This window comes from Podarcis bocagei, assembly GCF_964188305.1.
Source record: "Podarcis bocagei genome assembly, chromosome: 2".
Classification (NCBI taxonomy): domain Eukaryota; kingdom Metazoa; phylum Chordata; class Lepidosauria; order Squamata; family Lacertidae; genus Podarcis; species Podarcis bocagei.
The window spans coordinates 47,318,362-47,389,677 of record NC_138126.1 but is presented as its reverse complement, the minus strand read 5'-3'; the positions used below and the strand labels follow the sequence as shown (position 1 = coordinate 47,389,677).

General features: G+C 45.7%; 1 protein-coding gene and 2 long non-coding RNA genes across 9 annotated transcripts; 1 reads left to right on the top strand and 2 right to left on the bottom strand.

Annotated features, from left to right (window-relative positions):
* Positions 1 to 18,179: 18,179 nt before the first annotated feature.
* Positions 18,180 to 48,272, bottom strand: LOC308581691. Of its 6 annotated transcripts, none has more exons than XR_014005167.1 (4): positions 48,141 to 48,272; positions 45,951 to 46,015; positions 39,751 to 39,872; positions 25,870 to 26,326 (listed from the first exon to the last, which is right to left on the bottom strand). It is a non-coding gene; the product is annotated as an uncharacterized lncRNA (long non-coding RNA). The 6 variants fall into 6 exon arrangements; XR_014005168.1 differs by lacking the exon at positions 48,141 to 48,272 and adding an exon at positions 48,030 to 48,119; XR_014005169.1 differs by lacking the exon at positions 48,141 to 48,272 and adding an exon at positions 47,654 to 47,793.
* On the bottom strand, positions 22,728 to 25,161 carry LOC308581738. Its single transcript, XR_014005231.1, has 2 exons — positions 24,235 to 25,161; positions 22,728 to 24,123 (listed from the first exon to the last, which is right to left on the bottom strand). It is a non-coding gene; the product is annotated as an uncharacterized lncRNA (long non-coding RNA).
* On the top strand, positions 46,162 to 62,836 carry GATA2 (GATA binding protein 2). 2 transcript variants are annotated; one of them, XM_081184264.1, is made up of 5 exons: positions 46,162 to 46,396; positions 47,644 to 48,261; positions 51,583 to 51,728; positions 57,987 to 58,112; positions 58,984 to 62,836. In XM_081184264.1, exons 1-5 carry the CDS (start codon positions 46,168 to 46,170, stop codon positions 59,281 to 59,283), a joined length of 1,419 nt encoding a protein of 472 aa, XP_081040390.1. In that variant the 5' UTR covers positions 46,162 to 46,167; the 3' UTR covers positions 59,284 to 62,836. The 2 variants fall into 2 exon arrangements, with proteins under 2 accessions (XP_081040390.1, XP_081040389.1); XM_081184263.1 differs by having other exon boundaries at positions 51,550 to 51,728.
* The last annotated feature ends 8,480 nt before the right edge of the window (positions 62,837 to 71,316 follow it).

Below are 71,316 nucleotides of genomic sequence, written 5' to 3'. Positions count from 1 at the left end.
ATTCCCGCAGTCATCCAGTCACCCCACGGGCCTGTCTAGCTGACTGGGCTGGTGCCCTCTGCCCTGCAGGAATTGCTGATCCTTTTTCTTCCTCCTCCACAGGCAGCAGACAGGGCAGGACTAATAATCCAGAGGCAGATTTAAAGTGATCCTGATTAGTGAAACACCTTGACCCTTTAGAGAGCAGATTCTTGCACTGTTCTGCCTTGTAATCCAATAGGCTCTCCTGGCCTTTGCAGGAAACAAACAACACACACACACACATGCTCCAATCTGCCTTAGGCCAAAGGCATTAAAGTCTTACAGTGTTGGGAAACTGAAGGTTTTTTAAAGGGTATTTTGACACGTTTTTTATTTGATTTGCTCATGTTACAAAGGGAGCTGTTTAAAAATGTTTCATCCGTCCTCTCAACACAGGGTTCTTGTGCATGTGGATGGGTTGCTTGGCTAAAGAAGAAGGTTAGCCAGGTGTGTGTGTGTGTGGGTGTGTAAATATGTATACACGGAGACAGAGAGCTATATAGAAATAGAGCCCAGAATGGGTGGGTAGGCAATCTCAGGCCTGGAAGCTACTCCCCCATCCATACCATCCCTCTCTAGGCCACACCCCTTACCTCCTTGAATGTTTTTGTGCAGCTGGTCTGGATGAAGAATTGTGAGGGGAGTGTGAATGGTCGTAGAAAACCTACTGTACAGAGGTCAAATTTACATTAATTGCTCCACCCATGTTTGTCTCTGGCCTTACCTATCGTGTGGCCCCCTGTAAGGTCACCCAGAAGGTCACCCTGTAAGGTTCCATATAGATACACACACACACACACACACACACACACACACACACACACACACACACACACACTCTATGGGTGTTGCTCTGAATTATCTCTTAAGAACTCTGTTTGTAAACAGCAAAAACAACCCTGCTATTGACAGTCAAACTGGTTGGGCAAGCATGGCATGGCCAATTTTCTTTCACCAGAAGAAAGTGCTGCTGGTGGGCATGAATGGCTGGCCATTGCAGAACTAAAGAAATGGCTAGAGATTCTTTCTGCAAGGGGGCATGTCTTTTCTCCTGCAGGGTGAGTCTTTTAAAAGAGGTCCCGTGGAACATGTGTACTCTGTATCCATGGGGCCTGTTTTAAAGGACCCTGTATAAGTCAGGCTAGCCTCCTGATGAGGTGATTGCATGGGTGATGGGCCATTAAGGGGAACAAAGGAAAGAGGCTCTGTGTGAGACAGTAAATGATTGGGGCCCACTCCCACAACTCCAGGTAGTTAGAAGGACAAAGCAAGAGTTCAGAGCAGAGAGTGAAGTGATGTGAACTAGAAGCTAGATATAAAGCAGCAAACTGGGAGAAGAATGCCTGGCAGAAACAAGATCCTTTTGGGGTTGTAATACTGTGAGCCCCTGCATCGTAGGCTCAAGTTGTTTATATGTGTAACTAAACCATATCTCATAGAGACACCACAGTCTCTGCTATGCCTCATTTCCAAAGGTAACACGAACCCTGGGTCAGCACCTGGAACCCCTGGGATCTTGCATTGCTTGGAGATTGTGGTGGCATATACTCTTAGTCCCAAAGAGCTGCTACATCACTTCCTGAGACAACTGGCATTCAGAGATATGTGAAAAGATCTTCACTCACAAAACACTGAGGAATAAATGGGGCTGCAAAACTGTCTATGCATTTTTAATCTCTTAAGTGACCTCCTTCTTTGTCAGATCCTCTTTATAGCCCCAGCATTTTAAAGGTAGCCTCTTGTACTGACCTCTGGGTTCAAGCAGGAGCCAGCGGGCCTATCTGGTCCTCCATGTTCCCTCGCAAGAGGTGGGTTACTAGCAGTCTGGTCTCGCCCTCCTTTCCAAGGTCATTTGCTCACCGGGGTTTTCCATTGTTATTTCCAACTCTGCTTTCTGTGACGGAATCTCTCATCTCCCCTGAGCCGAGAAGAGAAGGATTCAATTTGAAAGCGGCAGCACGATGACATGAGCATGTTATTAACTTCCTGAAGTTTCAGAAACGCCATTCCACTTGGCTCTAAAATAGCAACCTGTATCCTCCCAGCCATCACTACGCAGATATTCTGGCTTGCATGGGAAGAACGGGACGTGCGTAACATAAATCCTGCTGTTTGCTTGAACCACACAACTTTCAGACCAGTTAAGATGCCCGCACAACACAGGCTACGCTTCCTAAACTAATATGACATCACTTGGGCCCTGGCATGCACACGTTAAATTAAAGTGCTATCAGCAAGGGGTCGCCCACAAAAGTGAGGGCTTGCAGGGTGGCTGCTCATCAGTTAAGGAAGGAAAGGGAAAAAGCAACAGCTGGGTCTTCAGGGATAAACCACATTGAATGACAAAAAGGATACCTAAAATATCATTATGCAGCCATACCTTGGTTCTCAAACGGAATCTGTTATGGAAGCGTTGAAAACCAAGGCACAAATCCGATTGGCTGCAGGAGTTTCCTGTACTTAATCGGAAACTGCGGAAGCCGCGTTGGATGTTCAGCTTCCAAAAAACGTTCACAAACCAGAACACTCACTTCCAGGTTTGGGGCGTTTGGGAGCCAAAACGGGCGAGTACCAAGGCGTTCGAGATCCAAGGTACGACTGTATGCCCAACTGATCACTGGTAACATCTCATCAGGAGATTCATTCCATACAATGTCACATGGAAGATGGTTTTCTCCTGCTCTGGAGGGTAGGACCCAAACCAATGGCTTCAAGTTACAAGAAAGGAAATGCAGACTAAACATCAGAAAGAACTTTCTGTCAGTAAGAACTGTTTGACAGTGGAACAGACTCTCATGAGAAGCGATGGATTGTTGAAGGTTTTTAAACAGAGGTTGGACGGCCATCTGTCATGGATGCTTTAGCTGAGATTCTTGCATCGCAGGGGGTTGGACTAGATGACCCTCGGGGTCCCTTCCAACTCTGCAGTTCTGTGATTCTATGAATGTTGGAATCGGGCTTTCCCACAACGTATCACACAGGTGCCATCTCTATTGTTTTGTGGGGTTTTTTGCACCCATTGAAGTCATTCCTTTCATAACCAACCTTTTAAGTGTATATTTTTATCCCAGCATGCAATGGATTTGAAATTGTTCCTATACATGATATTGTCTTATATATGTTTTAATTATTGACACTTTTATTTAATAGCAATGTTTCATAGGAAGCCATTCAGAAATGGGAATAGATAAAGTAGTAAATAAACTGAGGGCTGCTGCCAAAATGGCAGCCTGTGCCATTCTCTCTCTGTAAATGATTTCATCATGCTGTGGATTTCCTCCAGCGTCAGGCCAAGATGCTTCGCTGTCTGAGGTGAAGGAAAAGAGTTTGGATTTGATATCCCGCTTTATCACTACTCGAAGGAGTCTCAAAGCGGCTAACATTCTCCTTTCCCTTCCTCCCCCACAACAAACACTCTGTGAGGTGAGTGGGGCTGAGAGACTTCAAAGAAGTGTGACTGGCCCAAGGTCACCCAGCAGCTTCATGTGGAGGAGCGGGGAATCGAACCCGGTTCACCAGATTACAAGTCTACCACTCTTAACCACTACACCACACTAGCTCTCTGGGGAAAATATAGCGCCCCTCTCCTCTCATTCCACAGAAAGACTGGACTGGCAGCTGGCTCTTGCTTCAGTGCTCCTCTACTGTACCTGAGGGCAACAGACTAGGTTAAGGGGCACAGAGCAAGCCATAGGGCAGACACAGCTCTGACCTCCAACACTGCCTGCCCTCTAGCATCTCTTGCCTGAGGCGGCTGCCACTCTTCTTAGTGAAAGGGTCAGCCCTGCCCATGCATTGCCACTGGTGACAGTGGGTAGGGATGGAGACAATCAGGTGGGTTTTACTACATGTTACAGAGAGATATAGTAAATTGACACGTGGCTTCTGCTTCCATCAGCTGTCCTGTGTTTATCACAATGTGTTCTGTTTGTGCAATGCTCCACAAAGAAGATTAGGAAACGGTTTTCCAAGGTCCCAATGAGCATATTAAACCCCACTTTTGATATCCAAATGGTTTTGCAGGGGAAATGTACCCATTTTATACCTTACGAGCATCAGAAAATAAGTTCCTACAAAAAAACAAACAAACAGGCACCTTCAAAAGCTTTCTCTTCCTCCATTAATTCTCCATTGGTCAATTTATTGCCTTCCCTCGTTTTCCCCTCCCTCAGTTCAGATTTTGTCATACCAGGGATGCTCTGAAAAGGGGAAGATATAAGAAAATCCAGACTGAGGGAGGCAAAAGCTATGGGAGGCAATGATCTGGAGGAGAATGTCATATGACCAGCGGAAATTTGAGGGAGGTACAGGAAGCTTATTATCCACATTAAAGAGTCCAACAACTTTTTTAAAAGCCAAGCTTTTTTAAAAAAAGAAAAGGGAAAAAAAGAACTAAGATGTAAAACAAAAAACCCAACCCTATCCAAATATGATATAGAAATTTCACTGGTAATGTGAGTTCAATATATGGAAATCAAGACAAATTCAAACAAAAATAAAAGAATTCACATATGCAGATCACATAGAGCAAATTATAAAGGAGATCATATGAGGTTTACACTGTCAATTGCTTAAAAGTTGCCAAAGAAGGTTAGATCTCAACTTATTCATTAAAAAATAAAATTTTAGTTAGTATACCAAGATGTCGAACTTTAAAATACAGATAATTTCCTCAGTTTATTTATTTTAATACACTTATCTTCCACATATTTCACAAAAATTATAGGGACACAACCTACCAAAATTAAGCCCTTTTAAGTCCTTCAGATTTCAAGTGGCAAGTTAAGCACATGATTCCGTCTTTCCCATTAAAACCAATGTGACATTAACTTTGGCTGAATCATGTGTCGGGTGGTTTACAATAGCATAAAATAATCCAGTTAATCAGATCATATTTTAAAATAAGCTAAAAATAACATTGTCGCCATCATACCTTAAATGTTATTTGCCATATAAGTCAATATTCAGCAGAAATAAAAATTCATTAAAATTATCAGTGAGATCCTATGCATGTTAATCTGCAGTTCCTGCTTGCAAGCTTCCCCCACATCTGGCTGGCCACTGTGAGAACAGGGATGCTGGACTACATGAGCCAGGGGTCCGATCCAGCCAGGCTCATCTTATATTCTCAAGTACTTGGAAGTCCCATTCAGTATGTTTAGTCACTAAGTTGCCATAAACCTGTTGTGCTAGTAACTCACCCTTTTCATCTGCTTTATTTTTTTTTTTTAAATTTTCTGACATGTAAAATTAAGAAATATTTTTTAAAAAGAAGCAAGTCCCATTGAATTCAATGGGGCTTATTGCCAAGTAAATATTTTTAAGGATTACAGCCAAACGCCTTTGATTTATTTTAATAATCCCTGTAAATAATACAAGGCACACCTTTTTTTCAGTAAGTGTACTTGTACCTAATCTACCTTGATTCTCTCCTGATTCGACCAACCAGTCCCACTAGTAGAAGCCTATGCAAGGATTTCTGCCAGCCCAACAGAACTTCCCCTGCTTTCCTCCCTCCGTGTCTCCTGTGCCCTCCAAATTGAATCTGGCTGTGGGGGTTCAGAAAAAACCCAGATCAGCACATGGAGGGGGAGAGAAGACTGTTCTATTAGGCAAACAGAAATGCTTGGGCTGACAGAGCCATTTCCTTAATGCTACCACTGAACATGACTGGGACGCGGGTGGCGCTGTGGGTTAAACCACAGAGCCTAGGGCTTGCCGATCAGAAGGTCGGCGGTTCGAATCCCCGTGATGGGGTGAGCTCCCGTTGCTCGGTCCCTGCTCCTGCCAACCTAGCAGTTCGAAAGCACGTGCAAGTAGATAATTAGGTACCGCTCTGGCGGGAAGGTAAACAGCGTTTCCATGTGCTGCTCTGGTTCGCCAGAAGCGGCTTAGTCATGCTGGCCACATGACCCGGAAGCTGTACGCCGGCTCCCTCGGCCAATAAAGCGAGATGAGCGCCGCAACCCCAGAGTTGGCCACGACTGGACCTAACAGTCAGGGGTCCCTTTACCTTACCATTGAACATCCCCTCCAGTGCCTGGAGGTAGACAGTCAGGTTGTGTGTCCACAGCAATGACCAGAGGAGGAATGACCGCCGGGAAGAGTGCAGAGAGAAGAAACGCCATTGTGCATCTGCATCAACATAACCGGATGCCTTCATCTGTCTCAGCTGCAACAAAACATGTCTCTCCTGCATGAGTTTCTACAGCCACAGCAGGCGCTGTAATTTTCCAGTAGTTTGATTTCACGCCCAAAGGGTGCACTTCTCCATTGTCTCCCAAGACAGATGGATGCCAACCACTGAATTCCTCCCATTAATTTAAGTGATCTGTTTTATATATGCATTTCATAAAAAATTATATACCAATTGCTGGTAGAAAAAAACCCCTTAAAAGTTTACAAACAAAGATAAAACAATAAATTCATCACTACTATAATTTAAAACATACAGAAAGTTAAAGCCACAATAGAATAGACCAAAACAAATTATGTCACGGGTTCATTCACTGCTACAAAGAGAACTGGTATTAAGAACATAAGAGCCTGGCTGGATCAAACCTAAAATCCACCTTTTCCAGTATCCTGTTCTCACCATAGCCAATCAGATGCCCATAGAGATACAACACTCAGGACCTTTGTACAACAGAACTTGTGATTCCAAGCCACTGGTATTCAGAGGCCTGTTTTCTCTGAAACTGGAGGAAGATCACAGCCATCGAGATCATTCATGAATTTGTCTAACCCTCTTTTGAAGCCACCCAAGCTGGTGGCCATCACTGCGTCCTGTGGGACCAAGTTCCACGTGCTTCGAGAAAATCTACTTGCTTTTCCTGTCCCAAATCCTCCAGCATCCAGCTTCCTTGGATGGCCGACAGTTCTAGTATCATGAGAGGGGGAGAAAATGGTCTCCCTATCCACTCTCTCCACACTATGCCTAACTGCACACGCCTCGCCCCTTTCTCCATGGATTTCAATGGGAAAATTAAATATGAGATTAAATCTCTCCACGGAAACCAACGGGACTTCAAAGTGCTTTGGTTTGGCTAGGAAGTGCCCTCAGGTTTTTAAAACAAACAGTGACAGTTGTGTATTAGGGAAATGGAGTCTCCTACACTTCTCTGAAAAGAGGTGTTGCTTCCACGCAGTCAGGTTCATGTGCCTCCCTTTCTCTCATGGCTGGCCATTTCGACATGCATCACGCAACATTTGTAAGCGGTTTTTTTTGTTTGTGTTTTAAGGGGTGGGGGTGGGATGCTGCAATCCTGAGCCAGAGCCTCAGATTGTAAAGCCATTTTCCTTTTCTTCTCTCTTTTTTAAAAACTACAGCTGAACTAATTTGATGAAAGGGAAAAATAAAATGCAAGCCAGACTAAACACCCAAAGTTCCTACCTACAACCAGCACTCGGGTTTTCGCTGGCCAAAGTCAACACATGTCAATTTTTAACATGACAGGACTTTTAAAAAGGGGTTAGAGTGCTGAACGAGAAGCGGCTGGAAAACATTATTAATGGATTCTGTCAATTAAAGGCTGGCAAGTTGAGCTTGTACAAAGGTCCGCGCTTCCCTCCCTTTTAAGTTGGTGGAGGAATGATTTATGAGCTATTTGTTTACGGTGTTGTGGACACACAACAGTGTTCTGTGGCTAGTGTACCTTTGTGTTAGCTGGAGGTGTGTCTATGTGGGCTGATTCACACAAACACTCCGCTGATGGCTACTTTGCTTTCTCCTTCTGCTCATGGTGGATAGAGCCATGAACTGAAGCAACATTTTTTCTCAGCACCCCCAATAGGCCTGGTGCCAGCACTTGGCCCCCGAGGCCAGTGGTGGCTGGTGGCAGCAGGGGGGCGGTGCTTGAAGGACATGGGGTATGACCAATGAGCACTCACAAGGGTTCAGCTAAGTTATTCTGGTATTCTCCCTTCCTTGCAAAGTTAATGAAAATTTACAGTGGTGCCTCGCAAGACGAAATTAATCCATTCCGCGAGTCTCTTCGTCTTGTGGTTTTTTCGTCTTGCGAAGCACGGCTATTAGCGGCTTAGCGGCTTAGCAGCTATTAGCAGCTTAGTGGCTATTAGTGGCTTAGCGGCTATTAACGGCTTAGCGGCTTTAAGAAAAAGGAAACAAACTCGCAAGAACTCACAAGACGTTTCGTCTTGCGAAGCAAGCCCATAGGAAAATTCGTCTTGCGGAACGACTCAAAAAAACGGAAAACTCTTTCGTCTTGCGCGTTTTCCGTCTTGCGAGGCATTCATCTTGCGAGGTACCACTGTACCAATATGACCCAACTCAACTGAAAATGGCCTTACTTTGGTACAGAAGGGGTCCCTCCTGTTGCAATTTCATGCTGTACAGTACTCAGAAGTAAGCCCCACTGAATTCCATGAGCCACGTCCACAGGATTGCAGCTTGAATTGGTTAATCTTAAAGGACTGTTTTAACATGGGACCCCATCCATTTCCAGATATATGGAAAAATATCATTCCCCTCCCCCAGCTTATTAACTTCTACATCTCCCCCCCCCCCCCGAATTTGGAATAAGGTGGATATTAAGCGGACCTTGGAGGTCAGGGTTAAAATCAACCATGAAACTCACTGTGTGACCTTGGGCCAATCATTTGCTCTCTTTTTGTATTTAATAAGGTGATTCCACAACAGGTTTCCTTTGTATAAACAGTACATCATATAATGACTGCAGTGGAAGGTTCTGTTGGGTCAGGCCAGGGGCCCATCTGGTTCAGCATTCTGTTCTCACAAAGCATTTTTTAAACGTAAGGAAAAACAGGAATGCTATAGTTTCTCTGAACTCTATACATAGTGGATCAGCCTCCACTGCGCTCTCTGTGAAGTAGATTAGGCTGAGAGATGACAACTGGCTCAAGGTCGTTCCTGAGCTTTATGACTGAATGGGGATCTAAAACTAGGCCTCCCTAGGCCTGTCTAACTGTGTCCTGTCTAAGGATAGGGGAAGAACTGGTTCAGTTTGCATTTTCATGGGAACCTACAACTGATTTGTACTTCCTGAACCAGGAAGTGAGCCTTTGTGATGCCCTGCTCCAGCCAAACAGGGTTCACAAAAATGCATATACTATTTATTTCCATTTAGAAATCATTTTCTACACAACCTATCAAACCAATTTCACACACACACACACACACACACACACACACACACACACTCTTCATATTTAAAAATAAGTTCAAATGCAAAACAGATATGGACTGGAATATCTCCACGTAAAAGTGAAAATAATGTGCAATGCTACATAATATTAGGGGAAATGCTTGAGGCCAAATTGCATACAGAAACACATTTTTAGGAGAAATCAGAACAAAAATGCATCTGGGTTTTTGTGCAGATTTTTAAAAGAATTTTTTGCAAATAGAGTAAAGTGATTTTAAGCCTGGAGAAATGAGACAAAGAGGAAAACCAAAACTGGCAGATGTCTCTGTTCACAGACCTGTCCAACCCTCTTACTACTACACCACACTGCCTCTCAAAAAACTTGTTTTACAAGGAAAATACAACTTGCTGAAACGAAGGAAGGCTCTAGGGACCTTCAGATCACCAGTCCCACACTTTCCCAATACAGCTATTTCAACATAAGCAGCAGTCCTGCAAGCACTTCCTCGGAAGTAAGTCCTTTTGAACTGGCTGAAACCGACTTCTTCTGAGTAAGCATACATAGGGTCAGGATGCTTGCCTTCTGATGCAATCCTTCCCCCATTGCATTGCATTGCATTGCTTGGCTTTACTTTCTCAAGATGACAACCTGGCTAGCTGGCCTGACTCAATTGATAGGCCTGTCTTGTCTTCGAGCCGCCTTATCAGACAACATCAGTGTTGGTCAGACTTCATAGAATTTATTGAGCCAAGCCTCCTTTTCCAATGATTTGCTTGTCGCATTTGAAATGGCTGTTCTGGGTTGTGTTGGTGTGCATGGGGGTAGGATGGGGGAGGACTCTTTAATTAAATTATTAGATAAATTACATCAAGGCCATGAACTGGGCATGTTTTTCCTAACAAGTAACCTACTGATTAAATGTAAAACGAATGAATTTAAAAATATAAAATGTACCTGCAAATGTGCTTTACAGTTGGTTAGAGTTCAGCCCATAGTCTAACATGCCAGGGCTCCACCCAGACTAGAGGTCACACTCGTTTGACCCAAAAGCCCTGCCTTAAGCTCAGGTGAATGGAGACTGGTGGCCATCATTTCTTTTAGACTTTGGATCTTATACAATGGATGGGATGGGGAGGGGATGAGTAATGGCTCACACTTTCAATTCCTTAGGCTTCTCTGCACTATGCAGAATTGATCTTTCCCACCTCCGTTCCGCACAGAAGTGAAGGACACAGGAAGTACAGGGCATTTGTGCTTCATGATCAGCCTCATTCTAGAAGATCTGAAGTGTCTCTCTGTGATGAGGGGGTGGTCCTCTGCTGGGGTCGAGTCAATTTGAGCTTCTCATTTTCCCAGTCTTAAACTCAGTTCGCCACATAAGTTTGCAAATGCTTTTAAATATCTCCCTAATAATATTAATTTAACCTTTAATTATTTAATATTAATTTAATATTAATATTTTCCCAATAATGTCATCATTAATAAATAATTTCATTAAAGTATGCATTTAATGTGCACTTTACCTGGTATATGAACTTATGTGCACATTATTTGGTTGAATTCTGAACTGCAAAATGTGTAGTTTTCGGAGGATGAATGCGTTTCAGTTGATGTTTTCTTTCAGGAAGGGTCAATGAGGTAGGTAAAGGTAAAGGTGCCCCTGCCCGTATGGGCCAGTCGTGACCGACTCTAGGGTTGTGCGCTCATCTTGCTCAAGAGGCCGGGAGCCGGCGCTGTCCGAAGACACTTCCGGGTCACGTGGCCAGCATGACGAAGCTGCAACTGGCGAGCCAGCACCAGCGCCGCACACGGAAACGCCGTTTACCTTCCCGCTATAAAGCGGTACCTATTTATCTACTTGCACTTAGGGGTGCTTTGGAACTGCTAGGTGGGCAGGAGCTGGGACCGAACGACGGGAGCTCACCCCGCCATGGGGATTCGAACCGCCGACCTTACGATCAGCAAGTCCTAGTGAAATATACTCAGAGTCGCAAAGTGATTTCATGCTCTTTATTCAGCTCATAGTGGTGAGGAGGAATGAATGAATGTCCCCTCAAAGTATCTGCTTTATATACATTATTTACACAATGGGCTGCACATGATTGGCTAATTCTGGAATTCTACTGTAAGCCAATCAGGTTGTGGATTCACTTATATCTGGAGCATGATTGGGTGGTTCCTGCCAACCAATCATACTGCTGCATTGTTCTAGGACCAGTCAGACTGCTGCATTCTGAATCCTATTGTTCTAGGACCAATCAGACTGCTGCAGTTTGGATCCTATTCAACTCAGTACATAACACCTAGGCACTGAGGTTTTACCCACAGCGCCACCCGCGTCCCAGGTAGAGGTAGAGTCACCTTCAAAAGGAAACTGAGCCAATTTTCTCCCTCAGTTGTATCCAATGCATACTATTAAAAGCACTGCCTGCTTTCATATTATGCTCATATCCTGGGCCTGAGCCCTACTGTTCAAGATACAGGTGGGGCCTGTTTTAATTTACACCCCTGTTGATGGGATGTAAGAACAGCCACAACACATTTTCCCAGCACTCCAAAACTGCATCCTCAGGATGGCTTCGGCAAACCATTCTCAATGGAAGGTCCACATGCAACCTCCTTGGCTTGGGCATATCATCATCATCATCATTTAATTTGTATGCTGCCTTGCTGTAGTTAAAACCATGCTCAAGGCAGCTCACAATGAGAAAATGTTTACATTATTACAAGCATAATGAAAGTAGCCAGAAACAACAAACAAAACACATCAACAAGTACACAACAATAATCGAACAATTTCCACACAAATCATTATAAGATTTAAAAATAAAGATACAAAAAAATCAACAACAACAAAAAGCAGGGGGGTGGGGGGAACCCAACAAAACCCCACCAGCAATACCCCAGCCCAAAAGTCTGTTCAGCAGCCTCAGTTTTTGGAGCTGGAGTCAGTCACGGCCCCCCTTCCCCGACCAGGTAGAAAAGGCCTGCAAGGCAGGGAGCAAGTCATTAGGGCTAACAGCCAAGATGGTATCTCAGAGTTACAACTTTGATCCCTTTAGGTGGGCGTTGTGCTATTTTGCAGAGGTTACGCATGTTACAGTTTTAAAAATCCAATTCCAGTTTGAAGAGGAAAACAATAAGTTTGCAGCTTACATGCATTTAGTGAGCACATTCAGCTTTATGCACCTGGTAAAAATATTTTATTTTATTTTAAAGTGGTGGGGTTTCTGAGAAAATGACTTCGACAGTCCCACCCACAATTGAATCCAATGGGTTTTGACCAAATATGATATTGGCTTTAGGCATGATCTCTGGAAAGTAGCCCCCACATAAACTAGGAGCTTACTATAGTTTCTTGCAGGGGGGGTGAAAGTTGGGGCAGGGAGCAACTCAAAATACAGCCCTCTCCTGGCCTTACCCAGCAGCAGATTGCTTGAAATAAGGTAGATGGACTCTCGTTCCAAGTGGATGAGCAAGTTTTTGACCCAGTTTGAAACATTCCCAAAGGATCATGTGAATCAACTCTTTAAGAAATGAATTATAATTTTGGAAACATAGCAAAGGCAGAGTCAATTACATCTCGACATTCTCAGGAATATTTCTGGTCAAAGGGATTCCTTTCTTCCTGTTTTCCTAAAGTATCTTTTTACTTTAAAAAGGGAGTGAAAGGAACCGGTGAGCTTCAGTCAGCTTCTTTAGACGATGCTGCCCTGAGACTGGCCCATAATATGTGCACATAAGGCACACAAGGAACTGATTTGAAGCGGAATGGTGTGTTGTGGGGGGAACGGAGGGGGGGGAGACTACATAGACACACAAAGCACTTGGGGCCTTTGTACCACAAGGACAAGGAGCTGGCAAAGTGAGGAGCTGGAAGTTATTGTTGGCACAGAAAATCCCTGTTTGCAGAAAAAGAAAGGTGGGTAAAGGGGAAGGAAACATTCCATGAAATGGGCATCAAGGCAAAACAAAAAAAATGAAACAAAACACAAAACCCCTGCTTTCCCCTGAAGAAAAGGAAACATCAGGAAATGCCTGGTCTCAGAAAGTCAGGGGGAAACGCAATTTGCCTACCAAAAATAAAAGGCACAGTAAGCGAAGATTGACACAAGAGAGGAAGTAGTTGCTCATTTCTTCTTTGACACCTCCAGTGTCCAAATAAAGTTTAGATCTGCCGCTCTTTGTTTCCCTCAGTTTTGCCCCTTAGGGCCGTGCCTCTCAAAACTGTTGTTTGTTGTGCGTGCCTTAGACAGGAGGTAGATATGGAGTTGGACTACAAGATTCCATAGACAACTAGCATAAAAAAAGAGAAGGAAACTGTCCCATGCATGTTCTCCTTCTGACTGTAATGTGTGTGGCTTGAGGTTTGCCCTTCAACATCTTTCTCCACAGTGGAAAAAGGCAATTTCTCTGAGATACAGTTCCATGGGGATCCATGGGGCATCTTCCTGAATCAGGCTCCTGGTGGATAGGAGCTAAGCATCTGAGCCGTGGGCAACCAGAAACTGTGACTCCCCGGAATACCCAGTGACCAGGCAGGGATATAGGGATCAGGCAGCCCTTGAGGTATTGTGGACCCAGGTTGCAAAGGGCCTTTTAAATTAATACAAGAACCTTGAACCTGGCCTTGTGCTTAATGAATGAGGTGCTTCAGTTTAACAAGGTAATTGGGAAGCAAGTCCTGTATTGGGCTTTGTGGAGTACACCCCTTCCAGCTCTGTACTTTCTGTGAGACTTCAACTTCCCCACCCCTTTGTGTAAGCACTGTCACAGTTAGCATAATATACGCTAAATATTATTATTTCCATGCTGTGTGGCTGATGGGTTAGTGAGAATTTCTCCCTCCTTCCACTATTTGCCAAAACACCAGCCAAAGAAAAGAAAGAAGTCCTTTTAAAATTCAAGAAATAAACTCAAGGACTGTGCACAGACACACACACGCACACACACAGAGAGAGAGAGAGAGAGAGAGAGAGAGAGAGAGAGAGCAGTCTCCTCCATGATCCATCTGAATACTGTGTTCACCAACTCATGTGGCATTTGCCAGAACTGTCAAATGGCCAGTCCAAGTCTACATGTCAAACGTACACTCCACACAACCATGTTACTGTTCAGAGGAGGAAAAAACATTGTTACTCTTGATCCACCGTGGATTTAACTTGAAAGCTTAGCACTGTGGTTGCATGGAAACAACTCTGGATATGTATGGCTGGCCAGGCTAGTGAGGGTTGCAGTCTGGTGAGAAGGGGCGTGAGAGGCCTGGGGGACGTGTTGAGGGCCCAGACAGATGGCTCCCCAGCCCTCCTTTAAATGAACGAGCTCTTGCCTGCACAGTTAAGAACTTTTAGAAATATATTAACAGACTTCCTTGTGCAAAGCTTCTAGGACTCACTTTATTGATGGCTTTTTGTTGACACATCTCCTGACAGCCATTTCCTTGTGTAGCCATACTGTGGAGTTGTCCCTGCAGGCAAGCTGCCTTGTGAAGAGACTGGGCGGGGAGGTGAGGGGGGCGGGAAACAAACCCAAAATAAAACACCCCAAACAATGGAAGCACCTTGTTTAATGTCAATAGTTACCGCTTGTCCACTTTGAGTAATCATTTAAATCATTAGCTCCTGGTGGTTGCTAGCAAAGCCCATTCTCCTCAGCTCTGGAGCAGGTGAATAATGGTGTCAGTCCAGCGCTAGGCCCGCATTCCACAAGACAAAAGCAAGGTGGCTCTTGCTGGAGTGAGTGTAAACGGCAAAGGAAACATGGACGCACAGAAACGAGCATGATTTACGGATCTGCAGCAAACAGGCGCTTGGGCAGGCTCTGTGTTGAATAATTTGCTGGGGGAGGAAGGTAAGCAAAGAGCTTCATTTCCGAGGGGGAAACTGAGGAGCTCTCTCTGCCCTGCCAAATGCAAACACATTCCTCCATGTTCCAATTATGTCACTATATCTGTACACAATGTTCTGACACTGCTTTCCAGTTCTAAGCCCCCAATGTATTCATGCTACAGTCAGACCTCGGTTGTCAAACACAATCTGTTCCTGAAGTGCGTTTGGTTTCCGAAACGTTTGACAACTGAGATGTGGTTTCTGATTGGTTGCAAGAGCTTATTGCACTCAAGTGGAAGCCACATCAGATGTTTGGGTTCCAAAAAACGTTCGAAAACTGGAGCATATACTTCCGTGTTTTCCGTGTTCGGGAGCTGAAACATTCCAAAACAGAGGTGTTCAAGAACCGAGGTTTGACTGTTCTAGTCCTCTGCCCACCTTTGGTTGCTATCACTTCTGTGCCTCAGCAACCTAGGAAGCTGCCTTATACTGAGTCAGGCCATTATTTTCCCCACTGACTGACACTAGCTCTCCAGGGTTTCTGTCAGCTGTCTCTCTCCACCCTACCTGGAGATGTTGAGGATTGAACCCGGGCCCTTCTGCATATGGTCTACCTCTGTGCCACAACCAGTTCCAGTCCAGGACTTCTCATGGATATCTCATGGAACCACAGAGTTGGAAGCGACCTTCGGGGATTATCTTGTCCAACTCCCTGCAATGCAAGACTATGCAGCTGTCCCTTACGGGGATCGAACCTGCAACTTTGGCAGATGTATAATTGCCTGACTGTGGAGACAGAGCATAGTCATTGTGACTAGTAGCCGCCCACTGATAGCCTTATTCCCTATGAATTTATCTTTTAAAGCCATCTAAGTTGGTAGTCATCACTGCCTCCTCTGGGAGCAAGTTCTGTATTTTAACTATGTGCTGTGTGAGGAACTACTATCTTTTATCTGTATGGAATCTTCAAAGATTCAGTTTCATTGGAGGTCCATGAGTTCCAGGGTTATAAGAGAGGGTGAAAATATTTTCTCTCTCTATTTTGTCCATGCACGCTTACTTTTATCTACTTCTCTCATGTCACCTGTTACGTACCTTGTCTCTGAACCAAATAGTCCCAAATGCTGCAACTTTCCCCTTGATCGTCTTGGCTGCCCTTTTCTGAACTTCTCCCAGCCCTTTTTGAGGGGAGGCAAACCAGAACGGCACACGGTATTCCAATTGTGGTCGCGCCACAGATCTGTATAACGGCATTATGAGACTGGCAGTCAGGGACAATACAGCCAAGTCAATGCCCCTCAAGATTCATACCCACAAAGAGCCTGCATGATCAATAGTAGCTAAATATCATCAATGGAGTTTATTTCTCGGTCCTGGATTTGCCAAAGTAGGCAATGCCCCTCAAAAGATCCTCAACAGGAGATGCTTTGAATTCATCAGCGACTTCAGCACACCTCCAAAAATGGGGGGATTGCTTATTTGCAACTGCAGATTCACTGAAAGCTTCCAAGGAAGTGTCAAGCACTTGCATGAGTTTATAAAGCTATATGTTAACCTTTTCTTATATATAGGCAGACCTTGCAGTAACACAAATGCAAGACTGTGCGTTGCTTTCTTGTTTGCTCTCAATCTCTTCCAGGCCTTCTGGAGTGACCTTGAAGGAGAAAACGGCTGTGGTCCTTCATGTTATTGAGGTGATAACAGATTCGCAGCCATTCAACCTGTCTCAAGCAAGCCAGAGCTTTTATTTTATTGCAGTTCCATGTGGCACCAGCTCTGCCTGCTGTTAGCCTTCCCCCATCCCTCATTTGTCTTATATCAAATGAACATATAAGGCAGCTTTAAGCTCAGGCAAACCACTAGTCCATCCATTGCAGGCTTGCCTGCTCAGAGGTCTTTCCCTGCCCAGTGACCTGCAATTCTTCATCTGGAGTGAAAATTTGTGCTCCAGAAAAGCAGGTGCTCTACTACTGAGCTATGGCCACTGCCCAAGCATCTTTGCGTGGTTTGAAGTGTCTGAAAGGGGTGTGGGTGGGTGTATGTATGTCAAAGTGCCTCAGGTATGCAAGGCAAGGAAAACTGGGTGGCAGCTGAAGGTGTAGAATGTATACCATTAGTTCCCATTTTTCCCCTTGCATGGGCCACTTGAAAATTGCTGAAGGTCTTGGTGGACCACTTAATAATTTTCTGCCTGATGTAGCAATTGTTATGCGCTGTGCTAGATGCTGTAAGCTTTTTCATTGCACTTCACAGCTTCTTTTATCTTCTGTGGTATGGCGTTGTAATACAGATTGAATTAAAACTGAAATACAATAAATAAAAGCAGTAAACAAACAATTAAAATGCATATTAATATTTAATACAATGGATATAGCATCTCTTGTCTTCAACCACAAATCCACAAACACACCATGGAGCATCTGCTTGAAACTTGTGGGCAGCCACTGGAGTGCCACAAACCAGTTTGGTGACCCCTGGTCTAAAGTCCAAACTAATTATACCACAGTCTGTCTATACACCTGTCTTCTACACAGGAGAAATAAGAAGAGTCCTGCTGAAGCACACCAAGAGGTTCTCTAGTCCAGCATTCTGTTCCCCACACTAGCCGTCCAGATGTCCTTAAGCAAGACATGAGGCCAATAAACCTTTCTGGTGGTTCTTCCCCTGGTGAATCTACAATTCTCTGATTCTATCAGAAAGAGGGAGAGAACTGCCCTGCCAGTCACTTCCTCTCTCTATTCTCCTGCTGCTTCCCTTTTCTCCATGGACTTTTTAAAAACTCCAGGGTGAATGAAAAATGTGCTTGGGGGCACATGTGACTTAAGTTGGGGGAAGCAAATTGTTCTATCAATATCATCCCACCCAAGCTGAAGGAGATGATGTGGGGACACAGCATTTTTCTATCTACTGGTTGGAATGGATCTTAGAGTAGCAATTTTGAGCGGACCGATGGCTGTCAAGGGAAGGGCGAAATTGTCAACCATTGCCCCCAACTAAACCTGAGGGTACCTGTAGCTGCTTTGCAAATAATGGAACAACACAGGACTTGTAAGCTTTTCCCTGTGCAGAAGAATGCCACTGATCTGTGGAATTCCTTCCCACTGAGAATTGCTAATATCTGAGCACTTCCTGAACGCGGTATAAGGCTTTGATGGCCAGGAACAGGGTAGTATGATGAGAGTTCATGAAGAGAATTTTTTTATATATAATGGCCGCCGCAAGGTTATTGGCTGCTAAAAATTAGAAATCAGAAGAAGTACCATCAGTGACAAATTGGCAACATAATTTTTTTTTTAATGATTGAATTAGCAAAAATGACGGCAACAATTAAAATGCAATCTAACCAAAATCTCAAACAGGAATGGAAGTGTGTAGGAGAACACATGACCAAAAGATGCTCCAACAAAAATTTATTGATATGCATAGACTGATTTCACAAAGTTAAGTTAAACAGATATACAAGAATGTATGTTTAATTAAGATACAAAAATACAATCACAATAATAAAGTTATAAAATAAAAACAAGGAAGTCACGCATGGGTGGAGGGAAGATATAGGGCAAGAAATAAGAAGCAAATAAGAAACGACTAAATGTTGGTACATAATGAAAGGGGAAAATGTGAATTTACAAATATAATTAATATGTAATACTATGTAAATATTTCAAATACGCATCGTGACATCAATAAATAAATAAATAAGAGTTCGGTTTTATTATTCATGCAAGTACTGTGTTTTAAACATCTCCATCCTGAGCCTTTGGAACAATCGTGCTACAAATCAAAGGCTGAAATATACACAGAGGCTACTATGGGCCCTGAGACTTGTGGAGATCAGATGCCATGAATTACTGCATCACATCCTTGACCAGAAAGGTTCTGCAGTTGTGTTCACATAGAACCCTCTTTTCTTTTAGCATTCAGCCTCTCCTTCCAAGTAAGTCCATCTCAACAACCAGCAGCCAGCAGCACTAACCTGTTGTCCATTAAGTGGGTCTGTAGAGATTATTCCACCCATGCATGCACCCTACTCACCAAGGAGAAGCATCTATGGATTAGGAGAAATGATATTTCTTTAGCAGGAATGTACCACCCCAGCCCCATTACTCTCCGTCTCTTATCTGGGCACCAGTCCACTCAATCACTCATTACACATCAAGCCAGTTGGGATTGGCTACTGGATTGGGGTGATCCAGTAGTCAATGTTTACTGAGACGCTTGAAGTGCTGCTTCAAAGACTCCTGTGCTAATATAGCTGTCATGAGATAAGAGAAGCCCTCTTAAGGGCTGGTGGAAACTGCTTAAAGGAGAGCAAACAGGATAGGTGGGTGGTTCACATGAGGGAGTATAATCAATAGGGTCCCCCAATGCTTTTACATTTATTCATAAGGGATCTGGAAATAGGGGTGAGCAGTCAGGGGGTCAAGTTTCCTGATGGCACCAATTTAAATTTAGTGCTGTGAAAGCAAAAAAGGATAGCAAAGAGCTCCAAACAGACCTCTCCAAAGGGCAATAAAGGGCCAAATGTGGTTTGGTGCTATCTGATTGGCCACTGTAGGAAACCATGTGGTGGTGGGGGGTGCTGATGGACCAAATAGCACTTTGATCTTTCTGCATCATAGGGGGTTGGACTAGATGACCCTCTGGAGACCTTCCAACTCTGTAGTTCTACGATTCTATGCTCCGGTGGGGCTCTTATGTGTCTGTATCCGTTGCATTTAACAGCACCCAAAGTCTGCCTGCTAAGGCATGTTCTGAAACCTAAGAACCCTTTGAGGCAGTGGTTTTCATCCAGGGTGCCATGGCACTCTGGGGTGCCTTGAATGAAGGTCAGGAGTACTGCAGGCAACACTGGACTCTGTCCCTTGTTCCTTCCCTTCCTCCTCTGATGCCCTGTCGCATCTCTGCCTCCCAAAAGCTTGCACAGCTGCTTGTTGCAGCAGCCCTGGCTACAAGCTCCCCAGGTGAATGGTGCCTCTGGGACTGGCCAGGGGGTGCTGGTTGCCAGGAGCTGAGGTGGCCTTGGAGCAATCAGGCGAGGGAGCCCAGCCAGCCAGTCCACCAGCCCTTGCTGTTGCGGATGGACAGACAAGTCCCAGGCCCCTGTGGGGCAGTGCGAGAAGGCACCTCTCTTTGGGGCAGGGAAAGCAGCTCAAAGACCAGGGGCATCAGCTGTGGCTGCCCAGAGGGCTCCCAAGGAGAGGGGAGAGGAGAGGAGGCTGAGGGGAGACTCCATAAGGGAAGGTGTTCAAAAAAGGGTGAGAGGCTGCCAGCTCTGCAGGCAAGGGGTGACACAACTGGCCTCCTGAGCCCCTGAGGGGTGCCGCAGAAAGAATTCAGTTGGTCAAGGGAGCCATGGACTCAAAAATGTTGAAGACCTTAAAGTATTGGAAGACACAGGATCTACCCACTCTGGAAGAATGGCAGATGAAGGTGATAGACTATATGGGACTGGCCGAGATGACTGGCAGAATCCAAGACCAGGGGAAAGAGACGGCGGAAGAAGATTGGAAGAAATTCAAAATTTATCTTAAGAAATATTGTAAAATTAATGAGTGCTAAAATGTTGAGGTTATAGAAAAAAAGGGATTACAGCTGTAAAAGATTAAGTAAAAGAAAAGAATAAGGGGAAATTAGATAAACTCAAGGGGGAGGATTTGCTGAAACAAATTTGGAAATTGGGATGCAGAAAGGGGAGGTACGGGGAAGTCGGTGAAGTAAGGTTTAAGAAAAAAGGATTTGAAATTATACATGTTTGTTTATGTGTTTGTTTGTTTGTATTGTGTATTGTTTGTGTTTATATAAATTGTGAAAAACCAATTAAAAAAAATATTAAAAAAGCACAAAAATGTTGAAGACCTTTGCTTTAAGGATACAAAGATGCCACATAACTCATTGGCGTAGCGTGGGGGGTGCAGGGGGGGCCGGCCACACCGGGCGCAACATCTGGGGGGGGCGCGCTCGCACTCGCAGCTCTCTGCCCCTACCTGGCTCACTCACTCTCTCTCAATGCAGTGCTGGCTGTACGAATCCGATCCGAGCCGCTGGGTCGCCGCCCACTGTGGAGTGGGTGGGTGCCAGGCGTGCGGTACGGAGAGCGAGGGACTATCTGGGGGAGGGACAGTGCAGCGGCCGCCCAGCGCAGTGCTGAGCACAGGAGAGAACCACACCAGACCAGACCAGGCAGCAGCAAGAAGAAGCTGGCAGTGGTGGCAGGTTAGGGGTTAGGGGGCGCAAATTACTTGCCTTGCCCCGGGTTAGGGGGCAAAAATTACTTGCCTTGCCCCGGGTGCTGACAACCCACGCTACGCCGCTGACATAACTCATCTTTCAAACCAAGACTGCAGAGCACACACTTCCATCGAGCTTCAGCGAGCAAGTGATGTTTCAGCATCAACTTGCTGTCATCGTTTGTTGTCTTTTTGCAAGTGAGTAAATTGCAGCTCGGGTGGTGCTGTGGGTTAAACCACAGAGCCTAGGACTTGCTGATCAGAAGGTCGGCGGTTCGAATCCCCGCGACGGGGTGAGCTCCTGTTGCTCGGTCCCAGCTCCTGCCAACCTAGCAGTTCAAAAGCACGTCAAAGTGCAAGTAGATAAATAGGTACCGCTCCGGCGGGAAGGTAAACGGCGTTTCCGTGCACTGCTCTGGTTTGCCAGAAGTGGCTTAGTCATGCTGGCCACATGACCCGGAAGCTGTACGCCGGCTCCCTCGGCCAATAAAGCGAGATGAGCGCCGCAACCCCAGAGTCGGTCACGACTGGACCTAATGGTCAGGGGTCCCTTTACCTTTAACCCAGATTACCTTTGTTATCTTAGCTCCATATTAAAACTAAAACAAAACAAAACAACAAACAAATGAAAACCCATCCCAAACAAACCCCATGTTTTGGAAAACGCCTGTATCTTTTCCAAAACTGACCAGTAGGTGGCGCTCCCCACCAGGAAATCAAACTGAAACCAATTATATGTTCAATATCACTAGAAATCATTGCTGTTGATAGAGATAAATGGGTAATGCACTACCTGTGTAACAATAGTTTTTTTTTTAAGGAAAAAGAAAAAAGAAAAATTGAACTTTTCATCAGCTGCTAATCATGATTTTTTAATGCTTTGCTTTGCATTTTCTGGGGAATAAAACCTCCAGGGAGCCCACTCTTTTGTGGGAAATGAAAGGGCATTACAAAAAATGAATGTACATGGATTCTAAATATTTCAGGTTGTATGACTTTGTGTTTGACCTTAGCAGAAGATGAACTAATCCTGCAATATAATAGACTTTCATAGAGATATGGAAAATGGCTGCTTTTTTATCTCAGTTGCCATGGGAACCATCAGGGAGAAGGCCTAGCTGAGATGCAATAGAAGGTTATTAAATGTGCGCTTGTGTATATTGGAAAAATACAGCTTTTTGTCATCCTGTGTCACTCATAGGTCTTTAATACGTAATGTTTAGGTTATTAATAAACGAACACAGGTCCATTTTTAGAGGGAACAACTGTGAATGTAGCTGTAAAAAAAAGTACAAGTTGAACATTTGCAAAAAAGAAAAAAGAAAACCTCTTTAATAGAGGCAGAAGTGTGCAGTTGGCTCCCCCCCCCCCAACCTCCTTTTTTTTTTAGCTGTTGCAATTTTACTCCAATTCCCCCTGAAGTTTTTATGCTTCTCTGTAACTAAAGTAAAGAAAGATGCCACAGCAAGCCAGCCCCACTATTTAAAATAAAACTAAAACCTTTTTTTATTTCTTTTGGGAGGGGGGGAGGGGGTTAAGATCTACAATGGACTGATTTTACATCTCTCCTTCCCTGTCTTTGAACTTGCCAGCGGTATTATTTGCATAACACTTTTATCCGGCCTTGATGCATTTGTGTGTGCTTGAGCTTTGCTGGAAAATGGAGGAAGAAAACATCTCTGGGAATATTTTTCAGCGCCAATGTTCCGTATTACAGCTTAGCTTTTCTTTCTATCCCTTCCTCATTTTCTTTTCTTTTTTCTTCTTGTAAGCACCAGATCAAGCTGATCCAAATAGTGATACATTCTTGGGGGTGTGTGGGGTTTGGCATAAAACGTCTCTCTCCAGAAGACGCAAGGGGTGCCATAATCTTCACCTTTCCTCTAAAATCGTGACTGTGTAGAAGGGACAAGCTGAATCCGGGTCCGTCCACCCCTGATTTGTGAACAGCAGTGATGAATCTCCAACTTTAAACATGGGTTACTGAAACTTCTAGAGGACTCCATTCAACCTTAAAGGAATTTTATGTTTCTTTGCTCAGGAGCAACAACGTGCAGATAAAGATGCTAGGCCTCCAATGTATACACATTTCGACACAGCTAGTATACAAGGAATATAATATTGCTTGTTGGGCTGAACCGGGAGCCTGAGTGAAAAGAGCGAGGAAGCATCGAAAGCCCAGCATACTGCAACAACAGATCTCGTGCAATGAATAGCTCGCCTTCCACCACTGGGAGAGAAAGAGCAGCGAAGGAAACTGGGCAAGAGGAATCAGATGCACACTATGTGCATCGCTCCCCTCTGTTAAAAGACCAAAACATTGAAAGCAAATAAAACAACAACGGGGATAATGAAAAGTGAGGAAAGCCAAGCAGGGTTCCTTCCTGTCGCCCAGGTCTGACTCTTGGTCCGGCGCCAGGGTTAATCCTGATGCAAAGCGAGCTCCGCAGGTCCCAGCGAACAGAGGGAGCCATGAGAGATCAAGGGGGAACGAGTTTCGACCCCCAGCTCCCCAAGTGACATCTGCAAAAGAGTGAGCTGGAAAGGGATCGAGTGACCCCACTCCTGGGAGATCTCCCCAACCTGCAGACCTCTTCCCCTCCCGCTACCAAACCTGCTCTTCGCCGTGCGCCTGTATGAAACCAGAAAGGGGATTGCCACGGGTTTGGGATCCACACCGGCCTCCTGCGAATTTGGATTCTCACCGGCTTGCTAGCTTTTCCCTCCCGGGGGCTCATCAGATCCCATCACCTAAGCAGCCCGGGGTGGTGAACTCTTCTGCTTCCAGAAAGACTGGGGGGCGGCTATGGATAAATTTGGGGGTTCTCTGCCAACTCGGACAAGAGGTGAAGAGAAGAGGCTTAAGGTGGGGGTAGAAGGTGACCCACAGCAGAGTCGAGGGTTAGTAAGGCTGTCTCCTTGGAGGGAAAGATGGCCCTGGGGACTCCCCCAGCCCCCTCCCTCCGCTCAACTCCAAACACCCCACCCAGGTACCCACTGCTGAAGAAGTGCCAGCTTGGTCCCGCGACCCTGGGTGCCAATGCAGCGTGCATGGCTCTGGCGCCAAAATGTGTGGGTGCCCAGACCCTTTATGGGGAATTTTGTGGGTGCTCGGGCACCCAGGGAGCCGGTACCTATGCACTGCTGAAAGACCAAAAAGAAAAAGCTCTGTGCGCTTTATGGAGCTTCCTGGTGTCCCGTCCACAAATCTCTGGCCGGGCAGACCCCCCCCCCCACCGGGCACCGTCTGGCTGCTGACCAGGAGCCGAGCAGTCCCTTGCAAAGAGTGCAGGATCCATTTTTTTTTTTCGGGTCTATTTTTCTTTCCCCCTTTCCCTTCACGACCCGGCAAGCAGCAAACGCCTCCTCTCCCCAGGCGATCCATCACTGCACGGATTTCTATGAACACCCAGGAGCGGTCCAGATCAATATTTCCTGGCGAGGTTTCCTAAGAAGATCGACCTTACGGGTCTTGGGGGCAGTTCGGTGTGTGGTTTTGTTTTTTAAAAAATTCTGCTTTACAAAAAATAAAGATAAAAAAATCCCTCATCTTCCTCCTTTCGTTCTCTGAAAAAACTGCCTGTCGGCCTCGCCTCATCCAGCCCAGGAACCCATAGCAGTTAAGAGGAGATATAGGTATATAATATAAATAAATATACGTGGCTATCCCCTCTGGAGCGCAACGAGGAGGAGACTCCGATGGAGAAGGCGGCTGAAACTGTCAGCCTCACATGGCGCGTCTCCACGGCAGGATCCCCGCAATGCCACTCCGCACGTGTGCACGCGCTGTCCCGCGGAATACGCGCACACGCGCGCTTCTTTGAAAAAGAGGCACCGTTCGTGAATGCGATTAGAGGGAGGGGGGAGGAACCAGGCATCCACCCTGAGATTTTTTTATTTTTGGCTGTTGCTTATTCCCGCTGCACCCCCCTCCTTATTTTTCTCTCTCTTTTCTCAACCCCCCTTTTTTTTCTTTCTTTTTTTTGCCTATCTGCCGATCAAACGCGCGGGGATCTGCTCTGGTAAATGATGCATTAGATGCGGTGCCTGTATTTGTTGTGCGAGTTTTGAAAGGGTCCCGATAATCTGGAAGCGAGAGATAAGGAACAGCATTTATTCAGCAGCACTTTGGAACCAATTTTCAACCCTGTTCAACCCCATTCTCCTGCAGCCTCCAGGAGCCCAGGAGATAAGGATTGGACTATTCATTATCTTCACAAGGAACAAAGATTAGCTAGCAGAGATGAAAAATTACTCCTGGATAGTAATAATAAGGGAGAGAACCTCGGGAGCTGCTGAGCCCAGAGTCTCCAGGCTTTGGGAATACACACACACACACACACACTTACACAAATACATTTTTAAAAATCAGTTTCGAAAATATTGGGCTGCCCATAATAATAATAAAAAACCTGGCAGCATTATCATCATCATCATCATCATCATCATCATCATCATCATCATCATTAAGCAACTTAATGTTTATCATGTTTTCATATGTAGAATAAGATGGTTACCGCGCGAGGAGAGGGAGAAAGAGGTGGGGGTTTTCTTTTCTATTCCCTTTACCAATACCCCACGTCTTCTTCTCTCTCTTTTTCTTTTCATAGTTGAAAGACTACATCTTCAGTAGGAAATCTAACCAGGGCAGCCCAGAGAATCATGGAAGAATCGTGGCGGGTGGGGATGAAATGCAGGCGGAGGGAAGACAGGGGCGGCATGGAAAGTTGGGCGATTGTTGAATTTTGAGGAGTAAGGTTGTGTGTGTGTGTGTGTGTGTGTGTGTGTGTGTGTGTGTGTGTGTTTACTGACCCCTATAAACTTCCATCCCGCTCAGAAAGTACAGACTATTACGATGGGGCAGAATATCAATAACAGCAGGGTATTAGTACTGGTATTGTTACACCACAACACATTAACCCACCCCACCCCCCATAAGCCACTGTATCTCCCCGCAAGGTCTCCAGGCTCCAGTCCCACTATGAATTGGCAACACACACGTCCGACTTAACCCTTTCCCCGCCCAAGCTTTGCAAGTGATTCCATTTCACACCAGTTTGTTCAGTGGAGAAGCATTTGCTGTTCTTTCCATGCCTCAGATTCCCAGTACTGTACCTGGAACTGCAAAAAAAAAAAAAAAAAAAACATGGCGGGGGGGAGGGAGGGAGGAGATTTAAAACATACTTGAATAAATCTAGTTATGTATCTCATCTCCTAGAATGAAGAGTGATACAGGAGGGTAATTAAACCAGTTACTTTGGCAATGGGCTGCTTCGGACTGATAAGAATTATCTGCAGCATATCAAGGGGCCCTTTCCCCTCCTGAACCATATCACACAGACAGAAAATGCCAGCAAAATAGGATTCCATCCCCTTCTCCTTGCTATTGCTCTGGGGTGTGTGTGTGTGTGTGTGTGTGTGTGTATCCCACATACCATTATGATGATAATTCTTTTCCATTGAAACTCTTACACACACACACACACACACACACACACACACACACACACCTTTTTTACCATACATGTGAAGTTTTCCTGTTCCTTACTATGAGCATAAAAATATTAAGCGGCGGTGGTGGCGGTTTTTAACTTGTGGGGACCTCGGATTTGAGACCGTAGGCGCAAACCCGAGACATCTAAGGCGTCGTCCCTTAAGCCCCATTGAAAGAAAGGGGAGTTAAGACTACAAGCTATACAGCCGGTCGTCAATCGCACCGTCGTCACCGAAGAAACACGGCCAGGGAAGGACTGGGCTGTTGGGCATTTGACTTTCTCTTATGGCTGCTTCAAGTTGTTGTTCACACACACACACACACACACACACACACACACACACACACACACACACACACACTCTCACACTCCTTTTGCTTTGTCCATCCCTCATACGCTTTTTTCACCCTCATCCTCTGCCACGCAAAGAACAGAAGTGCCCTTTTTTGCGAAAGGGACAAAACAAATTATTTGATTGGCTGCGATCTGGCAAGGTGATGGAGGAATGTGTGTGTGTGTGTGTGTGTGTGTGTTAGCTAGTAAATGTGGAACAACAAACAAACAAACAAACAAGCCAACAAACCAGAAGAAGATCACTAGCTAGCCCAAGATATTTGTAGGCCAAACAAGGAAATAAAAAGCTCACGATTTCGCCAGCCCTTAAAAGCGGTGGCGTCTTTGACTTCTAACCATTTCCCAACCTATTAGTTCCGGCTGACTAGCCTAATGGGCCAAGAATTTATGAATTTCAAGATCTTTTCTTCCTTTCCTTTCCTCTTCCTGCAACAATGGCTGAAGGGCGGCTCTCGCTGCCTTTTCCAAGCGTCCTGGCGCGCCCTCACACACCTAGACACAAACACTTTCCCAGCTAGGTCTATGAAGTCCCGTTTAGAAGAAGTTAGGACCAAAAGCTTGGGCGATGGGCGGAGGGGGGAGCAGAGAGAGAAGACAACGTGATAAAACAGGTGAGAGGGTTCAATCGAAGACTTTTCTCCCCAGCCCACGTAAGACCAAGGAGCTGTGAACTGCGGGGAGGGAGCTTGGCAACCCCGCTCCTCCCCGCACCCACCCCCGGTTTAAATCAATAGGAATAATTTTTAAAAGAGGTCTGGAATGCGGGTGATGGGCTGGAGATGTTGGTGGCTTTTTTGCGGGGCCTACGACTTTTGAGCTCCGACCCCCCTCTCGCCCCTCTTCCTTGGGACGGGGAGACTTTCTTTTGTGCGACTCCCTGCGCCCCGGAGTGGGTTTGGGGGGGGGCGTGCAGAGATGTGGCGACGGCGGCGGGTGCGCGTCTCTGGAATAATATCAGTTCATTGGGAAATATGAAAGTCAAGTCGCGTCGCCTGTGACAGGGAAGGCAACAAAAGGTGCAAGCCGCAGACAATGCGAGGCGCTTGTACAGATATTGTAATGATGCAAATGAAGGCGAGGGGCCGAGCTGGCTGATTATGTACATAAATGCGCGCAGAGGACGCGCGCACGGGCTCGCCGTGCCATCTCTGAGCGCGGGAGGAGGAGCGGAGGGGGAAGCCGGAGGAGGAGAGAAATTCGCTGCCAGGTTTTGAGCTGACTTCTCTCTGTCTCTCTCCCCCCCCTCCCCACACCCACCCCAATTCCTGGCAACCGATCTCGCTCGCCTTGCCTCCTGCCCATTCATCAGCCGCTCCTTGCCCCCTGGCGCTCCTTCTTTATTCAGATCCGCCGAGGGGAGCGCCGGGGCAGAGGCGAAAGGGTGGTCGCCGTCGTCGCTCTTTGCGCGCGCTCTCCCCGCCTGTCTCTCTCAGCGAATCCAGATGTGCCAGCTGCGGAGCCCAAGTCCTCCTCGGGAAGGGAGCCTCGGTTAAAGCTGCTCTCCTCCACCCACCCCAACGGCAGAGAAAGTGTGGGGGTGAAAGGCAAGAGAGAGACAGACAGACAGAGAGACTGGGTGGTGGTGGGGAACCCACACAATCCCAAGGAGGAGAAAGAAAAGGGGTTCAGGAGCTACAGGAGCGCGCGGAGAGGAAACACCTCGGAAGAGAGCAAAGGTAAGCGCGTGATTCCAAGGCCAGCAACGAAAAGGAGGAAATGAGAGAGAGAGAGAGATGAAACACTGGAGAAGCGCTGTATCTCAGTAGCGAAACACCTGCTTGGCATGCAGAGGGTGCCAGGCTGAATCCTGGAGCTAGGAGGGCCTCCCTGCCTGCCTGAAATCCCGGGGAGACGCTGCCGACCAGTGCAGACAGCACTGACTTGGTCTAAGCGATGCCGGAGAGGTTCCGGGCTGACCCACTCCGAGTTGGGCAGCGCAGGGAGAGGGGCTTGGGGTCAGCTGGCGGCAGAGATGCCCCCCATCGAGGCCACCTGGAGAGGCACCTGGTGTGGGGTGGTGGGGAAGGGGGGGCGCGCTTCTTTGTTCCTGCCATGCACACTTGGGAGGAAAGCAGAGGACACTGTTGGGCGCGGGGGGGTGGGGGGCGCGGAGATGGACATCGGCTTCCCCCAACTCCACCCAGGGGACTTGTCTTTTTCAAGAGGGGCTAATGCCCGGTGACAACGAACTAAGCAGCTCCGGGGGGCCCGAGAGAAAGAGTTGTCGCCGAGTAAGCGAAATAAAGCCAGCCTTTTCTCTTTGCCTGAAAGGGGCATTCAGTGGCGCGCTTTTTGCTAACCCTTTCGGAAAACAAATAAACAAACAAGTCCTGGGGCTGTGATTTTAAAAGGGGTTTTTAATCAGACGTGGTTTGGGATGTCGGGGGTGGGGGGAGGGCAGATCAGCCAGGTTGGGTTATGCTACCAAAGCACGGGCTACATGCAGGAACCTCTCTCTATGTATTTATATAGGACACATTTTCTTACCTGTATAAATGTGAGCATGTTGGTGTAATACGTACATGGAATCTATATTAAATAAGGGACAAAGGTGCTGCATTAAAAAGAAAAGAAAAATAAGTGGCTAAGAGCTCTCTAGAAAACAGACTTGCTGTTGGTACCTGCGAGAAGTAAATAATTTTCTTCTGCTAAAAATAGCGATTTTTAGACACGAGGACGATTCAGGGAAGGTGGAATTATGGGCTGGGACTCCCGGCCATCGTGTAAGTTTGTGCTGTTAAGTGTTGTTAAGTGTGCCTGATGAAAGACACCCAGATGAAAGTGCTTTTGGCTTTATGGAGCGGCTTGAAATGAGTTTCTAATTAACAGCGTCTTAAAATCATAGGGGAAATAAAATGTCACTTCTGTCCAGAAACCGAAGCGCATTTTACAGGCTGAAGACCCTTCTAACAGGAAGGGGAGAAAAAAAGATCCTCTTTCTTTATAGTTACACAAGAAATTTTTACTAGGGAGTTCTGGAAACCAAAACACGCTCTTCTCAGCCCACGGAGCCACCCCTCCGATGGGAGAGATGCGCAAGGATTTGTTTTATTCTATTTTATTTGTCACGGGCCAAAGAACAGAAAACAGCCAGAAGGCATCGCAGGGCGATGAGTCCTTTCAGAAACCAATCTTATGAGGCCGTGTATGTTTGTGCATTATAAAAAAAACACACACACACACACAAACTCGACCTTCCCACTTGGGGAGGGGGAGGAGAGAGAAAAAATCAGCAAAGAGAGAAGTGGAGGGGAAAAAGAAAGTTAAAAAAAAAAATACCCCCTGCCCTGTTTCATCTCTTCCCTCCCTCCTCCACAATCACACGCGCGCGGGCACACTTTCCCCAACCTATTGTTCTGAGATTTGTGTGCGTGTTTTAAGAGGACGGGGTTCTTTTGAAGGGGGGTTGGGGTTTTTTTCTTCTTCCCTGGAAACCCCCGCAGTTCCGAGGATTTCCCCCCACCCTCTCCTGTTTCTGGTCTTTCTGCACCTGCTTGCCCAGGGAGCTTTCTCAGTCCCGGTCCCGTGCAGAAGATTTGCACAGCTTTGCATGTTTTAGAACTATCCAACTCTAGGCGACCAGCCTCTTCCCGATCCCCCCCATCCCCCATCCCCCCTTTTTTGTTTCTTTTTATTTTTTCTGCTGGGGTCAGCTTTAAAAATAATTCTTTCTTCTCTCACCGACCCTTCCTCCTCCTCTTTCTTTTGCACACTACCCTCACCTTCCTCCGTTGTCGTGATTCGAAGTCGCGGCGAATCCCCCGCCAGCGCATTACAGGAGATGATTTCAGCAGGGAGAGGGGAAGGCTGTGGTGGGAGCAGGTTAGGTCCGCAAGACGAGAAGAAGCTAAGCGGAGAGTAACCTATATACCAATCGTAAGGCTGAGGGTGTGTTTGTGTGTCTCTGTGTCTGTAAATAGCCATTTCCTATGAGACGGATGTGAGACTCCAGGCATCACACGTGCGTATGTGTGGCTAGCCAAATAATTAGCGTATACATCTTTTACATAAATAAATATTAAAATAACAACTTTCCTCTCAAGTGTAGTTAAAAAGAAAACCCGCTTACAAGCTGACTACACAGACAAAACGTCTATTTAAAATAAATTAACTATAACGCACTAAACGCAGATAAAAAACGACTCAAATTGTATGGATTCAAATAGCGATGATGATGATGATGAGAATAATAATAATAATAATAATAATAATAATAATAATAATAATAATAATGAAAGCACCAGTGAGCAGAATGTATTATTACTATTATTTTCCTTTCTGTCTTAGCTGACATTTCTAAGTCTTACCAATTTGGCTGCATCCCACAAATTACTCATAAAGGGCAACTCTGCGTCGACTCTCCTTTAGCAGCAACTAACATTTGTATGCAGACTGGAGCAGGATCCCTTCCTCATTTACGGATGCAAGTCCTAAACACTACTAGGGAGTAAGTCCCGTTGAAAGAGTGCGGCTCACCTCCCAGTATCACGCGCGGGGGCTGTGCCGGCTCATTTGTTTCTTGCATCTTTTATATAACCCAAAAAGGTTGTCTCTGGGCCCATCAACGGTATCTTAAAGCAAGTCATTTTGAAAGAAGAAAAGAAAAGAAAATGACCCGCCCATTTCTCGCTCCCCAAAGGATCCATGAATTCACTTTGATGAATAGTCCTCTGGACAAATGATGCATCTCCGTGCTGCAAAATGGCAGGATCCCATTTTGCAAAACACTCGTGGCCTGTTTCTGAAACGGACCAAATTTCCGTCTCCCGCTTGGCTCTCTTTTACAGCCTCCACCCCGAAGCGTTTTTCTCTTGGAGAAACGAGTCCGGGGCGTTGCGTGGGAAAGGAAGGCGGGCGGGCACCGCTGAACCGATGTCAACACGCATTAAAAAAATATTAATTCAGGACATCGATCCCTCCCAGGTTGCAAGAGCCCTTTCAAGGGGGCATTGCACGACCCTTTATGAACCCCCAGGTATGTGGGTCTGAGTTCAAGCCAACCTCGCCTTTTCTTTTTTGTTTTGTTTTTGTTTTGCAAAGTGATATTTGTAAAACTATTTTTCGATTCTAACTGGTGTGGAATGAAGTGGGGAGCTGGCGAAGCGGCAGAGGGGCGGACAGAGGAGATGGGTTGCGGGGAGAGGGGCGGGTGGCTGGTGCTTAGTGGCTGACAAATTGCAGGTTAATAAAATGTATTTGCAGGCTGAGTGTCAGGTGCATCTGGTGGTCAGGATTTGAAAGGGGAAAAGAGAGAAGACTAGGAAGGTGAAACGAGAAGCAGGCTCAAAAAGGGGAGAATATCCAGTACAAATTAACAGATTGAAGGAAATGGTGGGAGGCAACGAGGACTTGGAAATGCAGGAGGCTTTCACAACATATACATACATACATACACGTATGTATATGTATATGTATATGTATATGTATATGTATATGTGTATGTATATGTATATGTATATGTATATGTATATGTATATGTTGTCGTTTTTAACGAAGCTTAACCGGACCTCGTAGTTAAGTGGTTGATAGTTTAATTGTACAACCCCGTTAGCACCCATTCAAAAGCACTGGTATCATTGGCCCTATTTGAAGAGAAACAAAAGGGAGGACAGAATAAAATGAATAATCGTTTAAAAAACAACATAAAGCCCCACTAAAGCCCATGAAAGGGGGTGAGGAAGCAGGGACCCTGCCTGCAGGAAGCGGGTTGCCCTCGGAAATGGGGCTAGTGAGGAATTTTGGGTGGCTCCATAGACAGACATGAGAGCTCTCTGGCCCCAGCTGGGCGCTGCTGGCTTTTTCCTGCAAGTCAGATTCACTCCTTGCCATTCTCAAAAACCCCAACCCGGAGCTAGATGTGCGCGCCTGATCCCCACCTATATGGCTCACGAGAGGCTGAGGTGTGTGGTCGGGGGGGCAGCATCTGGGCTGGGAAAGAGGCCCCGAGTTTGCTTTCGGAACTTCCCCCTCCGTTTTCAGTCAGTCTCTACGGCCAAGTCCGAATATGAGCCCGTGATGGCTCAACGAAACAAAGAGCCAGCAATCGGAGGGAGGGAGAGAGAGAGAGAGATGGTGCTGGACATTCCCGGATCCAGCCCTCGAGGAGAGGACTGCCCATGCCTTGCCCCCCCCCCCGCCTCCAACTGCAAACCGACGCTCTATGTCACTGGGCGCAGCGAGGCTTACTCCCGAGTAAACACTCGCGAGGGCGGGGGGCCCTTCCTGGCTGCTGCCATCCCGCCCAAGCTGCTCCGCTCGGAGGCATTTACTTCCGAGAAGACGTACAAGAGGATTGGGCTGAACAAAACTGAACAGGGAGGGGGGAGGAGACAAAGTCTGGAATGCATTGATGGGGAAACAAAACGAAACAAAAATCCTACGGGGTGTGCAGCGTGTGTCCCCCCTCCCCGCTCTAAAGCAGCCCGCCCTTTATCTACAGCCCCCCCCCCTTCCGCGCTAGTCCTTTGCAGCAGAGACCTTTGGAGAGGCGAGTGGCTCTTTGGCTCTCTCGCTACCTGCAGCTGCAGCGCACGACTAACGCTGGGGTGCCTGCCTGCCTGGACGGCTAACCCGGAAGACGAGAGAGCGGGGTGTGTGGTGCGTGTGTGTGAGAGACAGACAGACAGACAGACAGACAGAGAGAGAGAGAGAGAGAGAGTCTGACGCCACTTGTACGTGCTTCTATTTCTGTACCTGCCTTGGCCGGCTTGTTGGAGCGCTGAGCGGGGCTGGGGCTGCTGCAGCCTCCGCCTGGCCGTCGGCTCAGCCTGCGGCTCCCCCTCCCCCCCCCCAGACCAGCGTTGCTCCTGGCTGCTGCCCCTCCTCCCTCCCTCCCGCGGCTCCTCCGCCCCCTCCCGGCCGCCACCAATATCTTTCCCTTCAACCCCCTGCTGGCACTGAGGAGCTGTCTGGGATGCGGCGTCCGGGGAGACCACCCTTGCTCGCCACTGCTGGGTGAGTAGCTCTAGATTTCCCTTTTTTTTTGCTTCGGCGGCCCGAGGAAGCCCGTTCCTTTCTCCAGCGCTGCCCGCTGCCCTGGATGTGGAGCCGCCTTTTCATTAGGGGTTATATATATTGGCTGCTCCCTCCCTCTCTCTTTCTCTCGGTACCACTTTGCTCTGGTGACTTGGTTACATACAGGCAGGGAGGGAGGGAGAAATGGTGACTGTTGCGGCTGGAAAGGGCGAGTTTGGCGTGTGCGTAAAAGGCAGCGAGAGCGGAGCGCTGCCGCCTGCGGAGTTTGCCGTCGAGATCCGTACGGATCTCCACACAAAAGAGACGGCGGTTCAAAGGGTGACCCGCCCCGTCGTGTAGAAGATCCTAAGGCAGCAGAAGCGAGGCAGGTCTCAGCTCGGGTTTCCCGCTACGAGGGAGAAACGTGGCGGCAGCACCCTTGGGTGCTGTGAGCCGCCTTCTGCGTAAAGGGCGCGCGGGAGCGTTAGGAGAGGTCGCTTGTTTTTATTTGCAGCGAGGTGCAAATAACTGGAATGAAATCAGACTCGAAAGTGTCGGAGCTGGAGAGAAGACCCGGTCAGCTTGTGTGGCAAAAGTTGGGGAGTGTTTGGGGTCAGGAGGAGCCACGGAGTGACACGTAGTGTCCTGGAGAGAAGCAGCAGCGAATTTAGAGGCGATTGTGGACGTGGAGGAAACTGCTGTTGGTGAATATCCAGCACAGGCAAATGCTCTCTGGGGTCAGAGCTCGTGGTGACTATAGGAATGGCTCCCTTCCTATTATTTCCTTTTTTTAAAGTCTCTTAAACTAAGATAAATTAGGAAGGGGTGGAGACCCAGTCTGGGGTGAGGAGAGAGAGAGGGAGAAAACGAGCAGCGCGTGTAAATAAACAGTCTTTGTTATATCTGTTCACAATGGGGGTCTCCCCCTGCTCTTATCACTGGCACAGGTGCCTGCCTACCTTGAAAGACACAATTAACAGCTGCTTTTGAGTGCGCGCGTGTGCGTTGCGAGTGCAAACATGGTGGGAGTCATCTCAGCGAGATGGCATCGCATGTCCATTCAGATAAAACCACGGAGTAAAATCTGGGGAATCTCCCGTCAAAAGCAAAATTGAATGCGAGGGATAGGGAGCAGATGTGCATCTATAGCAGTACATCATTCCCTAACCGGAAATGCATTTATAGTATATTAAAAAGGAGGCGGGTTGTTGTTTTTAATCCCAGGGAAGAATTTACCTAGACCAAAACTTCTGCAACTTAAAAACAAAAGGGAACCAAAACAAAAAAGGGAAAGAAGCGAGTTTGCCCGAGCGATCTCTGTCCTCGAATTATATACATTGACTCGATTAATACCTCCCTGTTCATTGGTAGGAGGCAGCTGCCAACCTTTTCCTGGGACGAAATATAACCACCCGCGTTCCCTCTGCCTGTCTCGAACCTGCTGCTGTTGTATAAAATGCATCCCATTACGTGCATCTGTAACAACGCGGGGTGTCTTAAAATTGTCTTCCCTTTCGGAATCTGGCGTTCCCCGCATAGAGTCCACCAAACAACCGATCGCCCCCCGAAATCCTGATGGGAGGCTCGGGGAGAGACGGCGCAGGCTGCTTCTTCGGCCCACGCAGAGATTTGTCAGGGATTGGAGCCGGCTGGCTGCTGCAGTGCCGCCGCAGCCCGCTGCCCATTCAAGCAGATTCTCTCCAGAGAGGACTTTAATAAAATTGACAGAATAGTTGTTTAACCAGCCGTGTGAAGCGGGCTGAATCTCAGCCCCAGAAAATTAGTTAAGCTGCTGCACCCGTGGTCCTTGTGCGGGTTAGTTGATGTTCCGATGCGTGAATTAATTAAATAAGAGGCCCCAACACACGCTCACACACACACACACGCACGCGCGCATACCTTGCTCTCCTTCGTTTCCTTACTCGGAGTAGTCGGCTGCAGCGATGCATTTAATAGCAACGCGACCTCAGAAAGCGCAGATAGAGTTGCTAGCCAGCGGAGAGGGCTGCTTTTTTGCTTTTGCTTTTTTTTTAAAGAAACTGGAGACGCGCTGCTCGCTCAAGGAAGAAGGAGCCGAGAGAAACGAGTTAAGGGAGAAGAATTCACAGCTTTCACCCTCGTTACAACGAGGCACGGAGGGAGGCGGAATCCGATCTCCAGTAAATGATCCGGGGGAGTCTCTCCTGGGCAGTCGGGCGCCCTTGCTCCCTTCGCTGCTAGCAAGGATCCAGGAACAACCCCACAAGCCGAAGCAGGGAAAAGAGACGAGGCGCAAGGCAAAAGCACAAAACAAAAGCCATTCCTAAAATCCCAAATTTAGCCATGCTAGTGGCAGGCACTAATAATAATGCAGAGGATCTGAGGAGAAAGGGGAGGCAAGTTGCCTTTTGTGCAAAAGCCATGAAAGAAGGTAACGGGGAGCTGGAGAGGAGGAACGCGGCCGCTGGGAATGTTGCCGCGTCGCTGTTTTTGAACGAGAGTTTTTGCGCGCTTTTCGGCCTGCGAAGGATGCGCGGCGGGGCGAGGCTCCCTCGGCGCGGGCGGTGGGCCGGCTGGCTCTCTCGCGGTGGGGAAGTGGCAGGAGCCGGCTGCAGGGTAACCTGACACGCGGGGCTTCAGGGGAGTTTCCTGGGCAGCCTTAGGGTCTCTCGCTCGCCATAAATCAAGCAGCTTGATTAATCTTTACAATTTGTCTTTTAAAACAAACAAGGCGAATTATCAGCTCGTTAACTGCGATTTTATCACCTGTCTAAAACAAACAGCTTCCTTTAACACCCCCCTCGGAAAAAAGGGGGAAACACCCGCAGCTTTGCTGAGTGCGGGAAAGGGCAATATTTAAAACGGTGGTTTGAACGCACAGCGCATCATTATGCACGCATTTATGCCAGCATTTCAGAGAGGTACAGGAGCGCATCTACGCGAGAAAACAATGAAATTACCTTTTTATCCCACAATGCCTCAGTGGAGGGTCTCGATTTGGCCTCTGGGATTTTGGTAATTTGGAAATTTGTAAAATGTTTGCTCATTTATTAATTAAAAACATGCCCCAGCTACACACACACATCCCAACACCCCTCTGAAATCTCGACAGGGCAGGCGGAGGCGGGGCGGGGAAGGCTCTCAGGTAAATCAAAATGTGTCCAACTTTATTCCCGAGTAACAAAATCGAAGCTTTTCTTTCCGTCTCTTGTCACTGGGGCTGGGGAGTGAAATAATTCTGCATGTTGCATGTCACTTTAAAATATCGTTTTGTGGTAAAGGCAAAGCTAATATTAGAACAGGAGAAAAGGTTCAGATCATGAACGAGGGGGGGAGCAAGCTGGTCTCTCCCTCGCTCCCACCCTCCCGGCTGCCAGTCCTGGTGGAGCCGGAAGCCCTTCACAACGCGATATTGGGGGAATATCATATTTTCTAGCGCTGGCTTGACACTGAACCCCCCACGACCCCTTGACCTTCCTTTGATTTGGGAAGGTCCCCTCCGCGTTCCAGGGCTGCTTCTGTGCTTGGAGGGATCTCTCGCTGCTGCTGCTTCTCCTCCCTCCCCAGAATTTTTACCTGGGGAAGGAAAACGTCCGGCAGGAGAGAGAGGAGAACCCGCGCTTCCTGGTTGCTGCTGTATTGTTTAGATTACGCATTGTGTGCGTGTAGGAAAGGCTTTAGGTTTTGGTGAGAAACAGCGGCTTCTCTTGAAAACAAAACCACGCAAACAAAAATGAAGCGGGTTGAAGATCTGAAAAGGCCGGCAGCATCTGGGACCGGCCTGATCGTGGCGCACACTCCTGGTAGAGATGGGCTGCTTGCCCCGGTCACCTCTCGTCTCTCCGGGCGCACACTGAGCCTGAAGGACAAGGGGCGCCTCCCAGAGCTCACGTCTCGCTGGGCCAGGGTCTGCTCGCGGTGCGTGCTGGGGAGAATGGCAAAGGCAGTGGGTGGGTCGATCGGCCTTGGCTCCCTGACAAGCCCACCATCTCAGCCCACCCTCCGGCCCCAGGAGCAGAGCGGGAGGAGCCGTGCTGCCCGGGCCGGCTGCCCCCACTTCTCCTCTTTCTTACCCGGATCGCCATGGCTCCCCTCCTGCTTTGGAAGAGGGTGTGCTGGGGGTCTCTCTCTCCGTCTCTCTCCTCGCAACTAAGCTGAAGAGGAAGCCGAGGACTCCGGGAAGGCATCCGGGAGAAAACAAAGACCAAACGAGCGAGAGAAGCAGCACAAGCTGGAGGGCGGAAAAAAGGGCATTGCAAGGGAGCATCGTCCTAACCTCCAGGGCCCACGGGCTGGGATGGGATCCCCGCCGGAGCCGACGCAAAGAGGGGGCAGCAGGGAGAAGGAGAGAGGGGGAGAGAGGGCTCTGGGCTGCGCCTTCCCGCCCGCCTTGTTTGGGAATCTGGAATTGTTTTGTCTGGCTCGGAAGGTGACAGGGAGGCGAGGGCCGGGGGGAGAGAAGGAGAGGGGCGCAGGAGGGTGCCTCCAGCTCCCCGGAGAGCCCGCGGAGGCTTGGAGGGGGGCAACGAGGGGCTGAGCAGGGTGGGCTCTGCCCACCCCCTTTGGGGTATATTATTAAAAAGTTCATTTCCTGGCGAATTTGGCCGTGGCGGGTGACGTCAGAACCCCGGCGTCTCGGCGACGGCCCGCCTGGCTGGGGAGAAGGAGCCTCCTCTGGCCCAATTACGGGCTGTCAATCTTCCCCTCCCCCGCCCTTCAGGAAAGTGGCCTGGCCTCCCCCCCCCCTTCATATGGGGCGGGGGAGCAAGGAGAGGAGGCAGAGAAGCCACCCACCCACCCAGATCCCCACCGAGGGTGCTGCATCTGACCTCCGTGCCATTTCGCTCCCCTTGCAGCCTAGCCTTCTTCGCCTGTCCCCGCAGCTAGGATGCTGCAAGCGCGCCTCTTTCTCCCTAACCCACCCTAACAGGTATCCACGCTCTGTGCTGTCATTTGCACCCGCCAACAACCCACGAAGAGCGATGATGCAATTTGATCGCGCACACACCAAAGTCTTGCTTTGACGCTGGAAATTCAATTTATATCTCCAGCACTCTAGGAATGACAGTCTGCTCATTATTTTTTATATCCTCCCTCTCCTCACACAGCGCATAAGGTATATAGTTCCTTGGGCTGGAATGTGTTTGTACGTGGCAGTATTGTCTTATAAGTTGGTGCCAACACCAATTCCAAAAAATCCCTATTAGGGCAATCCCTTTATTAGGCTAACCAGAAGTCACAAAACAAGGTGCAGACTTTCTTGTCCCCCAGAACTCTTGCCATTTAGCCTGATGAAGGGTTCTGAAGCACCCCAAAGCTTGCTTATTGTTTTGTGTAGCATTTTGGTTGGCCTAGTAAGGGCATTGCCCTAATATGGAATTTAGATTATGGGCCAACAAAGCTACCTTCACTACTTTTTCAAGAGCACCTAAAAGTGTATTTAGAATTCTGGTCCTATACAAGGCAGATGTGGTTCAGGTGGCATTTTTGATTGCATCAAGCATGTATGCAGCGCAGCACCTTTTCCAGTTTTACAGAACCTTTTGAAAGAAAACAATGTGGGTGGGTGGGGGTTCTGCGCAGCTCTGAAGCTTGCACTTTTTTGTTAGCAAACTAAATAGGTATGTTATCACTTGAAACTTTGGGGAACTTTCTTATTTGTCTTCCTGTTTCACCCACACTGCTTGCACATTATAAATAGGGATCCTTCACAAGCAACAATGACACACACAAACGATGCCCTCCTGTCCATGCTTACACTACCTGGCTTTACAAGTGGATCACAATTCCTCCAGGATGCTCAGCCAACTGAAGTGCCATCATCTATTCTGTTCTGTGGCCTGGATCCCGGGAAGTGTCAGGAGAAGCAAAACAACAACAAACACCTGGAACATAATAGCACCTGGGTCAGTCACAGAGGCACTCCTATATTTTCCATCCCAGTAAATTTCACTTTTGGAACTGGAAAGAATGTCTTTCCTTCCCTCTGACTCACATTTGGTTGATTGCATCCATTCTTCCATTAAATGGCATGATTTTATTTTTATTTTTAAAATTCTCTCTCTGTTTGTGTGTATATATATATATATATATATATATATACTGGAGACAGTATTATACCTTGTGGAAGGGGAGAACAGGGACATCTGGTTCCATTACCTTAGTTAATCAAACAAACAGCCACCCTGCCCTCACAACCAGGTACTTTAAAAGAAAGGAAAACTCCCATATCTTAAGTTCTTCTTGGCTAAAGTTTTCCTAAGGTGCAGGTAGCTGGAGACAGAACCTTCAAAATGTGATGACTGAATTAACGCCATGAATGAAAAGTCCTGTTGACTTGTTCCTATAGCCTTAGAACAGGGGCTTGAAAGGCAAGGGTCCACCTGGAGGAAGAGACGCTCCCCACCAGCGGCGGAAGAGCCCATGCTGCTGAACACCTGGAGAGGCTCCTTCAACCTTGGTGGTGTCCTTAGCAAGGGCTTGTAACTGGCTCCATTCTCCCGCCGACTTCTCTAACTCTTTGCAGGGACACAGAGCCCCTTGTGGGAGAGGGGGAGTTTCTTCCCCCAACTCTACCTTGGGGGCTTGTCGTTTCCAAGAGGGGCTAATGCCCAGTGACAGCTGAACAGCTCAGGGTGTCAAAGGAAGGAAGATCTTCTGGGCGTTTGAAATAAACCAGCCTTGCCTTGTTGACGGGGAACATTAGTCAGAGGGGGTTGCTTTTATTTCCATCCCTTCCGAATACTATAAGATAGATTTAGCAGCGTTTGGGGCGGGTGGTGGTGGTAACAAAACGGCGTTTCGAGACGGGTTTATAAGGTTTCCTTTTTACGACCAAGGCTGCGATCCCGTGAACTTAGGATAACACAGTGGGCTCTGCGTAAACATGCTTTAAGATTGTGGACACTAACCTCTCTCACCTAAGAATCTGAAGGGAATTTAGGACCAAATTTGTCCTAAATGTATCCATCCAAGGGGGCTGACCTGTATTACGTGACTAAGGTAAAAAGTACGCAAGGGCCTAAAGAGAAAAATAAATGAAGTGTCTTTGGGTGCCTTTGAGAAATACTTCTTTCCCCCCATGCCCAACCTCCACCCCTCAAAAAGTGACATTAGAGGTGAATAATCGTTTGAGGAGACTGGAAAGAAGAGGCGGGATGCCCATTCGCGGGTTGCATTGTCAGCCTGCGCGTTTGTGTGCGTGCGCGTTATTAAAGACCCAGAGATGAAAGTGCCTCGACTTTGTAGAAAAGTTTCTCATTAACTGCGCCTTAAAACTGAGAAGGAAAATGACGCCTCTGCTGTTCCTGAACTGATGCAGGCTGGACAGGCTGCTGTACCTTCCGTCCTAATAGGAAGAGAATTGATGGCTAAATTACCGGAGCGCGTCGTGTCTCCCATCCTTCCCCACCCCCATTCTGCAGAAAGGGCTGGGTCTAGGTCAGGAGTTGAGGATTGGTGAGGTCTCTTAGCATCCGTGCAAGCGCCTTGGTAGTCCTGGGCGGCTGTGCAGAGGAACGAATAAGGAAGAAGGTCGAAGGAAAGCGTAAGTAACAATGCGAGAATCCACCAGAGCGAAAGCAGACCGCTTGGGTGTTGAGCAAAAGGGCAGGAAGGGTGGCTGCTTAGCAAGCCTGGCCCTTGACGCAGCGGTTGGCCAGGAGTTTAGGAAAGTTTAAGACGCGGCGCTTGCCTGCCCTGCAACCGGAGTCGCCATCTCTCCTGGCCGCTCTAGTTTGTATCTGGTCGCGTGCGCCCGATCCATACCGGGGGGGGGGGGTCGGGGAAAGGATCACCCAGGGCAGCAATATAGTATTAGGGGGGGGGTGTCCGGAGGGCGGAGGGAAGGGGGTGAGCTTGGCTTTCAGAACTTCCTTTATCTGGTCGGTTAAATCCGACGGCGATCCTGGCCTGATTGTGCAATGCGCAACGAAGAGCCAGAAATCACAGGCGGCAACTACAGCCCAGGGTCGCTTCGGCTTCAGGCTCTCGGAGGAAATGCAGGCCGAGAATGCGCGTAGCAGAGTCGGGAGGGCTTACTTCCGAGTAGGCACGCTGCACCAAACTGAAGCGGGGTAGGGGGAGAGTCGGGACTGCATTCGTGGGGGCGGTAAACCCCTGAGAGTGTGTGTGTGGTGTTCCCACCCTATCTTCGATGCCGTCATCTGCACCCCCGCCCGCAGATCAAATATTTGGAGAGACGTCACTTGTCTATAAACCTCCTTCTTTACCTGCAAGAGCAGCAAGAGGGGTCTGGGGCGGGCTCCTGGTGGAGTAGCGAACTCGAGGAGACAAAGTTGGTGAGTGTGTTTCTAATCTAACGCCTCCATTTATTTCTTCACCTGGCTTGGCTAGTTACAGCAATTGCACAGGGCTGGCTTGTTTTCCTCCAACCAGCCAGGTCATTCTCTGGTGTGTTGTGTGTGTCTCCCCCAGATCAGAGACACAGGTGCCTGCCTCAAATGACACAAGTGAACCGATGCTAAGGCGTGCGCGCGCGTCACCGCAACAACGGGGCATTTACCTGTCCATCAAGTTAAAACAAGCTGGGGAGCGAGTCTCAAATCCGGCGAGGGGTGGGGAAATATCTCTTCAAAAGCAGGGTGGCAGAGGGAAAGGGGTAGGTAGTATTTATAAAGTAAGCATTTTTAAAAAAATATACCTTATTATGAAAATAGCCTTACTCCCGAAAAGAGATATAGGGAGATCAAAACTTTTACCGCACAAAAGGCATGACTATATTTAAGAGTATTCTGCTCGGAGGACAGAAATCCGCAAGAATATCTCTCTTATCTATACGCCGTCCATGGCATTTAGAGTTTTCTAGAAACAAGAGACACGCAGCTCGCTCAAGGAAGAAGGAGCCGAGAGAAACGACTTAAGGGCGAAGAATTCACAACTTTCACCCTCGTTACAACGAGGCACGGAGGGAGGCGGAATCCGATTTCGAGTAAAAGATCCGGGGGAGTCTCTCCTGGGCAGTCGGGCGCCCTTCGCTGCTAGGAAGGATCCAGGAACAACCCCACACTTCGTCCCCAATTAAACCGCCGCAGAAAAGGCAACATTTAAAATAGTGGCAGGGGAGAGGAGAGGTTTTATTAGCCTCTCTATGTGCTGGATTTGAAAGAAAGATTTAGAGTTCTGATCCGGAGCAGGAAGAAACGAGCCACAAGAGCAGCAGCGTCTTTAGCAAAAATTGCGAATATTAAAACTCTTAAGGTTAGTTATGCTGGCGATGGGCAACAACAACAACGCACTTAATCTGAGGAAAGGGAAGGCAGCTAGCGCTCGTAGAACTCGTGTGCAAAAGCAAAGTCCCTTGAAATGTTGCTGCTGCTGCTTTTATTAATGCGGAATGGTGGACGGAAGAATGTATCCACTGAATAGTTTGTCTTCTAAATTGTGGGCTTGATTTGGATGGTTTCTTTCCTTTTAGAAATGTTTTTGCTTGTGAGGGGGCGTTCTTTCAGTCTGCCACCAATGTTTTCTGAGGGTGATTGGATAATTTTCCTTTTCAATTTTTATTTTTTGCTGGGTTTTAAATGGGGAGGGAGAGTTGCTGAGCAAGCGGCTAGTTCTCTCCAGCCACCCACCTCGCCTGTGGCAGGAGCTGTTTCAAGCAGCAGGCTCGAAAGCTTCGGGGGCTTCAAACTAACAGAAAGCGGTTTATTAAAAAGTTTTTGAAAGCCCAAGCAGTAGCATAGTCATGCTTTAGATTCAGAGAGTTAAAAGCATATCAATATTTTGAACATGATTGAGAGCTGGTCCTGCTACATCGTTTCAATGCCCCATAAGGAATGAAAAGAGTATACAATAACCTATGTGGTTTGCCTAGATTTTCCTGGAATTGTAAATGTCCAATAGTTATATTGGACACCAAGGGTTCTAAATATGACCTTGGTTTGGATGGGATTTTTCAGGCGATTACCTAGGAAGACTCATGACTTCCATGCAAAACCAGTGCTTTTGTATTCTTGCTTTAACCTAAATATCAGATTTAAGAAAATCCAGAGGGGTAGGAGGCTATTGTAATGATCTGGCAGCTATATGATCACTAAATTATACTTCTACCCAGAATTATTTCCAAATTGCCATGCCCGTGGAGTATTAATATAATTAATTCACTTCTACTAAAATTATTTACTATTTTAAACGAAGATTTTAAACTGATGTTAAAAGTGTGACTTGGAAAATGTATTTCTGGGGTTTTTTTATATAAAAAAATGCAAGTTGGGTATTGGTTTTGTTCATTTATTAAATGGTGAACAAAACAAGCTGCCTGAGAAAAATGCCACATCGACTAGGATCCTGAATGTACTTACTGCTAAGAAGTTAAATCAGCTTAGGGGGCTGATCTACTGTGAAGTGAATGGACTGAGCACTAAAGTTATGGTGAAATAACAATTATGTAATAATAGAACCAAAACACTGAACTACAGCGGAAAGAAATAAGGCATGTAGTTAGAAATAAAATCCTTGCCGGTTTTAAATACGTTTGGATTCGAATTCTCTGGTACATTAATAGCCACTTCAGTTTTATTTGAGGTACTTCTGGTTTACTCTGCATGTGCCTAGGATCCAACCCACCTAACACTACTCTAATTACAACTGAATCAGCTTGAACAAAACAAAACAAAGGCAGGCAATTGTTGCCCTTGTTTTAAAATGATGGGGAACCGGACTGTGGGCCTTGAGAAATAGGGTGTGGGTTTCCTAAAGCTGACCATATTTCGTGACCCCATGTCCCTGCCTACTCTGCTTTTAAGTACTTCTCTCTCCCCCCCCCCACTTTCTCCTTAAGTTATTTAGTGCCGTGTAGATTCCCAAATCCTAGGTAAGGAGCATGCTTTACGCTGAGTAAAGTATACACTTTGCAACAAGAAGAAAGCACGATCTCTGAGAGATAAGGAGCTTGCTTAATAATGGGAAAGCTGGAATGGGGCGAAGCGAGAAGTTATGGGAGAGGTGGGGGGCAGCAAAAGTCTAAAAAGCAATGGAGGAGTGGAATGGCGCGTGGGGTGGGGGGGGGAGGGAGTCTTTGGCGGGTTCAGCGCTTTTTAGCTGTTTGGAGTAAATGAGGGGAATGTGGATTTCCCGGGGCCAATCGCAAGGCTCGGCTGAGCGCCTGGCTGCTGATTGGCTGGTTCTTAGCCTGCGCGTCGCCCCTAGTTCATGTCTACTGAACTGAGTCCAGCTGGCGCCAGAGCTGACATAGGATGCTTTGGGGATGTTACAAAAAAGGCCAGAATAAGTGGAGCTTGCCATCTGAGTAAGAGCTTCTATCCAAGCCTCCTCTCCCTCTCTCTCTTCGCTCTCCTTCGCCTCTCCCTCGCTCACTCTTTTCTGCATTTCCATCTTCCAAACAATCATCTCCCCTCCCCCCCTTTACAGCCTCATAAAGAAACTTTTCAAACATTTGGAGTTAGATTCAGTCTGCTTGGAATTTCTCTCTGTAAGTATGTTTGTTAGTGGAACCGAGAGGGTGGGCGGGGGAGGAAAAGGAGACTGCGCTTATTTTGCAGGAGAAAACGCGTTCGAATCGCTGTTTTTTGTTTTTGTTTTTAAAGCACTCGTCACTCCGAGTTTTCTTTTCTTTTATCTCAGTTTGAACTACAAAGAAACGCAGACCAAAGGGCTCTCTTCTTTTCCCCTTTTCTTACAGTTCGTCGCTTATTGACAACTGTAGAAAAGTAGATACTATTTTTTTTGTACAGCGGAACATTAAAAACAAATGTTTTGATGTTAGCCTGGGGACGGTGTGGAAGAATGAATATTTTTGAACCGGGAGGGGGGCGGCGGCTACAGACTGTGATGGTCAAAATAAGGACCCTCCTTCGCTCCCCTCTCTTCCCTCCCCCACCTCCATCCCGTGATTCAGAGGACAATTTTTACAGGACTGTGTCTGCCGGAATCTAACGCGTACTCTTTGGAGTACATCTTCAAAAGGCACGTAAGGTACTAACCGTTCCTTCCTTCCTTACAGGTGGTGATCCCAGGTGTGTGGCAGGAGCCTCTCTCCGCAACTTCCCTGTTTAAAAGAGGGACACACGGTTACCTTTGTCTACCTTCCGAGATCAACCTAGCTCTCTACCGTTTCAAAACCAAATCCAACTCTAAACCAAAACGGTTTTGGGTTGGAGGGAGGGTTTTAGGGGGGGAGTGGGGGAGAAGCCCACAGGAATGGAGGTAGCCACGGACCAGCCGCGCTGGATGGCCCATCACGCCGTACTGAACGGGCAGCACCCGGAGACCCATCACCCGGGACTGGCTCATAACTATATGGAACCAGCGCAGCTCCTACCTCCGGACGAAGTGGATGTCTTCTTCAATCATCTGGACTCCCAAGGCAACCCGTACTATGCCAACTCGGCCCATGCCAGAGCCAGAGTTTCCTACAGCCAGGCGCACGGTAAATCCCCCCCTTGCTCCTTCCTCCCTCCACCCCCGGCCTCCCAGCTCTTCTTGCTTTCTGTTTCTGCCTGGGGCTCCTGCTGATCTTCATGGAGATGAGACTGGGAGGTTTCTGGCAAAGGAGCAATAGTAGATGATGGCGATCGGGTTGGGTTTAATCCTAGAAAAAGGTTGGCGTGCCCTTTTTTTAAAGGGGGGGGGAATAGGAAAGGGAAGCGGCGTCTTCGCGTTGGGAGAGGGGGAAGGGGCTTGTTAACTACTGATATACAGTACTGTACTTCGCAGGCACAAGACCGGGCCATTTCCCGGATATGAAATCTAATCCTATTTGAAATACTTTTGGATCAGCATGCATCGCGGGGTCGGGGAAAGATGAGATGACGCGCACCTTTTTCATGTGTGTGGAGAAAACTTTAAAAAGCATTGCAGTCACTGGGAGAAAAAAATCCTCCCAAAACCACCACCACCAACAAAAACATCTCGTTCTGCTTAATAGAGCTCTGTTGGGAGGTGTGCGTGTTGCTTTTAAGACCAGGAAAGGCCCAACTCCTTGACAGACACACACACACACACACACACCCGCCCTCTCCTCGTGTACTTTTAACGGTGGGGCTTTGCTCCCATGCCCGAAGTAGTTCAGCTGCTCGATTGCAGGAGGGAAGATCGCCTGCCTGGCGGTTGCCAAAATTCATTTGAGCTGAGCAAAAGAGTGGAGGAGCTGTGGGGTACCTTCCTATCTGGATCACCCCTCCAGAAAAACCCTGTTCCAAAGCACGGGATCCAGCATGCAGGCACTTTACTCCTGAATCCCCACTGATTTCCAAAAGAAGCCCCAAGTGTCCTTTTTCTTGCTGCTCACTGTTGATTCTGCAAGTTTTTATTTTATTTTGGGTAGGTTATATGGCAGTGCTCACGGCGGCCTCGTTTGCGCTCCTTTAACGAGCTTTTGACCCTCCTCTGGGAGTCAAAAGCGCGTTTCCCTTGAAATGGGAGTTGAATCATGGCTGCTTGGAGGGGCTGGTATACTAATGTGCATGGCGTAGATTCCGGGCGCGGGCAAGGCTGACTCCATTTTGTGGCTCGAGTAGGGGCAAGGCCAAAGGGCTTGAACACAAGCCTTGCACACAAGGCCCGGCCAAGGCGGAGCGGGGTGCGGGGGTCGGCAGCTGGGTGGCCGGGAGAGAAAAGCGCCCTTAGGCCTCCCCTGACCGTCTGACTGACTTGCCGCCCTTTCCCTGCCCGCAGCCCGCCTCACCGGGAGCCAAATGTGCCGGCCTCACTTGCTCCACAGCCCCGGCCTGCCCTGGCTGGACAGCAGCAAAGCGGCTCTGTCGGCGGCGCACCATCACAACCCGTGGACGGTGAACCCTTTCACCAAGGGGCCCTTGCACCCTTCGGCGGCCGGCGCGCCGCCCGGCGCCATCTCGGTGTACCCCGGCGGCGGCAGCTCGGCGTCGAGCGCGGCCTCCGCCTCGTCGCTCACGCCGGCCTCGCACTCGGGCTCGCACCTCTTCGGCTTCCCGCCCACGCCGCCCAAGGAAGTCTCCCCGGACCCCAACGCCGGCAGCAGCGCCGCCTCGCCCGCCTCGGCCTCGGCCGGCCGGCAAGACGACAAGGAGCCGCTCAAGTACCAGGTGTCCCTGGCCGACGGCATGAAGATGGAGAGCGCCAGCCCGCTGCGCAGCAGCCTCGCCGCCTCCATGGGCGCGCAGCCCTCCACGCACCACCCCATCCCCACCTACCCTTCCTACGTGCCCGCCGCCCACGACTACGGCGGCAGCCTCTTCCACCCGGGGAGCTTCCTCGGGGGGCCCGCCTCCAGCTTCACCCCCAAGCAGAGGAGCAAAGCCCGGTCCTGCTCAGGTAAGCCCCTTGTCCGCCCCACCCTCTTCTCACAGAATAATGATAAGAATAAATAATGCACCCCTTTAGGAAAGGAAAATGGGTCGGTGGGCTGCATGTGCATGGATGGGGGTGGAAGAGGAGGTAGCTGTATGAGTTTTTGCTCAACTTTATGTCTTGTGTATATTCTCAAAAGAGGATTTATTATTCTCCTGCCTTGCTCCGAGATAAGAACTGGAAACTGCTAATCTGGCCGCTGCTAATTAACAACTAATAGCAATAACTATATATATTTAAAATGCGGCCAAAGGGTTCCGAGGTGACTTGAGGCATGTATCCTTTGTGACCTCCTCTCTGAAATTCAGTGCTCGGGATTGAGGCAATTCATGTCATCCACCAGATAAGAGTTCAGAGATTTTGGTATAGTGGATAGAACAAAAAAAATGAAAACAAGTGCTTAAAAATAAGGCTTTTGTGTATTTTGAGGGGTGGTTTTCTCAGTACAAATTGCAAAGACCAAACCACCCACATTGAACTAACTATTTAAATTTAAATAGTAGCATTTACCCAAAAAAAGTTGAATGGATGCTGGAAGTTCTGGGCCACTTAGATTCACATCCAGTTTATTAATTCAGTTTAAATTTGCTGCTCCTTTGGTTTTGTAATTGCAATAATCAAGGCAGATTAGAATTGCTGTTGGTGTATTAACATATACCGAAAACTGGAACAATTGTTTTTTATTTTAAAACTCTTTAAGCACCTTGATCTTGTGCAAAAAGAGTGGCTAAATGGGTTAAGGTGTAGGTAAATAATCTGGATTAAGTGATTTCTGTGTTTCATAGGACATGTTTTAAAATGCCCTGCTTCGACCTGAATGGATTCCCCTTGCTCAGTTTTAGTGAGAAAGTGTAACCAAATTGAACTTACTCATACATTTTATGAGGATGGGGGAGCAGCTTGGAACAGCAGGGGCATCTCTAGCTTTCAAAAGTTTAGTTTGTTATTGCTAATTGGTTGTAGGCAAGCTGTCTCTCCCTTCAAGTTCCTGCCGCTGGTCTCTGCAGCATTCACCAGCAGCATTCGGTCACCGCTGGGCCCAAGGGATGCAGTAATCCGTTAAAAAACCCCCACAAAACTGGCAGATCTGAATTATGCAAATAAGGGTTTATATTGGAAAATCTCTTAACGCAGCAATATAAAGGCCTAGGCCAGCTGTATTCACTGGAAATGTCTGGCAAGATCCTGTATTCCCTTGCCTCTTTTCGCAGGATCTCCACTAAGTTGCTTTTGTTAACTTGTGATAAAAATTCATCTCTATTAAGCAGTACATTTTGCAAAGAACTAGCTGTTCAGGCTTGAAATTTACAAGGCCATTTTCTTAAAACTTCCAGAGGGCCTGATTTCCTTCAGATCATACAAGGAGCAAAAGTTCAAATATAGTTTACATACCAATGCTGGCTACTAAGGTACCTTGTAAATACTAATTTAAATGAATTCAATAAAACTGGGGGAGGGAAATAAGTGCCACTTATCATGTTAACTCCAGCTCATCCCTGTTTGTTAAAACAAGCAACTTAAAAAAAAACCCCATCTGTCATCACATATAAAATCTTTAAGCCAAAGAGTCTCTTAACCTCGCTTTCTTTAAAAGCGTACTGTTTAATGAATAATATTCTCATGGATACAAAAGCTAATAATTTATGTTCATATTGCTTCATTTATATTTTTTGCTTTCAAACCTTACTAGGCCATAGTAAATACGTATGGAGTTTAATGTGGCCAAAAATAAAAAATAAAACAGGATATATATGTCTATACACACATCTCTTTTCAAAGTGGCTAGTAATTCAGAAACATGATCTCTTTTATGAGCATTGCAACCCAAATATCACATGTTTTTACTGCTTCAGGATCTCCACTTCAAATTGCTCCCTTTCAAGAGCGAGAGAATTCACATTTTCCCCAGGACCCGAGATAGATTACTGTCTCCAGTACATAGAAACAGAATGCATTTTTTAAAATATCCCACACCACTGTTACTTTTCTAAAGTGCTCCAAACTAGATAAAAATTGGAAAATTAGGTCTCAGCCCCTCCTCCCCTCCTCTCTCAGCACAAGGCTTTTTATTAGATGTGAGTTTTCCTAAGTGTTGTAATGGAGACCCTGTCCTGTAGATGGAAGTGGGGAGAGTTCGTGACCATTTAATGTTTTTGTAGAAAAACCAAGACTCACGACAAGGCGACTCCTGCAGCTTCCTGCCCAAGGAGGGACAAAAGCGAGGAACTCAGCTTCACAGAGTTCCCTCATTTTTCACTCCAGCCTGTACTGTTTAAAAACCACCCACTCCATAGATTAAAGGAGACATAGATGCAGCAGAACTCAGCCTGCTCGAGTTACTGGCCAGAGTGTATTTCCTCTGCATTAAATACTATATGATTTGCATAAACTGTGCTAAAAGAATTTCCTCTATTAACTAGACTTTTTCACAGACAAATGAACTTTTAGTAAATGTCCTCCCTCCTCCTTTTTTATTTTTATTTTTAGAGGAACAAGCATGCACATATCAGAATCTTTCAAGTTAGGTCAATCCTTAAACATATAGCCAGTGAATATTTATGTATGATATGAACAAGCCAGCAACAAAGAGCATACTCAATCAATCAGAACTTCCTTATGAAATTGTAAACCGCAGGCTCAAAAAGTTAAATGTATACTCATTCAAAGAATACATTTCAAGCTGTTTTCCCTCCCATATATTGAAAACCCTTATTGAACTATTTCAGATCTTTGTCCACTTTCAAACTCTGCTTAATTCCGGAGACAGTAGTATTCACAGGAAAAATAGTTTGGATCTGGTGGTGGTGGGAGAGTTGCTATTCTGTTTAGATAACTATGCTAACTCGGCAATGCAATCCATACAATTGTTGATGTTCCTACTTTGCTTTTCTTGGGAGCTTTTTTTGTGGGGGGGGGGGGAGTGAGGGGAGGAAAGAACAGTCCCAAATATGCTGTGGCCATAGAGCTGCATTAGACTGGAGAAGCAAAGCAGGACATTTTCTGCCACATTGTGATTGATACCAATGCAAGTTCTACTAAATATAATTGCTTTCTGATCGCTGTGTACGAAATTGATGCTTAAAATTTGTGCAACTCTCCTGGATTTAGACCTTTATTGCATGCACTGTAGATGTTGCCATTCATGTCTCTCTCTTGTTTTCCTCCCCTCTGTTTTGAATAATGTGCTGTTTTGATTTCTGGAATCTGCCTAAAAGGACAATGCAAAAAGCTTTTGTGAATTTGTTTTTAAAGAAAGAAATCCGGTTTCTTCGTGTTTCCATTTAGAAGGCAGAGAGTGTGTCAACTGTGGAGCTACTGCTACCCCTCTCTGGAGAAGAGACGGTACTGGGCATTACCTGTGTAACGCCTGTGGGCTCTACCACAAAATGAACGGTCAAAACCGACCTCTCATTAAACCTAAACGGAGACTGGTAGGTGTCTATTTCTCTCTACCAGCTTTGAGGCTAAAATGATTTAATGGGACCACACACACACACACACACACACACACACATACATGCATGTATGGTGACGAGAGGGCAACTTGACCCATCTCTGTGTGCTTCAGAGCCAGTATGGGATCTAGATATTGCACTGCACACGAGGCCCATGTCACTCAGCGGTCACGGTGTCACTTAGAGACATACTTTTTTTTTTGCAGGGGGTCCTGCCCGCAGAACTTTGCATGCCAAGTTACAGAACAATAGCAATTTTGTTTGTGGATATACATCACACATTTAGTATTTGAGCGGCTTCTCTCCCTCTCCCCTCCCTATCCATTGTTTTATTGTAGCTCTTAAAACGATCCTGTAAGGTAGGTTAGTGCTATTATTTCTATTGTGCAGGGGTAAGGACTGAGGCCGGAAAAGGGTGGGTTGCCTAAGGCTACAGAGTTGAGTTCCCTGCAGAGGTGAGATTCAAACTCTGAAGCTGCCAATTTGTGGCTCAAAGACACTAGCCAGTGTGAAACCACCAGCTCACCTTCTCCTGTTCTGTCTGTATTTTCTCTACAGCTCTGGCTGTTGAAAGGTGTGTAGCCAATTGTGCCTGCCTGTTTGTTCCTGTGGCTGCATTCTGTCCCTTTTATCCAGAAAGGACAGCTTTAATTCATTTGACCTCTTGGACAGTTCAGAAGTAGGCTGGAACTGAAAGTGTTAGTCATGTATGCCCTTCCAGCCCAAAAGTCCAAAAAGAGATCCAAAGCAGAAAGTGTAAAGGGGGAAAAAAAGGGAGATTGGGAAATCAGATGCGTCAAAGTTGTTGCTATCTGCTCAGTAATTATTTTGATAAAGTAATTTTTGTACTCAGAGATTCCATGGTAAAACTAACATTAGCTCTCTCTTTCTCTTCTCTCTCTCTCTCTCTCTTTGGGCAATTCTCTAATTGCCTTTTTAAAAGAACTGATTATTTTTCCATGGAGTCACCTATACTGTGTATTTTCATTTGAGTGATTAAAAAAAAAAAAATTCTAGGCTCCTGGTAGTAGTTTCCTATCCGGATATCTGTACTCTGAAGATAAGGAAACTTTGTGTATCTGTTTCCTGACTCTAAAAGCTTTAAAGAGTTTCTATAGACAAGCCATGCCAGTCAGGCTGTCTGTTTTGAAATTGCGAATATGCTCCACTCTACAAATGCTTGTAAAAAAAATATGCTAAGAATAATAAATATTTTTCTTTTTTGGAGCAATGTGGTTTGTGGGGTTGGGTGGAGGTCCTAAAACTCTCCCTCATCATTGGGGGGGGGGGCGTTTTTTGCCTCAGCAAGAACTAGGAGGAGACTGAAGGAGCGGCTCTAGTAATCTAAAGCTAGGATGGGCTACAGTGGGGGTTGGCTGTGAGTCAGAATTTCAACAGGGCAAGCTTCTTAATAGGCTTGCTTTCCTTCTGAAGTGAGTGACACGTCTAGAAAAATGTTAAGACAACAGTGTAACATTATCGTCTCTCGCAGGCTAAACTCCATGCCAGACTAAATGGGACAGGCCATAGAGTTAAGCGGCAGAGTCTAGTATCAATAAACTATCTCAAATATGCAAACATAGCTCTCTGCTTTCAAAAGTTTGGTGGGAGACTGCAAGTCCTTAACTCACTGCAAGTTTCTGGAGTTTGTGCTACTATATATTTTTTATTTGTTAGATCAAGGAGTGAGCCAGGACAATCCAAATTCTAAGAACTTCCCAATATTATAAACAATCGGTATTGAAAAATCACCACTGTTGTCCAGTAACAATGATATTAATTTTAAAATACTTTTTTTTACCCACTGAGACCTCCAAAAAGCATTGCAAAATTTGGAAGTCTGGATAAAAGATGAAAATGTTTATAAACTGTGCCAGAAAGCTGTAGCTGTATAAGAGATAAGAAATAATCTTGATCCAGTGATAGGGATCTAAACATTGCTCGGCTGCAATGAAAGCATGATGGGGCAGGGAAGGCTAGCGTCAATCATTCAGCCTGAACATCTAGCTCTATTTAAGGGTGTTGTTGCTGTGTTTTTTTGCGAAGGGGGGTCTCTCAGTCCTCACTGGCCAATAGCAGATTATGCTGTGATGGGCTTTTGAGTGAAGCCCTTCATAACACAAATGAGCCGATAGGCAGAGTAGGAACACAGGAAAGCGCAGGACTCAGTTTGCCACTATTTCCTCTCCCCATCTTATCATCCAGAAGTCCCTTACAGTGCTGGGGCCTCAGTGGGGGACGGGAACACCCAAGCTATGCCCCAGGCATCTCCTTTTCCCAGCTCTGGTCCTACTTGAACTGATCACAGCTGTGAGAAGCTTCTACTCACCAGCCTTCATCACTCTTAGAACCAGGGGCAGTTACCTGGCCTTTTGCATTCCTAGTTCTTTGAATGGGACTCAGTAAACTTGGAATAAGTCGGGAGGGGGGCCTTAGCCCAGTGGCAGAGTATGTATGTGCTTTTCCTGCAGAAGCAATGGTAGTGATTCACTTTCTGGCAAGTAACAGGTTAGTTTATTACAGGATTTCCCAAACTTGGGGCTCCAGTTGTTTTTGGACTACAATTCCCATCATCCCTGGGCACTGGTCCTGGTTGCTAGGGATGATGGGAGTTGTAGTCCAACAACAGCTGGAGTCCCAAGTTTAGGAAACCTTGGTTTAGTACATTATTTGGATTAGGTGGTATAGAATGTGGAAGACTTGCTTTGACCCTGGGGAGCTATTACCAGTCAGAATGGACACTACTGGGCTAACTGAAAAACAGCCTGATGTAACAGAAGGCTGTGTCTTATAAGGAGCTTCTGAAAACAACTTTGGTGAACAGACTAGGGTAATTGCAGTGGCACATTACATTTTCATGCCTTACACAAAAAACTCCAATGGCATGCATTCTCCGATTCCACTACCACACTTTTTCACATAGTTCCCATTCATTTCAATTGTAGAATCTTGTCCCAGTCTTGTAGAATAGAACTTCTTGGAGGGTTATGATCCAGGGAGCAGACGTGCCTCTGCTGCACTTCAGGGCAACCAATTTCTACCACCTGAATTAGCCTCTTAATTTTGTCTCATGATATGGTCAACTCCAGTTATAATGATTTTTTCAATAGTCCTTTTATAATATTGCATTGTTTCTGAACGTGCTTTCCTTCCATTCATTTTGTAACTTTATGATTCAGATATTTTTTTTTTTCTGCAGCTCCTAACACGTTCTTGGTGCCAAACGTAGCAATAGCAGCAGTTGTAAAAATAAATGTATCCTTCTCTCTCTTTCTCTTTCTCTCTCATTTCTCTACTCCTGAGAGCTGGCTATTAAAGACAAACATGCTTAGTTGTGAGACTCATGATGAAATTGTGAAAATTGGTAAACACAGTCATGAGCTTTTTAGTATACAGTGGTACCTTGGTTTATGAACTTAATCTGTTCCGGAAGTTCGCTCTTAAACCAAAACCTTTCTTAAACCGAGGTGCACTTTCCCTAATGAGGCCTCCCACCGCCAGTGCTCTTTCACTGTTTGGCTTCCATTTGTAGAACGAGGTAAAGCTTGCTAACTGGAACACTACATCCAGTTTTGCAGAGTTCGTATACCGAATGGTTTGTAAACAGGGCTGTTCTTAAACCGAGGTACCACTGTACACTGAAAGGCTTGGGAGAATCTGTGACCGTTGTGCACAGTCAAGATGGTTGGATCGTTTGTCCTCATACATAAGACATTCCCAGCATTGCAGCTGAAATCAGATGGAATAAGAGCAGTGGTAGCACCCTATGTAGATAGGCACATTTTTTTGGTCTAAATTGGATCCAGAGTAGAGGTCTGTCCTATATTCTGCCATAGTGGGGTGCATACTAGTGGGGTGCACATTTTGCGTCAGCTTCAGAAACTGGGCTTTTAGAAATTGGATCATTGTCACAGGCTGAGCCATAAGGCGCTGTCGTAGTTCACATTTCATTTGCTTGGATGGTGCAATAATGTTCATGGAGCTTTTGAGGATCAGCTCATCCATGCTTTTTACATATTTGTATATATTTCCCTGACACACTCATTAGGCTGCGCCAAACATAGTGTACTGAACATATTTCCTGGAGCAGAATACCTTTGAACCCTTTGTATGAAGGATTCTTTCCTAAAAGAGAGGGTGCATTTCCTCCCCCCACTCCTAAAATTTTCTCAAATGACCCCATTGTTTTCAGGGTTATGGGTCACTCAGCCAAGTGCCAATCTAGGGGGGAAAGAGTTTTTCCCCCTGAATGTAAATCTTACTTAGGTTGCTTTCATGTTGAGGAGCTCCCTCCTTCCCCACTCCTTGGGGGCCCAAGCAACATTATAAAACAACAGTAAACACTAAACACAATCCATAGGAGCTTTTCAGTTCAGTCTGGTGACCCTAGAGCTCATAGCTTCCAGTTTAGCAGACTCTGTAGCAAGGCTGAAGTTTAGTATGTTTAATGCTTAGCAAGTCGGAAGGACTAGTTTAAATTTAATATTCCAATGCAAATTCAAATATCTTCAGAAGTGTATAGATGTGGTCATATATATTGGGTGCCAGTGCAGTATTGCACATTTTCATGTTACTGCCATGTCTCAGGCAGATTAATCAGCCCAGTTGTTTAGGGTCCGAGTGTTAAGCAAAGCATTGAGTTTGAATTGACTAGCTGCCTAAATACACCAAACCATCTGGTTACAAATTAGAATCAAATGCATAGTTTTTGTCGTGGTTAGAACTAAATGCATTCCTGCTACACAGACAAGAGGACGGTACAAACCCATTTTATTCAAGTGACCTGGATGATCAGAAATGTAGATGACTGCTGAATATACCTCATACTTCATGAGGGATGGGTGCATTAGTTAAAAGAGTTTAGAGGGAAACATTGGTGGTTCTATGCAATGTGTCATACAAAATGGCAATAAATATTCTTTTAAAAGCAAGGAGTTTGAGATAATGAGAAGAGGGATTTTTTTTTACTGTTCCACAAAGTTTTATATGTGGGTAATGGGCTATAGCCAAATAAGTTCTTCTCAGAGTAGATAAAGTTAATGAACCAAAGTTAGTTATATATGTTAGCTTTAATGGGTCTACTGAGTAGAACTCGCATGGGAGGTTGGGTCAAATTAGACAACGTGAGTAAAGCATCTGTGCAATCAGTGCTTTTTTTCAGGGGGTGCTTAGTACTGGCATCTCTTTTTGTTGTTAAAAAGTGTGGCACTTACTGTAACAACTTCACGGTGAGTACTGGCACCTATTTTTCTAGAAAAAAGCACTGTGTGCAAGAATGTGTGGGCAAAGGCTTCACATGGAAAGGTGCAAACCTTCTCTCACCCGCTCCCGACTTTCCCTTTCTGTGCTCTTCTGTTTTAAGACACTTTCTTCCAGTTCTGGCTCAGGTGACGGAAGTGAAACAGCCTGGAAGAAAGTTGCTTAAAGTAGTGGAACACAGCAAGTTACGGGTTTGGGTGATGTTCAGTCCCTTCTCCTGCTGCTCTCTTGCTTTACAGTTGTATATCGGTTCCCAAGCGATCGAAACCCGGAAGTGAGTGTTCTGGTTTTCGAATGTTCTTTTAGAAGCCGAATGTCAGACGGGGCTTCCGCTGATTCCGATTGGCTGCAGGAGCTTCCTGAAGCCAATCAAAAGCCGTGCTTTGGTTTTTGAACGTTTTGGAAATCGAACCGACTTCCAGAACAGATTCTGTTTGACTTCTGAGATACGACTGTATATACATGGATAACATGACAATTCACATGCAGTTTTTCCACACTGTTCATACAGCCCAGAGCTCCAGGTGCATTTTTGATGCACATATTAAGTTCTTGCACAGTTGGAATTTTCCATTTAGTTCTCTGGCGCAGAAGAATGAGAGGCCAAGCAGGTGGGCAAGGAACTACTAGACTGGTGCACTAATGCACATACATCTCCCCCCCCCCCAATTTTTGAGCTATGGGACCGAACACCTTCAGGCATAATAATATCCCAGGTTAGCTGCCAAATACATTTGATAGAGTAATGTACCACCCATTCGCATTAGGTCCAGGTTTACATTTTCAAAATAGATCATTTAAATCCCAGAACCAATGGGGGTGGGGGTGGAACATAGAAAGGGTTTCCCCCCCCTGCTGTGTGTGTGTCCTCATTTATTTCATTAAAAATCTTGCTTCTTAAAAATTAAATTATATTGCACGTGAACCATTGAAAGAACAGATTGTTCAACATATACTCTCCCTCCCTTTAATTAGTCAGCAGCTAGGAGAGCAGGAACTTGTTGTGCCAACTGCCAAACAACCACCACCACCTTATGGCGACGTAATGCGAATGGGGACCCAGTGTGCAATGCCTGTGGACTGTACTATAAATTGCACAATGTGAGTATTTGCCTGCCATGTGTCACCCTTTTGCTTGCTTAGCTGCGATTGATGCCTCAACTGCATGGCGTCCTCCAGCCCCTGTGTATTCACTGCAGGGAGTCCTTTTAATTTTTTATTTAAAGAGAAAAGCTTTTTAGGGTTCCCCTGGGAAGTCACGGCCATTCTTTGTTGGCATAGTGATGTGGAATTCAGTGACATTACAATGTATTAGCTTGGCTTCTAAAGCACACGGGTGATTTAAGCAAAATAGGGTTAAGAACTTTTGGTTATAACCCAAACACTGCATGGTTCTCTGCCTTTCCCAGAAATTCAGAGGACATTTCAAATGGATTCATGTAAAGTTTAATTCAATCGGGGTATCTTTATATAAGTTTGGCACTGCATGAAAGAAATTGTAGAATGCTCTGATCGGTTCCAAATTTTATATATCTGAACATAGAAGTAGTGCAAACTTTCTTCTTTTTAAAAATTGAAACACTCCAGCTTTAGAATCTGGTGCTGTGTGTGTGCCTTCCCCCTCCCTCTTTTTTTTTTATTTTAAAGGAAATCTCTTTTCTTTCTTTTTTAAATTAGGAAATGAATGAAGGTTAAGGGCTAAGGCTAAGGAAAGGAGGGGTGGAAACTGCCAGTATTTGGTCCAACTTGCTTTTTCATGTCTGAAGTTTTCCAGTGTGGTTTCATTAAACAAATCAAATTTTATAAACAAAATCTGCGGGGAGGAAGGAGGAGATGTAGGCTTTTCGTTTTGTTTTTTGGCCTGAAAATGATTTCTGTCCGGGAAACTCTCAGGGGCTGTTTAAATATTTTTATTTTTGTACACAAGAAGGTCATTTTGCTTGCATGAGCCTGATTTTCTCATTTCTTGCAGGTGAACAGGCCTCTGACTATGAAGAAGGAAGGAATTCAGACCAGAAATAGGAAAATGTCTAACAAGTCGAAGAAGAGCAAGAAAGGCTCTGAATGCTTTGAGGAACTTTCCAAGTGCATGCAGGAGAAATCTTCTCCGTTCAGTGCTGCTGCCCTTGCCAGTCACATGACACCGATGGGGCATTTGCCACCTTTCAGCCACTCTGGACATATCCTGCCAACGCCTACCCCCATTCACCCATCTTCCAGCATCTCATTTGGACATCCACATCCATCCAGCATGGTCACAGCCATGGGATAGAATCTGAAGATCCTAACAGAGAACTTGAAAACACTGGGCTTTGCCTATAAGACGACAGCAAGGGAAAAAATCTGCCCAGAGGAGAGAATGTAGGGAAGGAAGAGGAACGAAAGGGGATCTCATTCCAGTGTGGTTCGACTCCTAGCGCTAGACTAAAACTTTGCAGTGATGGGTCTTCTGCAGAAATGCTTAATGGTGCCTGTTATGCACTTTGCCCCCTCAGGTAAATGGAGAAAGAGGAACTCACCTGTCTGAAATGATACCTTCTGGTCCCAGCAGAAAGAAAAGGTGGCTGAAGCAGTCGAAGAAGCTGGAGCCAGCTTTCCTTTCTCTTTGTTAATTACTGTGAATATTGTAAAGAGATTAGCAGCCTCCCAAGGCAAGAGGAAGCTCAGTGGTAGCCGCCCATGCTGGATTTCTATCACAGACCTTGTGTTCAGGGGAGGAAAAATGGACAACTTTATTAAAAAAAAATCTACTTTTTAAGAAAAGAAATCAGATACAGGAAAAAAAAATCATTATTTATTTTGCTCTTGTGTTCCAGAAAGAGCTTCAAAACTCTTGCATGTTCTTGTGGATCTTATTTTATTTTTTTATTTTGTTTAAAGAAACGTCCACCCAGGAAAAGTTTTTTTTAAAAAAAATCTTCTTATTATTGCTTTAATGGCCACTCTTGATTCTCTTCATCGCTGTTAGACTTTTAAAAAATCTACTAGGAAGGGGCTGTGTATGTGAAAGAGGGAGACATTTGGCACTGACCTAGGTTCCAACAGCCTCAAGGTGCAGATTATTTTGACATAATTTCTGTATTCATTTTTGTCAATGTGAAGGTCTTTTTTTTAAAAGCGTGGCATCCTACAAGAAGACCAAAATACACTGGACAAATGGCTAAAAGGTTTTTCCATACTGAACAGTCCTGCATTGGCCGGAGGGCTAAAATGCACAAAATCAACATTTCTTCCCCATCATACCTCTCTGAGCATCTAGTTGGTTGTAGAAAGTGATAACAGATGTACTCGCATCCCAGGCTGCCCTTCTCTCTTGCTCCTTCCCAACAGCAGGTCTGAACTGCATCTCCTCCAGTCATGGATTGTGTTGTTTTAGATAGAGCACACCAGTCCACTAAGTTCCATGATTTGCTCCATCCGCCTAGCTTGGGGGTTGCCAACTTTTTTGGGAACCCATGGGCACATTCAGAAAATGGGCACAACACACACACACACACACCACAGCCAAGCATACATTGCAATCCATTCTATTGACCGCAATAGAATGCTTCTTTCGTTGTCTGACATCAGCGGCAGGAGGGGACCCCCTGGGCGCCAAGGGAGACTTCTGTGGGCACATCTGTGCCTGCAGGCACTGCGTTGGCAATCTGCGATCTAACTCCACAACCTCTGTGCCCTATCCGCTCTCAACCTCCCAGTCGGTGCAGGGCTGCCGCACTGTTTCTATCACTCCTGTTATCTGTGCCTTCTTTCCCTGTTCTCCCCTCTGCACAAAGACATGCCATTCACACCAAAAAGCCCTACTAACTCCTGGCACTAGGAGCCCCCAGAACCTAAAAACGTCCCTCATCGAGGCACCTCCTTTATGCATTGCTCTTGTTCAGTCTCCAGTCGCTCTGATGGTTTTTGTGTAGAGTTCTTGTTTCATATGAACCTAGGAAGCTGCCTTATACCAGGTCAGATGATTGGTCAGTCTAGCTCAGTATTACCTACAGAGACCAATGGCAACAACTCTGCCATCTTTCCCAGCCCCACCTTGAGGATGGGAGCGGGGGCTGCCCTGTTTGTGCTGCAGCACAGACAGTTTGGTATAGCGAGCCACCCTAACACTGATTCAGACCCTCCTTGTATCCTGCTCAGTACAGTCTGCTGAGATTGGAGGTATGGCAGGTGGTCTCCCAGGTCTCAGGCAAGAGTGTTTCTTTTCTGAGACAGTGATGCCGGACACTGAACCTTTGACACATAAAACCCTGCAGCTGTAGCCCTTGCTTTAGTGGTCTGTGCCCCTGGATCTAACACGCAACCCTTAATTCAGGGCAAGGGAAAGAAAACCTTATTGAGGATCTGCCATGATGCTTTTGTTTTGTCTGTTTGATTAGCAGACCTTGCCCAAGATACTAAGAAATGTTACGGTAGCTAATTCCCTACTAGATGTTTTATATAATGTGTCCAGAGCTGGAGTTTGCCATCTGTAGGCATGCATGTCACACAGCACCTTTCCTAGCTGTGAAACTGGTGAAGGGCGGAAAATAGGTGACGGTCTATGAGGGAGAGTGGTGGAAGAGAGAGTCGTCCAGTAGTTCAGACATAGCAACAGCTACTGAGTGATGGGAAAGTGATCTGCTACTGGGGAGCATAGACGGGTATGCTGGCCGTTTCCTATAGCACATATATGTTTGTTTGTTTTTTGTAAGGAAAATCACAAATGTTGAGAAACAGAAAAGAAGTTATATCCCATTCTGAAACCATATTGTACGTAAACAACCGAAAAATAAAGCTCTTGCCAGTGTGAAGTGTATTCTCCTAATTGTTATGATCTGATGACTTTCATGATCACAAGGTCCAGTATAACATATGATGTACATATTTAGCTATATTTCTGATGAGGAAAAAGCCCCTGTGAGCAAAGGGGTTTGATAATGTAAACCGCATAAGCTTAATTCTGTGACGAGCTTTTTCTTGTTTGTTTTTTTAATGGTTTTTTTTAATCAAGCCAATTGTATCTTAACTGCAAAAGTCTGCTTAAAACAAAAAAAAACAAAGGTGTACGTTGGTTTTGGTTTCTCTTTCCTGCCCCCCCCAATATATAATTCAGCTGTTTTATAAAGAACGAAGGACCAAGCACCCAAAGCGAAAAGTTGCTTTCCTCCCTTTTCTGGTTGGTGTGGGCATATATAGCTGCACTTTGTGAAGAAATAGAAATAATCGCCAAAACAAGTGGAAGAGAAATTCTGTCTGGGAGAAATGGCATCTTCAATTGACAAACTGGGAAATTAAACTACCTTTTATATTTAAGGGAGGCGGGGGGCTTTAAAAAAAATAATGGTACAGTTATACACGATTTGTAACTTAATTCAAATTCTTTAGGGGTGGGAGTGGCTGGGTGAGAGCATGAGAGGCTTCATGACATTGGGGGAGAATAGCCGCCCAGTGCTGCTGCTGCTGCTCCACAATCTTCCTTTGTCTCTGTGGGGTGAGTCCTCGACAAGCCCCGCTTTGGTGAATGGAGATTGTGCTGCAGGAGTGCTTGCTGGGCGGGGTCCACACAGTCGACAAAGTGCAATATATTGTCAGTCACTGCAGCGTATAAGAACCACAGTCAGGATTTAAATTATTTTGTACTTGTATCAGCATAAAGATTTGGCAGTATTTTCTGTTTTGTTTTTTAATTTTGGCTTAATTTTTGGTTTAGTGAACTAAGTTATTGTTAATTATGTACAACATGTTTATATATTGTCTGTAAAAAAAAGTGTATGCTTCCCTCATATTCCTTCAAGGTGAATACTGCTAAGAATAATAATAAAAAATACCCCCTTTTTGTGAAAGCAAGTTTTTGCTCTCTCTCTACTTTAGGTCTCTTTGACTTTTTCAGATCTGGGACCCACTTTGAACCCAAATGTGCATTTGGGGACCTGCTTCTTAATCTTTTACTGTATATTTGCATGCTGGTAGTGTCATTGTTGGGATCCACTTTGGATCAGGCTGTGACACTAGGGGGTCCTGACACACACAAGTTGAAGAGCACTGGTCTCTAGATGATGTTGCTTCATAGGCCAGTGTGGTGAAAGGATGATATCTAAGCTATGAGTTTCTGGAGTCGTCATGATGGGGCTTGGGTGTTTGCGACAGTATTGGAAGAGAAGCCATGGGAATTTTACTCCTGCAGCAAGCATTAGGCACAAAAGCATATCTCCTGAGCACACAAGCTGCCCTGGAATTTCCCCACATAGACATAAGTTCCTTATGCTATAAGCAGATGTTCCAAAGAATCTTTTGAGTTTGGGGAGTAGCTTTTTGAATGCACAGACTGCTGCTGCAATTTGGACCAGGTGGGTCAGAAGACCTACTTCCCATTCAATCTTATCAGTGCTTTTTTCTGATGGTATTCAAAGGTATGAAGACAGTGCAGCTTGATTTGGAAGAGGGAGGTGGTAGAAAGAATTGCCATAGCAGTTAACTTGAGAATTTAGATTTAAGGCCATTTTCATTTATAATCCCATAAAGTGCCAGTGAGCTTCTTCTCTTGTTTTTGTCAGAAGTGAAGGATGGAAATGCAAGACAGAAGATGAAGGGCAGTCAGTTTTAGATTTGATAACATTCCACCCAATGTAGGTTTCACAATACAGACCTAACAGTTTCAGTTTCCTGTGTGAAAACTCACTTTGTTTACACGCACACACTCCAGTTATTGGGCACTGAGCAATAACCTGGGTCAGAATTCAACATGCAATGTCTGTAGCTCTACCAACAATGCCAGATTTTATATTGTAATATTTTAATACAGATCTTTTCACTGTTAATAAGTTTTAGCAACTATTAAATGAGGGCAGAAATAAATCCCCATTGCAGTAACATTCATCTGACACAGTGCCTGTGATAGCTAGACCTGATTTGGTAGGTTTCATTACATTGGTTTCAGTAGCACTTAAAAGCATGCTTAACTTTCTCAGGATTGTGTCTATAGGGTGATACGCAATGAAATGGAAGTGAGCCTGGGGCTTAGAATGCATACGTATAGCTTGGTTATAGGATGGAGCATCAATTCTCCCCTAACCTCCAGTCGCCCACATCACTGTTGCCTACTGGGATGATGAGGACAAAGCCAATTCAGCATTCCCACTGTTGCATTTGCACTCTGCTGCCCTCGCTGCTGCCATTTCCCTCTCCATCCCAGAATGCAGCAGTGATGCAGTTGAGCGGAGGTCTGGTTAGGACCCACAACACCACCATCTGCTACTGCTGTTGTGTTAGCAAAACATACTTCCCCTTGTGCTTCTGTTTGTGCAACAGGATGTCAGAACTGACTGGGTCACCCACCCAGACTGTGACCATTAGACCTTTCTGGGCAGGAAGGAGTAAAAAGGGCTTCTTTTTCCAGATAAGCCATACTTGAGCAACAAGGTCTCTTTGGACACTATTCCGCTGCCTTCTTTGGTCTGTGCTCCTGCTTTGTCCTCCAGTCCTGCCATGCTCCCTGGTCCTGTCTCCTAGCTTATTCCTTGAGCCTGATGCCTGGTTTGTCCTTCAGTCTTGCCATACCCAATGGTTCTCATCTTTGGCCTGTCTCCCCAGCTTTTGGCTCACTTCAGACTGTTGCCCACAGCGTAGCTCTAACACTCTGGAACATGTTAAGTAATAGCTGGGTGCCTCTGCAGAATATCTTTTCCTCACCACTGAATAACCACAAGGAGTTACCACATCTAGAAATAGGAATAAGGCAGATCCCCATCTTGAAGGGAATCTCTTCTGGTCCTCTGGTAACATCCACAAGACACAAAATGTCCCACAGCTCCACTAGAGGCATTTGATTGTTACAACCACTACATAAAAGAAAACTATATTGTTTACATAGTTTTATTATCTATAAAAAAATAATAATCAAGCTGAATATTATGTGTGTCTGCAGATACTGTTGTACAGCATCTGAAAAATCAACCAGAATAAGACTTGGGGCAATGTCTGTCCTTAATTGCAATGATAAAGCACAGAGGATATCTCAAATAGTATTATTTATTTAAAGCAGGTGCGGGGGACCTTCTTAAGACTGAGGGTCACCTTCCCTTCTGGGTGACCTTCCAGGGGCCACATGCCATTGGTGGGCAGAGCTGGGCCAAAAGTGGGCAAAGTAACAAAAGTGAATTTTATTTTGTGTACAGTAGTACACAAACTCTGTTTTTTATCCAGGCAAGCAAGAAGCATTATCGGAGTTCACATACACATTCTGGGAAGGCAAAAGCAGTTGAGGAGGGTGCAAATCAGGGCTGCTAAGACTCTGGAGAAATAGTGGCCAGGGAAGACTCCTAAAAGCCAGCCAAGCAGGCCTGGAAGATCACATTTGGGTGCTGGGCCCAAGGTTCCCCATTCCTGATTTAAAGCCTGCATGCAGCTTTGTTTAAACAAACACGCTGCTTTTCTCAGTACAGTGGTACCTCGGGTTACATATGCTTCAGGTTACAGACTCCGCTAACCCAGAAATATTACCTCGGGTTAAGAACTTTGCTTCAGGATGAGAACAGAAATCATGCTCTGGTGGCGCGGCGGCAGCAGGAGGCCCCATTAGCTAATGTGGTGCTTCAGGTTAAGAATAATTTCAGGTTAAGAACGGACCTCCGGAATGAATTAAGTACTTAACCTGAGGTACCACTGTACAAAGAGGAACAGCTGCCTTTTCTTTTATTGGTAACATAAGTAGCAGTGGATGGTGGGGTGGGGCAGTGGTACTCATCTGCCCCCTGTTCACCCATGCTGCTGCATCTTGGGACAGAAAGGGCTGAGCCAGTGGAGAGGACAGTATGGTGCAAATGCAGCAGCAGAACCAAACCGACTCTCCTGCCAGTGTGTTTGCACCCTGCCAACCTCATTGCCACCTCACTCTTCCCTGTCTCTGTGCTCTGGTATGCAGCAGTGGTGTGGACAACCAGAAGTCAGGCGAGCACCACCCCCGCACTCCACCAAACACAACACTAAAACTAATAAAACATCATGCGCTTGACACAACTGACAAAATTAATAGTAACAATGCAGAGATATGGACAACCAGTCAAGAGGTAATAAAAAGTCTGGAGGAAGAGGCGATACAGATTTCAATCAAGCATCTCAAGTTTGCAATAGAGCATGCCTGGTGGATTTCTTTAGAGAAGGCATTCCACAACACTCATCCACCACTGGACATGGTCTCCTCTTAGTAGGGGACAACTTCACTGCCAGCAGTGGTGAGTCTTGAAATACAGTAGTGACTCCTCATCACCCTACTCCAAAGGATGGGGACTGACCCATATACGGGAAGGTGATCCCCAAGGGATTCTGAACCCAGGCCACTTAGGGTGTTCTAGGTGCCTAAATTCATTTGCAACTCATTTTCTCCACAAACGCTGAGAGAGTTTCTCGCTGGTAGAGAGTCCTGATATTACTTGTCTTTGGATTCTGTTGTTAGGATTAATGTTTTAAGCCATGCTTAATTGTCATGTCTCTAAGGCCACATCAAACACCTAGAAGATTAGGTTACAGGCAGCGTTTGATGTCAGAATACAGGGGAAAAATAGATTAAGAGCAAAAGAAAATAGTCTACCTTTTTAGATTTATTTATTTTTTGCCGAGCTTTTCGACTGGCACATAAAAAGAATGCTTTTTAAAAGGGTAGTTCCCTCCGCCCAAAAAACCCAAATCTTTTTCATCCCCCACCCCCCACCAGCAAAATGCCATGGTTTTACCTATTGCGGCTTGAAAGAGTTAATGCACTCCCTCTTGGGTAGTAAACACAGCATAATTAATGCAAACTTCTTAAGCTATCTGGGTGACCTGCAGATGGCCCTTGAGAATTTTGTCATTTACTCCCTTGCCAAATATGTACCACTTACAGCTTGAAAAGTAGACAAAAGAGGGCAAGCCACAACAACAAAAATAGCTCTGTAACACAGTTACAGAATATACAAATCTAGGATGGGGAAATACACGATTCTGCTTCTCCTTCCCTCTTGTTTCTTAAATGATGAAGGGTAACAGATTTTGTTAGTCTTGCAATATATATATATATATAAATTGGGGGGGGGGGGAATCATTGTAGGATGGCCAATAGTCAGACCAACTTCCTGTGAACAGTGACCCTGACCTGGAGTGTTGGAAAGGAATGTAGACACTCAGTTCCTGGCCTTTCCTCAGTCTCAGAGTATTAAGGAGGGGGCCCATTAGAGCTGACCTTATGGAGTAGCTTTGGGGAGATGAAAAAAGAAAGTTAGCGCCTCTGTTGATGCATTCAGACAAACAGCTAAAATGGTGAAGTGCAATTTATGCATGTGAGTATATTTAGCAAAGGAAAAAAGGATAAACGAAAGTTAATCTTCACAGGTTTCCGGTAGGAATGCTGCCCACAAAAAAAGAGACCAGAATTCTGAAATGTGTTGGGCACAATAAAACATTTTGGCACTTTGTTTTTTTTTTTAATAAATTTTTATTGGTTTTACAACATTTTTAAGAAAAACAAACAAACACAAAAAAAATGACAAACATACACGAATAGTTTCAAAGATATTTTCATAAACCTCTTTTCTTGGACTTCCCCATACCCCCCCTCTCTGCATCCCAATGTCCATATTTCAACTAGCAACTCCCAATTGTTACTTTCTAATCTCTGTCATCTTAGTCCTCTTTTATTGTCTAACCTTGTATCCCTGTACCCTATTGCTTCTGGCAACCACAACATTTTAACATTCATTCAGTTTATAGTAGTCCTTAAGATAGCTTTTAAATTTTTTCCATTCTTCTTCCACCGTCTCTTTTCGTTGGTCACGGATTCTGCCTGTCATCTCAGCCAATGTCATATAGTCCATCACTTTCATCTGCCATTCTTCCAGAGTAGGTAAATCTTGTGTCTTCCAATACTTTGCGATGAGTATTCTTGCTGCTGTTGTGGCATACATAAAGAAATTTCTATCTTTCTTTGTCACCAATTGGCCGACAATGCCCAAGAGAAAGGCCTCTGGTTTTTTAGGAAAGGTACATTTAAGTACCTTTTTCATTTCATTATAGATCATTTCCCAGAAGGCCTTTATCTTCGGGCATGTCCACCAAAGGTGATAGAAAGTACCTTCAGTCTCTTTACACTTCCAACATTTATTATCGGGCAAATGGTAGATTTTTGCCAGTTTGACTGGGGTCATGTACCACCTGTAAACCATTTTCATAATGTTTTCCTTTAAGGCATTACATGCCGTAAATTTAATACCGGTGTTCCATAACCATTCCCAGTCATCTGACATAATGTTATGTCCAACATCCTGCGCCCACTTAATCATAGCCGATTTAACTGTTTCATCCTGTGTGTTCCATTTCAACAGCAAGTTATACATTCTAGATAAATTCTTAGTATTGGGTTCTAACAATTCGGTCTCTAGTTTTGATTTCTCCACCTGGAAACCGATTTTCCTATCCTGTTTAAAAAATTCCATTATTTGGCGATATTGAAACCAATTTTCTACTTTGTGCTTCAATTTCTCCTGACTTTGTAGTTTAAACTTGTCTCCATCCTGTTCTAAGATTTCCCAATACTTCGGCCATCCGACCTCCATATTGAGTTTCTTCACTGCTTTAGCCTCCACTGGTGACACCCATCTAGGGGTTTTATTTTCCAATAGGTCTTTATATCTTAACCAAACATTAAATAATGCTTTTCTAACAATGTGATTTTTAAAAGTACTGTTAACTTTGTCATACCAAAGATATGCATGCCAACCAAAAGCATTATTGAAACCTTCCAGATCCAAGATGTCCGTGTTCTCGAGGAGCATCCATTCTTTCAGCCAGCAAAAAGCTGCTGCCTCATAGTACAATTTTAGGTCCGGCAGGGCAAAACCCCCTCTTTCTTTAGCGTCAGTCAGTATTTTGAATTTAATTCGGGGCTTTTTGCCCTGCCAGACAAATTTCGAAATGTCTTTGTGCCACCTCTTAAAACATTCCATCTTGTCAAGAATCTGCAAGGTCTGAAACAAAAATAACATTCTAGGCAATACATTCATTTTAATTACTGCAATTCGGCCTAACATTGACAGTTTCAGATTTGACCATATTTCTAAATCTTTTTTAATTTCTGACCAACATTTTTCATAATTGTCCTTATACAAATTGACATTCTTAGGTGTTAAGTAAACCCCTAGGTATTTCACCTTCTTGACCACTGTCAAACCTGTTTCCTCCTGAAATTTCTCCTTTTCCATATCTGTTAGGTTTTTCCCTAAAACTTTAGTTTTTTGCTTATTCAACTTAAATCCAGCTACCTGGCCAAATTGTTGTATTATTTCTAAGACCCTTTTCGTACTAGTGTTTGGCTCTTGCAAAGTCAATACTAGGTCATCTGCATACGCTCTTAACTTATAATGTTTAGCTCCGACCTGCACACCTTTGACCTGCTGGTCATTTCTTATCATATTCAGCAACACCTCCAGAACCGAAATGAAAAGTAATGGGGAAATTGGGCACCCCTGTCGTGTTCCTTTTTCTATCTTAAGTTCCTCAGTCACAACATTATTTACAATCAGTTTAGCTTTTTGTTCAGAATATATTGCAGCCATACCATTCTCAAAACCCTGGCCTACCCCCATCCCATGAAGATTCTTCCTCATAAAACTCCAAGAGATGTTATCAAAGGCTTTCTCCGCATCCACAAAGATCAATACTGCTTTAGTGTTTATATTCACCTCCAGCTTTTCCAAGATGTCTATTACATTCCTTACATTATCTGCTAGGTGTCTTTTAGGGAGAAAGCCTGCTTGGTCTTTATGAATCTTCTCCATCAAAACTCTTTTAAATCTTTTTGCCAAAATGTCTGCAAAAATTTTGTAATCCACATTAAGGAGTGATATTGGGCGGTAGTTCTTGAGTTGGGTCTTTTCAGTCTCTGACTTTGGTATGAGTGAAATATATGCCTCTTTCCACGATTCAGGTGCCCTTTTTCCCTCAAGAATCTCATTACAAACTTCTCTTAGTGGTTGAATCAGCCATTCCTTCAGCGATTTGTAGTATCTAGAAGTCAGTCCATCTGGTCCCGGAGATTTGCCCAGTTGCATATTCTGAATGGCAGCCTCTATCTCTTGTTCTGAGATTCTCTGGTTCAAGTCCATCTTACTTTGCTGAGAGATATTTTGTAATCCATATCTTCCAAGGAATTTGTCTATATCTTCTTCATTTTGCGGGCCTTGGGTGTAGAGTTTTTTGAAATAACTTAAAAAGCAATTTCTAATTTCATTGGGTTTAGATATGTTCTTTCCATCCACCTCTAGGCTTGTAACTGTATTTAGTTTCTGCCTTTTCTTCAATTGCCATGCCAAAAGTTTGCCACATTTATTTGCTGATTCAAAAGTCTTTTGCTTCATTTGCTTTATCTTCCATTCAATCTCTTGGTTCATCAATTCCATATATTGAGTTTGATATAACTTGATCTCTCTTAAAATGTCCTGAGACTTTGGTTTTGTTCTTAATTTCCTCTCTCCTTCCTTTATCATTTCCAAGATCTTCTCTTTTTTCTCATTTTGTTTTTTCCTCTTTATTGAATTTTGTTGAATCAAAAATCCTCTCATAACAGCTTTACTTGCGTCCCAGATCACTCTTTTCTCCACGTCGGTCCTCAAATTTATTTCAAAATAGTCTTTTAGAGTCTTTTGGGCCTTCTTGAGAATCTCCTTATCTCGAAAGAGGGTGTCATTCATTCTCCATCTAAATTGACCAGTTATTGTAAGTTTCATCTCCATCTTCACGGCGTTATGGTCGGAGCAAGTTTTTGGGCAGATTTCCACTTTCTTAATCTTTGGAGCCATTCCACTAGTAACCCAGATTTGATCAATTCTGGTCCAGGTCATCATTGCTTGGGAGAAAAAGGTTCCCTCTCTCTCCAGAGGGTTCCTTGTTCTCCAAATGTCTATCAAATCCATATTTTCAGTCATTTCGAAAAAAGTCTTAGGGAGCCTCCCTTCTTTGGTGACTGTTAGTCTTTGTGCCTTATCCATATTAGTGGAGACCACACCATTCATGTCTCCCATGATTATCATATTGTAATCCAGATAGTCCATCAAAGTTTCATGGAGTCTCTTAAAGAAGTCAGATTTGCCTTCATTTGGTGCGTAAATTCCCACAACTAGAAATTTTTCTCCTTGTACTTGTATCTCCACAGCCAGGTATCTCCCTTGTTCATCTTTGAATATCATTTTTGGAGCCCATTTCTCCTTCACATATATTACCACTCCTCTCTTCTTAACTTTATCTGATGAAATAAATTCTTGTCCCAGCCTTTTATTTGTGAGTAGTCTCCTGTGGGCTC

Coding starts and splice junctions, on each gene's coding strand:
- GATA2 (XM_081184263.1), top strand. CDS start 46,168: ATGGAGGTAGCCACGGACCAGCCGCGCTGGATGGCCCATCACGCCGTA. Junction 48,262..51,549: donor CAAAGCCCGGTCCTGCTCAG/GTAAGCCCCTTG, acceptor TTGTTTTTAAAG/AAAGAAATCCGGTTTCTTCG. Junction 51,729..57,986: donor TTAAACCTAAACGGAGACTG/GTAGGTGTCTAT, acceptor CCCTTTAATTAG/TCAGCAGCTAGGAGAGCAGG.